Source organism: Nyctibius grandis, chromosome 22 (assembly GCF_013368605.1).
Source record: "Nyctibius grandis isolate bNycGra1 chromosome 22, bNycGra1.pri, whole genome shotgun sequence".
Classification (NCBI taxonomy): Eukaryota; Metazoa; Chordata; class Aves; order Nyctibiiformes; family Nyctibiidae; genus Nyctibius; species Nyctibius grandis.
This window is the reverse complement of record NC_090679.1, coordinates 5,901,315-5,966,868: the sequence shown is the minus strand read 5'-3', so window position 1 is coordinate 5,966,868 and position 65,554 is coordinate 5,901,315. Positions and strand designations below refer to the sequence as shown.

Genomic DNA, 65,554 nt, shown 5'->3' with positions numbered 1-65,554 from the left:
TGGGAGCCAAATCCAATGCTGGATTTGTGGCAAGTCAAATTTTAAGTCATCTTTTCCCTAAAAGCCTTTTCTAGGTTTCATGCTCATTAAATCAAGGGAGGAGACCTCCACATGCGACCAAAACCAACCAGTCTGGCTCAGTTCTCAAATTCTGGCTGGCACACGCTTACAACGAGATGCTGAGGAACAATCTGCAGCTGGGGAGTTAGCAGCAAAAATTATTCGGTGAGTAGTTTGGAACAAGGAGTAAATCTGAGAAACTTCAGCACTCGTTGGCTGATCACAGGGAAAAAGAAGAGAGAGAACTCGGTGCCTGAATTATTTGTGATGAGTTAATTACGCCAGGAAAGGATGATGGAAGATAGGAAGAGCAGTGAAAGTTTTCTGCCTTTTTCCACCTACACAGTTTTCTTAGATCCACTCAAAATTAATATGGTGTTTGATATCAGACCCTCTCAAGTGCCAGGTGACTCTGACCCTAAACATTTTTTAATTTACTACTCTGTCCAGTAGTACTGTGCCTTATTTTTTTGGATCTCTCCAAGAAGTGAAAGGCTTTGATAAACCAAGGTCCTGCTTCTGCAGGGGAGGTGACAACCCTCCCTAGATGACTCTAAACACTTCAAGATGGGACAGAGCTTTCACCTGGTTAAGACCAGCCTAGAAATAATGCGGTTAAATGAAACCAGAAAGCAAAATGCAAAGCCCAGGAGGTGGTGGGAGAGGAAGATGAGGCACAAAGAGAGAGCTCCTGGGGACAATTGGGGTTGGGAGATGTGAGGCCAGGAGGAGCATCTCCCATCAGCATCGAGCTTGGTGAACCAAAGCTCCCCACAGCCCTAAGCAGGTTTGTCCATGCTCAGCCCCTCGGGAGTGGTACTGGCGGGGTGTTTCTTCCTAGGTACTTACAGTATTTACACAGCTCTAATTTTCCATCCCACTAAAAACTGTTGATCTCACAGGGAAGCTGCTTTCCCATGAGACTTCCCACGGAATCTTGCACATCGCAGGGGGCTGCAGAGCACCCAGCAAGCTCCGGTGTGTGTAGGCTAAGCTAAATGCAGCAGCCCGCAGGGTATTGCCCACGGGGGGTGCATTACCTGCTCTTCTGCACACAGCAGCTACCGTTCGAGCAGAGATGAAAACCCCGCTGGGATCAGCACACCTTTAATTAATGGCAATTTTGCAGAAAATACTGTATGTCTAAAATGACCCGGTGAAGAACTGAGGCACGCTCTGTCACTCTGGGTATTTAATCACATGCATCGGGATTTATTAAGACATGCAGGCTGTGTTTTCTGAGCTTTAGGAGGCTCTTTCTATTACAAATCCATGGACTTTTATGCATTTAGTAATGGATTTCTGATGGAATTTTGAAACTGGAAAGAAGCCACTAGCTGGGGCTCTTCAGGACATCACTCTTGGCACCTAAAGAAGAAAAAAAAATGGAGAGGGAAAAACTTAATGAAAATATATATTTGTATAAACAATCAATGAAGATCGCGTTTGTGTGTTAAACAACCACCTTGAAATTGGTCTCTCTCAAAGGACTGAGCAATTGCAGACTACCTTAGCATGAATGATTTATGACATTCATGAACTTGGCAACCACATCAGTTTTCCTAAACCTGGCAGCAAACACCACCTGCATATTAAGTGAAGATTTATGATTTATAAAACTCACCTCATTATGCAGAGGAACATGAATTGTCTTATGTGTGCAGTCTATAACTCCCGGGACAGATGAAAAGGCAGCTGTGACACACAATTTATGTGTTCTTGCTGCTGAAGTGGGTGAGGGAAAAGCAGGGAGAATAACTAGGTCTTTGAGTAGGGTATCTTCAAAGCTTTCCACGTCCTTCTCTCTCCCCGCAGAATGATGCTGTGGCTAACATTGCCTGCTCTCTTAAAGGGAAAAAAAAAAGCATTGCAAAGATTAATGGTGGAGGTCATTTGAATCAATGTGCTAAATGATGCCCTTCCTCCAAAAACCACAGGGATAGGAAGCATCTGAGATGCCTCCATGGAAATAACACACTTGGTGTTGAGCTCAGTGCTCCTATTTTCCCCCACCCTGTCCTTTCCTGATCTTTCTCACCCAGGACTGCAGGTTCCCGGCTTCAAGCAGAGAAGAGTTTCTGTCTCAAAGAGATCAAAACGTGGTATATGGTTAGGTGTGGAGCTCACATCGCCGAGAAAGGACCGAAGTAGGAAGCACACGAGCCCAGGGTACAGATGGTTTCCCTCATTCTGGGTTAGGAGAGCAGTGGAGAGGCTTGAAAACAGGCAGGGCTGATGGACTGAAATACGAGTGACATGATCCAAGGAGAAAAAGCCCCGGTGCCGAATTTACCCTGATCTACCATGTGAGTTTGAGTGAATTGTGGTTTGTGTGTCTTGTTTCCTCATTTGATTAAAAAAAAAAACCCACAATGCCCAGAGAGCAGATGCTGGTACAGTGCTGTTGGGGGGCTGTTGGAGGGCCCCTGAGGTCCCTGGTTACTGCTGAGAGCAGGAGAAATCCCAGCCCAGGGCTTCCCCTCTGTGCCCAGGGCACCAGAGGACACAGACATCCCCTCCTTCACTGCCCTGGCTTGGGCAGGGCTCCACAGACTGGACAGGGGTGTCTGTGCTGTCCCCAGGCTCCTGGACGTGTGCCTGTGGAGTGGTACCTGCAGCAGGGCTGGGACCCCCGTGGGGATGGCAGCGCAGCGACATCACTGCCAGAGCCAAGGTGCAATGCTCACTTGCCCACCGACCTCAGGCCACTCCTGGATGCGGCCAGCAGGCAGGACACAGGGGTGCAGTGGGGACATCAGGCTCCTGCTGTGCAGCAGGGCAGCTGTGTGCAGGGGTATCTGATCCGGCCAGGCAGCACCTCCCCTGCACCCTCACCCGTGCGGTCTCCTTTGGAAGGAAGGGACGTGACCTGTGAGCAGCAGTTTAGAGCACAGTCTGAGCTGGCCCCTCAGCCGTGCAGAGTGTTGCTAATTACACCCAGGGGTTTTGGCTTCTCCTGCAGGAGAAAAACATGTGCGAAGACTTTGGGTTTGTAATTGGCTGCAGTGCTACTTAAATCAATTTAAGCTGCCTCTGTGCCTGGCCTGGCTGCTTGTGTCTGCCCTGTGCTGCAGTTGTCTGTGCAGGGAATTGGCTTGGGGAAGTGGGCTGGGGAAAGCCAGCCTGGCAAAAGCAGAAGGGGCAGAGAGCCCTCCAGCAAGCTGGGTCCCCATGTGACCCTGCAGCCCACCAGCTGAGCAGCCCCCGCTCCCAGGTAAGTGGGGGCTGCAGGAGCTCCCAGAGATCAAGACACAGAGGTCTCGGATGTGTCCTTCAGCAATGAAGGGGTTGGCTTGTGCCAAACTCATCTGTACCCAGAGGTGATGGTGAGGTTTGGCTGAGCGGGGAAGGCTCAGCGGGAGGTGAGGAGCTGAGGCTGGAGGTAGTGGGGATGTGTTCTTTATTTTCTGTGGTAAAAACCTGTATTGAAGCTCTTCAAAATATATGTTGGTGCTACTGGAAAGGAGGGAGTCGGGCACATGAATGATTTTATGTTTTCCCCCCTTGTCTTATTGCCAAGGTAGCAAGAGAAAGAGCATTTCTTCTGCCTAAGCCCAAATCAGGAATTTTTCTCCTCCAAACGCTACCCTTTTGTTTCATGCCTGTCTCATGAGGCTGATTTCAAAATGAAATTGTTGTAGCTGTAAGTATTAAATAAATTGCAGGCTCTACCTGGGCTGGGTGTGTTGGCAGCATCTGATCCAACAGGAGCTTCCTGCCAGGCAGGGAAGAGTCTTTCTCTCTTGGCTCCGTGTTCAGACAGGCAGCACAAAGCAAAGCGTGTTTGCACAGAGGAGCTGCACGAGATTCACGGCAGCCTACAAAGGAAAGGACATGTATTTAGGAAATAACAAAGGAAATAGCAAGGACTTATCAATGGAGTGATTTATATCGTTTTCAGAACAAAAAGCTGTATTCTTTCTCAAAAGACAAAGATGTTGCCTCGGGACTCAGGCGCTGGCTGGGGAGCTTTGCGTCCTCCAAGCTGCATCGGGAATAGGAAGCGATGGTTGTCGCCTGGTGGGTACAAATCCAGAGAGCAGGTTAAACTAGCACAGGCGAAAGGACAGCAGGCAACAGGCGCTGCGAGGAACCAGCTCAGAGGGAATAGTATGGTCACATACCTCGTGATGGCCTGGAGGAGGGAGTACAGAGCACTCTAAGTTCCCACAGCTGTAAATTTGTGGCTCTGCAAATACCAGAGCAGGCAAAAAGAGCAGAGAGGCTGGGGAGGACAGGAGGCTGTGAGGTCGGGTGGCTGAGCCCCATCAGCCTTCCCACCGTGGTGCAGCTTGGCTATGGGTGACCTTCAAGCCAGTCTGTCCCCTTGGCAGGGCTGAGACCCGCCTTCAGAGCCGCAGCATCCTTCCCAAAACCACTCTTTCTTTGTACCTCAGCTACTTCAGATCAAGGTAAAAAAATCTGCAGAGTTACAGCATTTGGAAGTTTTCATTTGTAACACGCTAATTGCCCTCATTATTACGGTTCCTGGAGGCACCTCAGATCCTTATTACAGCAGCTGCAATTGTGTGGGGTGAGATGCGGTTTGCTGCTCCCTCCGGTCGCCTGCATCCTCGGCTGAGTGACAGGTCTCTGCACTGTAGAAAGAAGGTCTGGTGAGCTGCTGGCAGACTCACAGGCAGCCTTCACAACTGCCTTGTTGCTGCTTTGTTGCTTCTGGGTTTCTTTCTGATTTATTTTGTGAGGCTCTACAGGCTGAGGCTTGGTGCCAACCCCACTGGGATCATGGGGCTGAAACCAGGGAAGCCTGGAAGGATGCTGTGGGGTTGACCAGCTCTGTGTTGAATGTCCACCTCAAATCCTCGTGTCCCTGATGCGATCCCCCCGAGATCATTACCTAGCCAAGCATCTGGCTGGAGATTCATTACAACACTGGTGCATACAAACCATTAAATACCCAAGCCAAAGAGAAATGCCTGCATCCCTTTCATCCCTGCAACTGGGAGGGTTTGCTTTTGCCCTGCTGCCCCCCTTCGCCCCCGTACGCTGCAGCCCGCCTTTCCCCCAGGCAGCCCTTCACTAAGCATTTGGGGATAACCCTGAATTCAAATACGACTTCCTCCTCCTGCGCACCGAGCGCGGTGGGACTTGGTTTGTGATTCACCCTGACTCAGGGTGCAGACTGGTGCCACGCTGTGTTTGATCCGTCACTGCTTTTTCTATTAGACTTCATCTCAGCGAGCAGGAAAGCAACTGAGGTGGAGCTGTTTTGGCAGCTGCCTCAAAGAGCCTTTTCACACCGGGTCACCCAAAGTCATGCCATCGTCGCTCAGGGTAACTCCAACACACCTAGGAGCCAGAGAGCAGGAGCTGCCCTCAAATCCCTGCCGGTGGGAAATAATGAAGGTGGAGAAGCTGACACAGAGCTCCCCGCAGGCCTTGTCACGCTGTCGGGAGTCCCGGCCTGCCTTGGCAATGGCAGGTGCCTCCGACGTGCTTCTTCCACTGAAAACTCCGTGTAACCTCCTTGCATTTTTGTCATTTCAGTGACATCCTTCTAAGCCAGATGCCTACGGAGCTGACAAACACAGCCAAGTGGCTCGAGGCTTTGTAGGGAAGAAGTTAGAGCCCTGCTCTGCTCCGCTGGGAGCCAAGCTGCTGATCTCTGTGGGAGCAGGAACGGGACATCCATGTGGAGCCCTGCGTTTGCAGCTGCCAAAGGGCTGCCCCGCTGTGAGACCAGCCTCTGCAGTGCTTCAAAGCAGCCTCGCGTCTGGCAACAGTTCACAGGAAGGAAATTAATTGGGTCCCCACAGGACAGCTCTTTCACACCATTTCTGTGTCGCTGTGTTCCAGGCAGCTGGTGCCTGGTCCTCGCTGCAGACTGTCCGAGAGGAATGATACCACCTTGCCCTGCAGTCCCCTCCCTGACAGCCCCTCACAGTTCTTCCCCTTTCCCTAGGAAGGCTCAAGGGCAGGGAAGTGTGGGCTCAGGGGCCGATCCTGCCTGATACAGAGCATCCTCTGAGTCACTTGAGGCCAGCAAGCTGGAAGCTCTGGATCTCTTGCAGGGGGTGGTCAGCATGTCTGCCCGCTGCCTGAGCACCGAGGGGTACGGCCATGCATTTTGCCAGCACTATCAGCTGCATAGCACAATTTAGGGAGCAGAGGGGAACAGGAGGCAGGTCCCTTCTGAGGGATCAGCGTGTGTGGGAGTAGAGGGGGGAGCAGAAGGTTCAAAGGACATTGCAAGTGGTGCAGCTGAGGGCAACAACTACGGGCAATCTGAAGCCCAGAGCTGTGGCTCTTAGTGAGCAGAAGGTGAGCATCTCACGCTTCAGGAGTGGAGACTGAACTTGTCTGCTGGCCTTTCACCGGGGGCTCTGAGGGCCCTCGCTGCTGGGAGTTTGCTGTGCCTGGAAGGCGGACACTCAGGCACTGACACCTAAAGTCAGCCGGGCCCCAAGGTGCTGTGCCCAAGGCCGCTGCAGGTCACATCAGTCTTCTCACAAGCAGCCGGAGGGGGGATTTTGTGACTTTCAGAGCAGGAGAGTTTCCTCTTTCTCTTGTTTTTACCACTTCTGCAGAGACTGCTGAAACAGATCCACCTGTTGCGTTGTCGGGAGCTGTCTGAGGGGCTCCTGTCACCGCCCAGGGCGAAGGGCTTGCCTGCTGCGGGAGGGGACAGCCTGCCCTTCTCGCCTCGGAGGCGAAAGGAGAGCGGGGAGGAGTGGTGCAGACAGAGCTCCCGGAGAGCCGCTTCTCGGTGTGTTCGTGTTTTAATCGCAGCCTTGCCAATACTTGGGAGTTGTCAGTGATACGAATTAAGCTGTCATGCTCCCAGGCTTGCGATGCGCAGGAGCAGGCTGAAAGCAGCGCTAGCACGGCTGGCTGCTGCCCCTTTCTGGCGATGCGAGAGGGTGACACTTGTGCGTACCCTCCTACCTGGCTGGATTAGAGGGGGCCCATCCCAGGACTCTGTATTTACATAAGCAAAGATGCCTGAAGGATGAAGTCAGGCTTGTGTGAGCCACGCAGAAACAACCTGACTGAGCTGTTATCAGGGGTGTATGCTAACCCTGGCTCAGCTATATTGGCTGGTATTTACTGGGCCTCAGCAATGGTTCCTGACCCCACAAAATGAACCTGCTCAGGCTGCAATGAGCAGACGGAGCCGTACCCTGCCCTGCCTTTCCCCACTGCCTAACCCACAGGCAGATCCCCAACGCGCAGTGCTGGGGGGGGAAAGGCAGCCATGGCCCGTGCTGCCTCCTTGGGAGAGCTGGTGCTGGGTGACATGATGTGCTTCCATGTGCAACCCAAGAGTCTGTCAACTAAAAAGCAGAATTCTGTGAAGCAAGGAGCATATTTAAGTGGGTGTCGGCAGAGCACATAGAATCATAGCATCATAGAATCATTTTGGTTGGAAAGGACCTTTAAGATCATCAAATCCAACCATTAACCCAGCACTGCCAAGCCCACCACTAACCCATGTCCCTCAGCACCACATCTACATGGCTTTTAAATCCCTCCAGGGATGGGGACTCCACCACTGCCCTGGGCAGCCTGTGCCAGTGCTTGACAAGCCTTTCAGTGAAGACATTTTCCTGATCTCCAATCTAAACCTCCCCTGGCACAACTTGAGGCTGTTTCCTCTTGTCCTATCACTTGTTACCTGGGAGAAGAGACTGACCCCCCTCCTCGCTACACCCTCCTTTCAGGCAGTTGTAGACAGTGATAAGGTCTCCCCTGAGCCTCCTTTTCTCCACACTAAACCCCCCCAGGTCCCTCAGCCGCTCCTCATCACACTCGTGCTCCAGACCCTTCACCAGTTCCATTGCCCTTCTCTGGACTCGCTCCAGCACCTCAAGGTCTTTCTTGTCGTGAGGGGCCCAAAACTGAACACAGGATTCGAGGTGCGGCCTCAGCAGTGCTGAGTACAGGGGGACGATCCCTGCCCTAGTCCTGCTGGCCACACTATGGCTGATACAAGCCAGAATGCTGGTGGCCTTCTTGGCCACCATGGTGCCGGGCTCCATGCATTGTTTTCAAAGGTGTTTAGCTGAATGTGCTTTTGGGAAAAGGGCACAAAACTGGCATGACTGAGTATGAAATGAGGACGCACAGTAGCCAGAAAGGCCTGTTCTGTGCCAAACTGATACAGCCTCGGCTTTGGTTGTGCCTCCAGCATCCCCGGGCCCTGTGTGCAGGCTTGGGCCCTGTGCTGGCAGGCCCGGGCTCGCCCCCGCCTGCAGGGGAAGGCCTCAGCGTCGGCCCTGTCCCACGTTCCGGGGCACGGGGGCGCATTCTAGCCGCTACGGGAGGGCCGGTGCGCCAGCCCCGGCCCCTCACGTGGACACGGCGCACACCACTGCGCATGCGCGGCCGCAGCCGGCCGGTCCCGCGCGCCCTCTCTCTGCGCATGCGCCGGGGCAGAGCCTGCCGCGCATGCGGCGCCCCGGAGCGATTGGCGCATGCGCGCCGCGCGCCCTGACGCAAGGCCGTTGCAATCGCGCTGAGCTTTATCCTGTCCGACCTTGAATGCGCGGCAGCCCGCAGGACCCGGGCTGTCCCTGGCGGTGCCGGTGTGCAGCGGGCCATTTCGGCGCCCGTGTCTCGTCCCAGTACACACCGGCCGAGACAGCGAGCTCTCTCACGGTCTCAGAAAGGCAGCGCGCAGCCGTGTCCCGGCACTGGTGTCCAAGCGCAGCGCCGAAATCGAGGGGAGGGATCAGGCGATTATCGCGACAGCCCGCACGGGGGGTCCTGCGGCGCGCTCTCCCCCCACCCCCGGCCCACGTGGGTGGAGGTTTCCAGAAGCGCCGCGGCCCCGCACGCACCCGCGTCCTCCCGCCGGCCCGGCTCGCTCCACCGCCGCCCCGCCATGCTCAGCGCCAGCCGCGCCGCCGCCCGCCTCCCTCTGCTCCTGCCGCGCGGCGCCCCCGCCCCCGCGCCGCCGGGGCTGGCACAGGTGCGTGAGGGGGGTCGGGGCCTTCGGGGGGGACGGAGGAGGCCCGAGGCGGCGCGGGAGGCCCAGGGGTCGGCGGCGCTGAGGGGGCCGGGGGGGCTGTGGGGGCACGGTGGGCGCAAGGAGGGGGCTGCGGGGACGGCAGGTGTCTGTTTCGGTCGCGGTGCCGGCCTGCTCTGCGCAGGCCCTTGCGCCCTTCCCGGCGCACGGAGCGCGGCCTGGCCGAGTGTCGTGGGGAATTAGCGAAACGTTCACGTCTTGGTGCGTCCTGTCTGTGGTGCTTCTCGTAATACATCAAGATGTTTTGCTAAAAACTCATTCCCAAAGCAGAAGAAGGGATAATGCTTTCGGAGTTCTCCCGGGTTACTGATTTGCACGTGTGAAGTTATGGCCACTGCGAAAAAACGGAGAGTTACTGGAGAATCTCCGCTGCACATTCTTCAAAGGATGGAGTAGATCATTTGTTGCTGACCGCGCATAAAGCTGCGCGAAATGGGGTTAATGTTTATTTGTGGCTGTTCATTGAAAGCTGAAGGGTCAGAGTTAACTTCCTGAAATGTTCGTTGCCTGGTAGCGTGTTCGTAGGTTGTTTTGTAGGAGGGCAATAGCTCGGTTCTGGTAATACAAATCAGTGTCACAGGAGGTGAATAAGTGCAGTAATTGGTTTTCTACAGCAATCTGAATCTTTTTCAAATTCTTTCTTAGTTTGTACTCAAGATTTTAAAAATACAATGTTGTCGTAGGACCGTGTCACTTGAGACATCGTCTACCTTTGAAAGGCTTGGCTTGAAGACAACTTCATGTTTAAAACTAAATTTTCATTAGAACGCGTTTGTTTTGTAGACATTCTGGAATGGCCTCAGTCAAAATGTTCTCAGAGCAGCATCCAGCAGAAAATATGCGTAAGTATTTCCTTGTTTTTTTCATGTTTGGCTGTTTGATGTTTATATTTAGTCTCCTCCTGATACCAGAACTAATTATTGGAGTCAGAGGTGGAGTAAAGGAGCAAAACCAGCAGGATAAAACTAGTACCTATGTGTGTCGCTTTTCTAAGGCTATGTTTTCATCTCTTTACTTGTTTTTTTTCCAGGGGAACTTTTAAGAGTTGTTCTTTCCCCATTCTCTGGCCATCAGCAGCATCCACAGAGTGTGAATTGTTGAGATGTGTTTCATTTAAGAAAAAAAAAAATTGGTGGAACAAATTGTTTTACACTGTCGTGAAATGAGTGATGCGTGGCTCTGTTTCACGACAGATAAAGTTTATTTCAAACAGCTCATGCATTTTAATCACTTGTTTTTCTTGTTGCAAGATCAGGGGAAAAGAGTAGCAGTTAGTTGTGCAACTTAGTCAGATGTTTTGTGGCTGATGCTGATTCAGGAATGGGAGATCTGTTTGTGTTAGGGAAAACTGCCCGGTTCTGGTTAGTACAGAGAAACGGAGCAGTTGCACATTTCTGAGATCACTGGTTTATGTTCTTTGAACTGGAGTTAGAGCGACTTAGCACCTTGGGGAGTGAGAAGGTGATAGCCTGGTCATAAGGGCCCTGCTCTGCCTTCAGTATGCTTTCTTCATGCCAGAACATGGATTTGTTTATAAGGCAACACTATGATTCAGGAGTTCTCTCTAGCTTTGCAAGGGGTAATACAGACTTCCTAGAAAGAAGGAGAAGATTCAGGTTTGTCTTGCGTAAGAACCACTCCCATTTTTCAGAATTAAATTACTCTGCTCCTCAGGATCAAAAAGATGGTTATCTTTGGCTCTGGCTCAGAGAACCCTGCATATGGGCTTAATAATTTGTTGTCTTTGTGTGTTCTTATCTTTATGCTAAGCAGTGATAAACAAACCAATACAACTCAATATTAGCATTTTGACTCCAGGTGAATGTTTTCAAAGGTGTTAGAACATCAAAAGTGACCCAAAACAAGTCCAGGAAACTTCATGAATGTGGGGACAGAATTAGTTATGGCTTTGTTTTATATCAAAATCCTAAGGGAGGTAGAGAATATATGTAGTACAGATGGTTCTGGTGAAGAATAGCATTTTATATATTTAAATAAACAAGCCTGGGTTTAGCTGTAAGTGATCTGAGTGAATACAGAGGCACAAGCTTAAATTCTTGTATAGGAGTCAGACACAGAACACCTTAGGTCAGAATACAGTGTGTATTTGCTTCAACAGCTGGTGGAAAAAAAACGTGTTGTCTTCAGGGTAGAAAGCTTTTTTGCTATCAAATGAGTTATTTTCCTTTAGTAGTAATTTTTTTTTCTCATAATATGCTTTACAGTTCAGAAGCAATTAAAGGTGCAGTTATTGGAATTGATTTGGGTACAACAAACTCCTGTGTGGCAGTTATGGAAGGAAAGCAAGCGAAAGTAAGTAAAAAATGAATACCAGCTTATAGTGACGGTATTAGAAGTTGAATGTCCAAATTAGTGTTCTCAGAGGCAGTGTTTTTTGATGGCATCCTGTTATGTTTTTTACATAGGTGCTGGAAAACGCGGAAGGTGCCAGGACAACACCTTCGGTTGTTGCGTTTACGGCCGACGGCGAGCGCCTGGTTGGAATGCCGGCGAAGCGGCAGGCGGTGACGAACCCCCACAACACCTTCTACGCTACCAAGCGTCTCATCGGGCGGCGCTTTGATGACCCTGAAGTGAAGAAGGATATGTAAGTGAGGGTGGAGAGCAGTGCCACTACCAGCAGGAACGCATAAAATAACAGTGCTGTATAACAGGACATGTTAACGTTTTAAAATATAACCCCCTTTTAGTTATGCCCTCACGTCTCAGAGTTTCATTGCTTGTATTCTGAGGGCCAGGCTGTGTTTTGCTACATTAGTTACTGACCATCTTAAGTTTTTCAGAGAAGAAGAAAAAAAGCTTTGCTGATGCTGTGCAGAATGGTCAACATGTACCAATGAAGACTGTTCTCATCCTTGAGGGCGTTTACAAAGCTGTGTGATCATACCTAAGGCTTGTGATTAAATGATGTAGCTGATTAAAAGCAGTAGGAGTATATTGGTACTTCTGGGAGTCCCTGTGACTGAGGCTGCTGTTGGCAAGTTTGGTAGTCTTTGTCTAGAGCTTGTACGTGTTCACTTGCTGATAGTAGTTGTAGGGGTTTTGTGCTGTGTGCCAATACAGAAGTTGAGTTTGGAATTCCTCTGTTTTTCAGTAAGAACGTTCCATTTAAAATTGTCCGTGCCTCCAACGGTGACGCCTGGGTAGAAGCTTGTGGGAAGCTCTATTCTCCAAGCCAGATCGGTGCCTTTGTACTAATGAAGATGAAGGAAACTGCAGGTTGGTACAGTTTGGTCTTTGCCATGTGTGAGCACAAGTGTGACCTCGGTGCTGGGCCATGGTAAAGGGCAGTGCAGTAGCCATGAAGGTACTTTTTTGGTATGAGAATCCGTGTATAGCAGGATCTTGCACGGGGCTGATTGTGGTAGGGTACAGTGATGGGCTGTTACAAAGCCTCGAGGAAGATCAGTGCCTGCCTCAACCTCGGATCTTTGGCAAGATACTAGTGCCTTACTTAAAGCATACTTATATCAAAATTGAATACTGATTGAGTTGATACTCAATTTTAATTGAATTGGATGCACACTTATCAGAAGAGGGAGCTCCTTTTCCTTGTAAACTGCAGTCCTTGTGCCTCCCAGGCTGTGGCTGAGCACGGGCCGTGGCAGCCAGGGTTTTGAGTGGCTTTGTTCTTATCCAACTACATGATATATAGCAAGAAAGGGAGTGTTCAAGGGACCTGATTGTTGGGCTGAATGAACAGCTGCTTAGCCAGTCGTGGTTTTGAATCTTCACTAGGGGAAAATATGTGTTGGCCTGGAGAATTTTTTTTTTTTCTCCTTTCCAATTCCTAATGTGGTTTCTGGGGGAATTGAGTATAACACATAGAGATAATAGTAGCTGCCATCCACAGCCTCGTTTGGTAAACATTGTGCATCCATTGATAAAGTGTTTGGAGGGCAGGACTAAAGGTTGTTACTGAAGCTTCATCCAAAGATATTTTTTTTTTTCCCCCAGTGTTAGGTCCTGGACACTTGCTAAAGCTTCACCCAAGAGTAAAATATGAGTATGTGGTATGCCAGCCTCTAGATGTTATGAGTCTGACTTATTCTGAGAATGGTGTTCCTCTGCCTTAAGCAGGGGTCTGCTTCCTGTAGGTCTGGTGGCTTTTGGCCTGGGTGATACATGAATTGAACTATGGGATGATCTGGCTTTGCAAGCAACACAGGATAATGCAGTGTGTAAGGCTTGTGTGGGTTTAATGCATGGGCATAAATCCTGCCTGTGCATTCTCACTGCATCATGCACATTCTTGTTTTTCAGCAGGTCTGAATCTGCATTTGATGACATCTTTCTCTTTTTGGAGAGAAGTTTGTGACCTTAAGTTAGGGTGTAATACATGTTTTTCCTGACTTACTGTTTCGAAAGGTTGTAAAGTTGGTCTATGTATATTTGTAAGTATAAAGGTTACCTACAGCAGACTATAAAAAGGATCAAAATGAGTAAGTTTGAAGTGCATCACATGTTGAACACTCCAAAGAAATGTAAAACAACTTCAATCTCACACATTAAAAAGCTCTCAGATGAATTCTCACTCACTAGTGGCATCCAGTTACCGATTGAATTGCGGAGGTGCTTTGCTGTTCTATTAGAAATCTCCATGTTATGTGGAAGGACTTTATTTTTTTTACTGTTCTCTGTGTTTTCCCAGAAAGCAGCAGGTTCTTGAGCAGCAAGCCTGTCTTCTGTTCTTAGTTCAGCAACATTATTTCAAACTACATGGTAATAATGTTGTTACTCATCTTAGAAAGATAACTTTCTGTTTTGTCTCCTTTTTTCCTCCAGAAAATTACCTCGGACATTCAGCCAAGAATGCTGTGATCACAGTCCCTGCTTACTTTAATGATTCTCAGAGACAGGTATTCACCAAGCTGTAAGATTTTTGGGCCTATAAATTGCCTTTAGTTTCTCCCTGTACTTAGCACTCTTCCTCTTTTTTTCCTCAGGCTACAAAAGATGCTGGGCAGATCGCTGGCTTGAATGTTTTGAGGGTGATTAATGAACCAACAGCAGCTGCACTTGCCTATGGTCTGGACAAGTCTGAAGACAAAATGTAAGTGCCTGTTCAGAACACCTACCCTCTCTTAAATAAGGATGCTGTAATTTGCTTTGTAAATGCCTCTTCTGCTTTCTGGTTTTTAAAATCTTTGGTTGGAATGCTGCCAAAGCAGACTCACAGCCGTGAGTCAGTGCTGTGTAATGTCACCTCTGTTCTATGCCAGCCATACTTGTTAAAGAAAGTGAGTTCATAACTTGCAGCTATAACTGAATTATCAAAGCTGAGTGTCAGTTTAATTATCTTACCTACCAGTAGCAGTGATAGGTGTGGCTAAGGACAACTGGGTGAGAGGCTGTCACCATTTGTGCTGAAGTGTCACACAAGAGGTACGCTGGCGTTTGGTGCCTGATATCCACAGCTTGCGTCTTCTTCCCTGACTGCATTCAGCCTTCTGTCACTGTCAAGGGTGCTTATATAAATGCAGGGGTTTTGTTACAGATTTTGTGTTTCTGATGTAGATTATAGTGCTGTGAAAGCCTCACATTTTGAAAACCATGTTTCGTAATGGTTCTGGTGTCCTTGTCCTTGTCATTGGATGCGAGTGTGTCTTTTTTTTTTGAAGAAGGAGAAACTGCCCTCTGAAATAACAGGCAAGGTTAAGTATTGCGTAGCACATCTTTCAGAGAAGACTTCCACGTGGACTCGGGAGTGCTCAAGGAGTGCGTGCACTGTGTAATTGTTTACTGTGGTCTTCAGAGAGGCTTTTCACGTTTGTGGACAGCAACGTGAATTCTGCACACTTCGTCTCCTGAGGAGAGTGATTTTTGAGCCACACAACTTTGTCTGGAAAGTAATGTCTTTCTGCATCTGTTCTTGTAGCATTGCAGTCTACGATTTGGGTGGTGGCACTTTTGATATTTCCATTTTGGAAATCCAGAAGGGAGTCTTCGAGGTGAAGTCCACCAATGGTGACACTTTCTTAGGTGGAGAAGATTTTGACCAGGCTTTGCTACAGTATATTGTTAAAGAGTTCAAGAGAGAGGTAAGGCATCTCATCAGAATTCAGTCTTGTGTTTTTCAACCTCACTTAACTTCTATAGAAGAACGTAAATCTTCCTAAATTATTAGGACTTGGTTTGTAATCTATGGCACAGTTGAAATTTAAGAGTATTAGGCACCTGTTAGCCTGGCTTCCAGTTCTTATGCTTGTTTTCTTGAGGTGGAATATTCCTCTCCTGGAAGGCATAGACTAGCAGGACTTCTGCCTTTTTTTCCTCTAGTGTAGCAGGACTTACCCTATACATAGTCTGCTTACTTTTAATAATAAAAATCTGTGGTCCAATTGAATGTGTCAGCACAGATGCATACAGTACAGGGTTGGCTGCAGGAAACTGCAGTGTAATTCCAACTCCTTTGCCTTTATATTCTGTCATGCATCAGCTTTTCCAAGCTTTAATTGATTACTTAGTGTATAATCACTACCAGAGCAGAGAGGGCTAGCAGATGTTTTTGAAATGCTAAATACATTTGCCAGAAGTGAGATCACCAGAAGTGCACAGACAGGGCTGTACTTTTCCAAGCATCTTCACAGTCAAGAGTGATAGGACGGTGAACTGCAATGAAGAAAGGCTCTCCACGAGTCCTGTGCAAAAGTTGAGAGTCTCTTAACCCGTACTGTTTGTCGCTTAGATGGGTGTTGACCTGACTAAAGACAACATGGCCCTTCAGAGGGTGAGAGAAGCATCGGAGAAAGCAAAGTGTGAGCTTTCGTCATCCGTGCAGGTAGGTGGCTGGGTTCAAAGCAGTCCAGTAAAACCCTTTGATACACTGAGTTTTGCATTGGTTTTGTTCACAAAGCTGTACAAAATTGCTGCTTTTTCTTGTGGTGGAAGAACAAGCTTCTGTGTGACCAAATGCTACCACTTTAACAGAAAGTCCGTTAGCAGGGTAGACGGTTTAGGAGCGCAGTTAGTTGTCAGAAACTAAGAATGTTAACGGGTGCTGGGTTTTACCTTTCTTCTGGCATCATGTTTTCTCATCTTGCAGGGAATGTGACCTTCTTCCCAACTTATTATGTATTTCAGAAGTATGATGGGCATCAGGGAACTTAGCTGCAGCTAGGACTGCTGGGTTACTGGAAGCACTTGTGGCTTTGCACAAGCAGTTCCAAAACCTTGGTGCTACTCATTCCACTGAAACAGCTAATTTGTCTAATAATAAGAAATAACTTCTATGAAGAATCTTTACTTTTTTGCCTGCAGAAGCATTGTCTAGACAATGGGCAACATATACCCACTTTTATTTTTTCCACCTGCTTTGTATATTAATGCATTCAAGCATGTCCTTTATTCACTACTGAATAAGGAGATGGAGAAGCAGCACGTTAGGGGTGTAATAGTCTTGCCTAAGTGAAAATTAAGGTCAATTATATAGTAATTGAAATGGGGTCTCTGCCAGTTTCTAGGTTCTGAATAAACTTTTTTCTTTTATGGTGGTCTTTTTGTTGGCCAGTGGGGAGCTCATAGCAAGGAGTTCAGGCAAGTCACAATGGATGCATAGTTCTGCCAGAGACATAGCAGGCTCTGTTGTACTAGCTCAAGAGTTGGCAAATACAGTCTGTTCATACCAGGAAAAACTGAATTCCTTAACTCCTTAGCGCTGAAAGGAAAAAAACTTGCTTTTGGCCCTATTTTCCCCTAATATTATTGCCTAATATTTTTCCTCTAATATTACTAATACAGTGAATGCACACCTCTAGTCAGTAACGTGGGTTTAATTCTTGTTGTGTAAACTTAATCTCTGCAGCTTAAAGCATTAATGTTTTTAATTGCTTTGATTTGTAGTATCTTTTGATGTCAGCATGACTCAGCGCTTGAACAAGATGGTTTCAGTATAAGATTTGCTTTAAAAATCCAACATGTGAATTTGTAGGATCATTCACAAATAGCCATGAAAAGTGGAGATTATGGTTCCTGGCACTGACGAGCTTTGTGTTAAATGGCAATGGGCTGGCTGTCGAACAGGAGTTGTTTGCATTTAGAAAGCAGTCATGAGTTATTTCCTTCACGTAGCTCACCTTACATGAAATGTTAGTCATTTGGCAAAACCTTTCAGAACTCTGAAGGTGGGCTTGCTTCTGTGTTGTGCTAAAGGAAGCGGTAATGTTTCTGATCTTACCTCCTGGCTGTGATAGAAATTTTTCTTAACAATAAAAGACCTCAAAACAACACACTATTGAAATTGGAACTTAACAGTTGTAACCCTGAGATGTGTAACAAAATAATTTTCCTATCTCTTGTCTGAAATGTCAAGCATAGAAGTATGCCTGCTGCCACTTAAAGACTGGGCCGCAGAACAGACACGTAGATGTTTCTGTACAGGCAGAACAGAACCTGGAACTTGATCTAAAATCTGTAAAATCTGTAAAACTGTATTGTAAAATCTAAAATCTGTCTGTAGCTGCCTTATTTTCCACTCCTGTTTTTCACTTCGTGTGTGTTTCTGTGCTGCAGACAGACATTAACTTGCCGTACCTTACTATGGATGCCTCTGGACCAAAGCACTTGAACATGAAGCTGAGTCGCTCGCAGTTTGAGGGCATCGTAGCTGATCTGATCAAAAGGACGGTAGCGCCGTGCCAGAAAGCCATGCAGGATGCTGAAGTCAGCAAGAGTGACATTGGTGAAGTCATCCTCGTCGGTGGCATGACCAGAATGCCAAAGGTATGAGATCTGTCTCCGTTACAGGCAAAGCTGGCACAGCTAGCTAGTGCTTCCTGTTAGGGGTGAGCTGTAACAGAAGAGTTGGGAATCTGGTAACTCCAGCGCTGCAGCAGCTGCAGGCTTCCAGGAGCAGAGCAGACATGTTAGTCGCATGAAAGCAGTGGGAAGGGACTCTCTCATCCTTTTTAATCAGCTCAGCTTGGATCTGGGGGCTGTAGCTGAGTTGCGCTTCAAAAAGACAAGTGGGAGGCATCAGGAGTTGAAAATTCAACTGGACTTTCTGATGTGGACCAAACACCAGCAGCATTGTTCAGATGCACAGGGTGTTTTCTCTTGTTTGTGGACTTCAGTGTGTGATCAAGGTACACTTCAATGGCAGTAACCTATCAGTAATCTTTGCCTTTTAGTGGATTTCTTCCCCTGTGTAGAGCACTTAGAGCCAGCTGTGAGAAACTGCACAAGCAGAAGGGCTCTGTTACCTGCTGGTTGCTTGTATTCAGCTACCTCTTTGGGGCTGGATGTTGCCAAGCATATTTAACTGGCTGTTCCAAACACTCGTTACCTAATACCTGGCCCTTGTGTTCTGTGGTGATAAGCACCAACAGGTAACTGAGAAGCTTGCTCTGCTGACATGCAGAGTCTTGCAGATAAGGCACTGTCTGCTGGTGATTTACTGTTCTTCTTTGTAGCAAAGCAGACTACGGCTTAACTCACCTGAAGTCAGAGCTGAATGTGTATGTACACTGCTCTCTTCAAGGGTACAGCTTGTCCTTTTCTAGAGAGATCATCAAAATATCATTCCATAGTGATCAGTCAGGCTTGGACTATTTGTTTGCTGTTAAGATTGGGGATTTGCAGGTCCTTTCTAGGATAGTAGGTGTGTACATGGTCCTGCTTGGGATTGATGTGGGGTTTGGTAGTGAGGTTTTTTTTCTTCCCGAAGTGTTAAATGAGCCTGGTGGCTGGAGGTGATATTAGTGCGTGCAGAAGCTCACCCAGGCAGGAGAACTAGAGCAACAAGATAAACGGAAGCTGCTGCTCTGGCCAAAGCTCAAGTGGGGTGACTGTGCTATACCTTCCCAAAGGCCCCGCTGTTCCAGCTGGGTAAAGGAAAGATGGTGTCGTTAGCTACGTATGAAGTGATGAAAAACCACTTCTAGAGGTGGGGAAGCCCTTTCTGAAACATTGTGTATCCTTTGGGGGTGGGAGACAGTACTTAAATATTGATATTTTTTATTATTATTGTTTTTACTTTTTTATGCCCTATTTATAATCTCCAGCATCTGTGGCTTTGAGCTTACATGATGCATTCTGGAGTGCCTGTAGTTACAGCTCTGGCTCCGAGATCAGCGCCTGTATGTTGCACAGAGCTTTCTCACACGTACATTGTTGTGTTCATTTCACCCTGCTAGGAGGGAACGTGCCACCTTTGGAGCGCTTGCGTGGCCAGTGCTCCAGGGAACATACAGTGGGTGGCTAGAAGTTATGTTTCTCTTGTACTGTAAAATACGCCTCCAGAGGGAAAGACTTGCACTTAATTATATGCTCATACATGAAGTGTGTTCCTCTGTAATGAGCACCCTCAGCACATGTCTCTTGGCTTGAGTGCAGAGTTGGACGTTTGCTTACAGCACTGTTTTCCAGGCACATCGTGCTCACCCGTGCCCATGTGTGCCTAACGCGTGTGCTCAGGGAGGAGGGAAGCTGCGAGCAGGATCGAAGTCCCACACCCTTCTCTTGTAAGGCAGAGGAGTGGACTACTGAGCTGTGCTCTGGTGCAGACACCTTATTGCATTCCCATCTGGATACTTCAGCGATAAATCTGCTGTAATCGTGAGCACATCCTTTAGAAAGGGCAGAGCAGTGAAGAGCTAATAACGCAGCTCAGGCTGCCTGCTGACATAGCAAATCTACTTCTCTGGTGAAACAGCCCATTAAATAAAGAGTTGGGAAATACTGTCCTTCATACAATTTCCTTTTTTTTTTCCCTTTATTACACACAAACAAGATTAACTGTCCTTCTGCTCCGGATTTTTACCTTCCCTGCGCTCTGCCTCCACAGCTGTACCGTCCTTGACAGCTGTGTTCTGCCCAGTGTTGGCCTGTACAAGTTCCCGGGGAGCAGTCCTTGACTCCTGCTTGATAAGCATGGAGTGATCCCTTCTGAATACGGCCGGGCTGTGTGAAAGGACTGGTGTAGGCTGACCTGCAGCTGGCAAACTTGATTGCAAAAAAAGTCTCCAGAGAAGGGGTTGTCTAGACTGAAAGGAGTGCATTTAACAGGGTACGTGGAAGATGGGGAATTAGGGAGCAGTCACAAGCCTGAAGCTTAATGTGTCTGTCATGCCACAGGGTTACATGGCAGGAGGAGCATAAAGATACAGACTTCCAGCCATGGCTGGCATGTTCTCGTGGCCAGAGCACTGGGCGGTAATGGTGCACTCCGCATACGAGCTGTGCTTTCTCTCCATTCAGGTGCAGCAGACTGTACAGGATTTGTTTGGCCGTGCTCCTAGCAAAGCAGTTAATCCTGACGAAGCCGTTGCTATTGGTGCAGCTATTCAAGGTGGCGTGTTAGCTGGTGACGTTACTGATGTCCTGCTGCTGGATGTAACTCCCCTCTCCTTGGGGATTGAGACACTGGGAGGTGTCTTCACAAAGCTCATCAACAGGAATACTACCATACCAACTAAGAAGAGCCAGGTACAAACTAACTCCAGATGGGTGGGTCTTTTGTGGTGATCTCAAACACCCAGTGAAGGCTACCCAAAGCATCCCAGTAGATAGTCTTGTCTCCTCCTTATCTGGCAAGGAGAAGTGGCTTAGAAATCAGATTTAATGTCAGCCACTGAATATCTGTGGTGATTATTAGCGTGAGGTAAGTTGAGTTAATGTGTGCCAAGATACCCCAGGATGTTTGTGGCCTGGCCATGATTGCAGTGTGTGTGCCATGATGTAACTGTCAACACATCATTCTGAAGAAGAATTGTGTGGAGACCTTCTGTAACTGAGCACCTCACACGTTTGAGACCACCTTTCTTGGGCAGCGTACCTCGGAAGGGATGATTTTTTTTTTCCTGTGTTGTAAGGCCCTAGTAGCCTTGGGTGTGATCCTTTCCTTTGCCTTTTCTGGGTCTGCTTGCATGTGTTCTTACTGATAACACTTGTCCTCTCTGGGGCGTGGGGTTGGGGCAGGAGCCCTGCTGCTTCAGGAGGAAATGTTCTGGTAACGTGGCTGGTTGCCACTGGAGCCTGCTGTTGGCGTGGCATTGCCAGTTTTCATGTGCTCAAGTGCATATAGGACGAGATGCCACTGAGCTTGGCTGTTGCTAGTCTTGGTGCCTCGGTGCTTTGTAAGAGGAACAGGGCAATGACAAGCATGTAATGATTCTTTATCTCTTCAAAGCAGCTTTTATTTGTTCCTTTCCTTGTTGTTTAGTCAGCTTGTAGCTGCCTCTCTTCATGTGTTGCAGTTTACTAGCTAGCCAGTAACTTTCTGTTCCTCTTCCACAGGTGTTTTCTACAGCTGCTGATGGGCAGACTCAAGTGGAGATTAAAGTATGCCAGGGGGAGAGAGAGATGGCTAGTGACAACAAACTCCTTGGCCAGTTCACATTGGTACGTTGGCTACTCAGTATTCATGACCTTAGACTTGACCTTCTTTGAGAAGTTCAAAGCCTTCTCCATTTCAGTTGACCCCTGAAGGCAGTGTTAGCGAGGGAGTCATCTTACAGAAGACACCTGACCCTATTTGTAGTAAAAAAGCAGTCTCTAGAGGCACAGCCTGATTCTGGGGCAGCCTTGCAGTGGCAGGGGAGCAGCTAGTGTTTCAGATGGAGCTTAGAGTTTCTAAGCAGTCTTAGGTGGCACAGGGGCTACTGTAGCTTTAGGGCTTTATCACCTAGAAGGGCCCTTTCCACTTCTGGGCACAAAGAGCAAAACGAGCTCTGTGGTACCAGGCCTGTGCAGCAGGTAACCTGAGTGTGGGCCTTTCCTCTGGTGTTGGAAAGACAAGACTTGGAGCAGGTTCCATGATACCTGCTCCTAGGATAGCCCATTTCCAGCCCAGTACCACTTTTCTGTGAACGCCTGTAGAACTGCCCTGCTTACTGGAGAACAGCTGTGCTCCAGGGGTTCTTGTGTGCAGTGTGTGGCTGCCTAACCAGCTCCCTGTGCAGAATGGGTTTGGTCAGTGTTGGCAGAGTTTGGCACTGTTATTAACTGCCCAAACTTGCTGTTGCTAGGAAGGGTCATCCAGAAAGGAGGGGCCTTGCCTTTCTTTTGTACTTTTGAAGGAAGCCGTACTGCCTGTCCCTCTTAGTGTCGTAGCCTCAGAGGTAGACAGTGAAGTCCAGTCATGTCCAGAACTGAGGAAACAGAGCATCCTGCCGTGTCCTGGAGGGCAAGAGTGGCTTGTTTAGCAATAAAGCAGAACCTGTGTCACCTCCAAACCAAACTTGGGGGCTGCCTCTTGTGGCGTCTGTGCACTTGTTCTGGGTAGAAAATCTGTATCCTGTTAAATCTAGATACTGCTAATTCACCACGTGATGCCAACAGGCGTTGAGAGGACTTGGCTCTGAGGGTTAGCTAACAGTTGATTCAACTGACAGCGTGCCTGACAGTGGAGCCTCGTACCCTGAGCTGATGTCCACGTGGGAGCTAATGGCTGAGCGCTTCTCGTTCTCAGGTTGGGATCCCTCCAGCGCCACGTGGAGTGCCCCAGATTGAGGTCACGTTTGACATCGATGCCAACGGTATTGTTCACGTGTCAGCCAAGGATAAAGGCACCGGACGCGAACAGCAGAGTAAGTGCTCTGGGGTGCTGCCTGGGAGTGAGGAGCGAAGGTGTGGAGCGGTGAAGGTGCCGTAGCACACTGGGCACTGAGGGGAACACTGGGTGATTCCAAAGGTGATGGAGTGCTGCCTTCGTGGGCATCCCACAGTCCAGGGGTGGGTGGGGACTGTGATACGTCTTACTTGCTTAAGAGTAAGGATGACACAAGCAATCTGTTGCCAGTGCAGCATAGGTGCAGTTGAAGTCATCTTAGCCTGAGTGTCTTCTCTGGAAAGGAAGGCAAAGGACTACTGCAGAATGAAATAGGGAAGGGGAGAAGTGACAACTGACCTGTAGATCCGTTTTAAGGAACTAAAGCCTCTGTGAACACAGAGCACTCTTGCCCTCACTGTTAGCCTGCTGACAGAGATTGCCACTAATGGATGCTCTCTCTGTGCACGTGAGGCAGAGATGAAGCACCTGCCTACACCAAGGTCAAGGAAGTCCTCACTGGCAGGGTTTTACCACATTCCAAGTCATTTTGCACTGTACGACAGTCCTTTCTTGGTCTTGCAGTCTGCTGTGGTCGCTATAGCAATGTTTCAGCAGAGTGCAACTGTTTCCTGGGGTTTCCTGTATGTATCAGCTGTGCCCCAGTCCCCAGAGAGGTGTTGGGCATACAGGGTGGCTAACTGAGGGCTCACGAGTGTTTGTGGAGCAGTGCTCCTGTGGCTTACAGGGGTGTCCTGTGTCTCTGAGGAGCTCGGAGCAGTGACATTCTGCCCTAAGTTACCCTGAAGGGACAGAAATTGGGGTTTGGGAATCCAGCACCTTGTACGAGTTGTTCTTGAGCTGTGCTCCTGGGCCTGTTGTTCCTTTGGGAGTGCCCTCTGCTAGTGCATGAAGAGATTGCTGTCTGTTGGAGGCTGCCTGCGTGGAGGTGCCAGCTTTTAGGGGAGATAGCGAATTAAGATGATCTCTGTTGAATCCAAGGCATGTCAAGTACAGCTGAACAGATCAGCCCTGTGCCAACATCCTGTTTTGTTTCTAATTACTTCATTACAAAGGTCTCAAGTTTCAAGTATTTTGCAGCATCAGGTATTTTTGTGTAACTACCTTGTTAATTTTCATCCATTTAGGCTGGAAACGTCTCTAAATGGCAGGAGGCTTGGGGACTTCAAGCTGTTGGTATATTTTGCTCTGTAGTGCAATGAAATGTTAGGGCCCGCTGTTCTGGGGTAATTAACGACAGGATTGACATTTTCTAAAGCTCTGTTGTGGGCTCAGAAAATTAATTTGAAGCATTTGTAGATTCCCCTGATACAAAATATCTCTCTTGTGCCTCTAACTGGGAAGCCTCTCTACTGCCCTTCTGTTGTTTCTTGGAGGCAACCACTTGAGCAATGAAATGCAAGCTCCAGTTAAGAGCAATATTAACTCTCTATTGGCACCTTGAAGGTATATGCTCTTCTTAATCATGCTGCTTGGCCTTTGGCAGGAGTTTGTTACCAAAACCACGGTGCTTGTTACTTCGATTTCCTTGTAGATTTTCGACGTGTGGCAGCCTTCTACCTCTGAGTAGCCATCTCCTGGTAATAGGCAACCAGAGTTTTTTAGCTGCCTATCTGTATGCAAACATCATCCTGATTATAAAACTGAACTGCTCATCCCACATCTGCATCCAAAGGACATGTGTGTGTCTGTATCTTTGTTCAGAGTTTTGTTCCATTGGCAAATATTAAGTGGAAAACTTAATTTGGGTGAGGATCTTGGTATACCCTTTTTTGGACTTTGTGATATCGTGGATGTTGGTCCTCTCTTTTGCAATGAAATTATGCTTCACTGCAGAAATTAGATTAAGTCTAGGCTATACTTTTTGGTACTAATGGAGGAAAAAAAAAAAAAAAAAGAGGAGACCTTTAGGAGCCTTACCATAGAATCACGCTATGTTCACTTAAGGGTAGCGTGAGGAGCTGGGTGGGGAATGTTGTCATATCCTTCTACCAGCCTGGACTGCTTTCCGACAGTGAAAGGAATGTCTGTGCCCTGGTAAAATGATTCCTTCTGTTTAGGTTTTTTTACTTTTGTTTGATTGGGGTTTTTTTGCTATTTTTTTAGTTTTGTGTTTTTAACCTGCTAGAAATACCCTTTGGTTTGGGGGGCTTTGTGTGCACAGTCGTTTTCCAGGAGGAGTAACTGAAAAATGGTCACAGTGACTTGCAGGCCATTGGACAGGAGGTGTTTGGCAGAGCTCTGGGGAGTTCGTAGGTGTAAGACATCAGGCTTTTATCTTGCCAGCAGCATCACTGCCTCTTCAAAGACTGGCTTTGTGCTGCCCGTGGGGCCTGCACAGGTGCAGAGTCCCTGAGCGAGGCTGATGCCATTGAGAGGGTTGGGGAAGTAATACCTCAGAAATGAGAGCACATTCTTTATTAATGTTTCTTCTCTAATGCAGTTGTTATCCAGTCTTCTGGTGGCCTTAGCAAAGATGAAATTGAGAACATGGTGAAGAATGCAGAGAAATATGCAGAGGAAGACAGGCGAAGAAAGGTAATGTGGTTGTTACAGTATCTTCCAGCTAGCAGTGTGCCTGCCGGTTATCGCCGTTCTCTGCTGTTCACTGTGCCCACCTTTGAAGGAGCTGCAGCTTCTGGTCTGTACAGTCGTGAGCTGTTTGCTTGTGCAGTTACCTGAATATCTGCTTGCTTCTTTATATTCAATTTACACTCCAGAGTTGCAAGAAGGAGTAGGCAGAGGCATTTGGATCTTGGGTTTGGGTTGAGTAACTTGCCCTGTGGGACTGGCATTTTAATTCCTCCCTGAAGAATTGCTGGGACACAGAGGCAGCAGTAAGCAAACTCACCTGCCTGTTACTCATGACAAACAGCTTTGAGCTTTGCAATTCTAATTATGGTTTTTGTTGTCAATGCTCTTTTCTGTCCACCTGCTTGTTATCTGGGCTGTAGTAGCTAGCCTGCTACAGCTGGGTTCTTGCAGTGATGTTCCATCTAAATGGAGGCAGTATGGGGATATTTAAGCTACTTTCTCTGAGTTTATTTTAAGTCTTAATTTATACAACCTGCCAAGCAAACCTGCACCTCAGCCTCCTCCTTCTTAAGTGGGAAGTTGCTTTCCATAGTGCTTAAAACCTCATGGTGGCATCTCGAATGCTGCATTCATCTGAGCTCAGTATTTGCCCTCAGCGCAGGTGGAGACATCAGGAGATGTTTGAAAGCCTCACTGACTTTGTCAAGAAAAGACTGACACTTGCCATGGTTGAGTGACTGAACCTGTGATACACATAGGATTAATGGTTGGGACTAATTGGTTTAATGAGGGTAGTACTAATGAATTATGCTGCTAAATATAGAACGTTGACACAGTGGAGGCCTACTCTGGGATGTGGCACCATCGTATAGTTAGTGGCTGCTGAAACTGGCACACTGGATTTACCCACTTCATATTCTCCTGGTCTGTAGAAACCTGTCTCAAGTGTTCAGGCAGTGTGGTAAAATCTCACCCTCAGTACTGATGGGATCAGAGGAGGACTAAAGGAGAGAATGTGTGGAGTAAATTCACGTGAAGCAGCATGTCCATGCCTCAGAAGCTCTAAAGCCCCAAAGCATTGGCTTATTAGCATTTGTAGGTTGGATGGAGACCCTTTAAAGACTTTGGTCTAAAAGTCCCACTGTTTAAATAACTGCACCATTGCCATGAAGTGTAGGTGCTGGCCTAGCATTTGAAGAGGCTGCACTGAAAACTTTTTCCTGTTGCCTTGCTGTGACTTTGTATCATAAATCACTGAGTAAGTTCTTCCCTGTTGTAGTCCTGAAGCAGGACTCATCTCTGTCCAGTGACCTATCAGGTGAAGGTGATTAAGTTGCTTTCTTAACTAACACTTCTCTTTACTTGACTTGCATAACTGTAATTGTCAAAATTCCTTCCTTACACCTTTCTGATCATGGTTTTACTGCCGTGGAAGTATCATGAGTGCATAAACAGAGTTATCACTGTGCTGGCCTCAGCATCCTGCTGTGAACTTTGACATCCCACAAAGAGTGAAGACATAGTGTAGAAACAAAATTATTTTTCATCAGCTTTCCACTATAAGTGGTTAGTCTCCTGAGAATATTACCACACCCTCATTCAGGTAGACTCTTCTCTCAGATGGAGAGAGCTGGGTGTCCCGAGACGGTTGCTGGTGAAATAGTTCATGTTGACACTGGGACTGAATTATGTCTCAGCAGGGCTGTGGCTTTGCTGTACTTAACAGCCTACCCTGTCCCCTGTTAGTTGTCTTTGCAACAGTAACGTTAGGAGCTGGTATTTCTCACCTAGCACAGTGGGGTTTTTCCACTGTTGAGATGCTACGTGCATTTGTAATAAGGGAAGACGAGTAAAACTACCTAGCATTTTAGTTGTCTCTGGTGCTCTTGTTGCTGAAGAAGCTTAAGAATATTTTCTGAAAGTTCTGTTGCTTTCTGAAGGAGCAGAGCAGAGCGAGCTGTCCTGTCTCTGCAGTTGCTGGCTCTTTCAGTGTGCCAACAGTAGTGCTGCATTAGTTGCTTCGACTTCCAGGGAAGTGGGATTTGCTGAGTGTGAAAGCATGAGGACTGCCTTGCCTAGCCTGCCTGTTTGGGCTTGCTGGTGCCAGAATGCATCTAGAAATAGTTCGCTTGCATTTATTCTTCTCCCTTGCCATTAAGAAGGACCCTGGGTGGGAGCTAAAGTGGAATTTGGCAGTTTGGGGAAAGAAGTGTCAGCTGCTAGTTCACACGTACACAACTCGTGGTGCCAGTGGTGCATGCAGTAGGCCCTCATGAGCTTTGTTACCCAGGAACGCGTGGAAGCTGTGAACATGGCTGAAGGCATCATCCATGATACAGAGTCTAAGATGGAGGAGTTCAAGGATCAGCTGCCAGCAGATGAGGTAGGTAGTTTCTGGTCCCGTAACAGGAAAGGAGGTAAGATTCCTTGCTGTATCTTTGCTCAGATTCTCACTTCGCTCATAGCTGGCTCTGGCCAGTGGCACCGACTCTGTGCGTATCTCCATGCTGTGGAAGGATGGCACAGTCATCGGCTGTCCTGGTTTTTGCACTTGGTGAGTGGGATGAGCGAGACTGATAGGAGGATGTAAAGACATACTTAGAAGAACATGGCTTGGATAATAGCAAATATCCTACTTCAAAGTGCAAGTTCAGTGTCGCTGAAGATCTAAGAGCCTGGGAAGCTGTTAATGAAAGGTTTCTGCATGAATTATGTCCTTGAGTTGGCCTTGTGGTGATTTGATTAGAACTGTACTGTGGCCTGTGAGATGAGAGTTTTGCTCAAAAGCTAGAGGTTACGAGCAGGGCCTGCCAGCGTCTTAGCAGAGGGACAAAGGCAAAGCTGCTGTGCAGTCCTGGCAGCCTCTTACTACAAACACAGCACCCAAGAACTTGGTGGCAATGAGAATTACTGTATCCACTTAACTCCACATTTTCTTCTCTCTTTGGAGTGAAGTGGATATTTAGTATCAAAAGAGAGCTTTTCATACCATTCTAAGTGACAATTTAGTTTCTAAAGCCAAGTTTAAAACAGATTGCACAATTTTCAAGCTAGCAAATCTCGGAAGCAGAATAAAAGGGCTCCTAGGGCTTCTGTGAGCCGTTTGAAGGAACGAGATTATAGTTTACTGGTAAATAGTAGCCTCTGATCAGTTTAAATGCTGTTTCTCAGCCCAGACCCTCTCTCTAGGATGGATATTGGCCGACTCTGTTTGGGATTATGATCACGGGAGTTTTCTCTCACCGGAGCACAGAGCCTAAATCCTTGTTCCTTGCAAGGACTGTTGTTCTCTGTAATGTCTTTTGGGGAATACCAAGGGCAAGTGGGTAGCAGAGCTTGGAAGAAGCCCTGTGCTGTCTGGGTAGAGATGGTGGCCTGACACAGAAGGTGTCGATCGCCTTCGTCTTCCTGCGGGTCTGAGTGAGAACTCTGCCCACGTTTTGCCTGCGAAAGCTGCTGAGCGAGCGCTGCTGGTACAGCTGTACCCCAGTAACCTCGCTTCTCCGGGCCTGCCTCTCCAGCAGCATGCCAGGCTGACAGAGAGATGCCAGACTGCGTGGAGGGTTTGACAGATGGCTACAGGGGCTGGGATGAGACTGTATTGCTTTGGTTTGCCTCTCTGCTCCTTCTCCCACGTGCAACAAAGGCATTAAACAGGGTGGTGAACAGCCTTACTTGTTGGCTTTCTGACATGCTTTAAATATAGATGAAAACCAGCTTTCTTTTCCCTTTATCCTGGTGACTGGCTCACTGGTGAGGTGTGCCAGGGACAGCAGCTCTCATCCTTGGCGGGCTGTTCAGGCTCTGCAGGGCTTTCTGTCCTTGGCGCCTCTGCGGAGACTGCAAACAAGGGGACCGATTAATGCCAACTGTGGCACATTTAGTGAAGTGGACAGGTGCCCAGAGGGAACTGAGCACAGTCAGACCGTATGGCTCAGTTTGAGACTTAATTTCATGGCTTCTGGCAAAAAAAAAAAAAAAACAGTAGTTTTGCTGTGGCCAAGGGGTGGGTGAAACGACAGGAATGAGATTCTCATCGCACAAAGTGCAGGATTTCATCATGTTTGTTTGTGCCTTATTTGCAGTGCAACAAATTGAAAGAAGAAATTGCTAAAATGAGGGAACTCCTGGCTCGTAAAGATGCCGAAACGGGAGAAAACATCAGGCAGGCAGCAACCAGCCTGCAGCAGGCTTCCCTGAAACTCTTTGAAATGGCATACAAGAAGGTAGGTTCATGGTCATCGCCATTTTATAGCCCTCAGGTGGGGAGGGGTGAGTGGGGACACTAAACACGTGGGTGAGGGCTGTGCTTGGAGGTACCGCTGTGCGGCTGCCTCTGAATGACACTTACTGAAGGGGCAGCTGTAGAAAGTGAGGGAGTGTTGAAGGCCTGAACTCTTGGCCATCCTGCTGTCGGTAGCCTGCCTCCCAGACGGTGCGTTAGCATTTCTGTACCGTGTGGCATGGAAGAGTGCTGGAAGCTCTTAATAGGGAGCATCAAGAAGAGCACAGACAGGGCTTTCCCCTAGGTGTGTAGAGCATGTAAAGCAGTAATGTCTGGACTTATTTTAAGGATGAGTGTAAAACAGACTTCCTAAAATTACAGTAGTAAGGCCATCAGGACTTCCTCCTCAATCTCCTTCCCAGTGGAAGGCTCACCCGTTCGAGCCCCGGCAGGTGTGCCCGGGGAGGTCTCCCAGGACAGAAGCGGCGCGCTCTGCGCGGGTGACCTTGGTGGTGCTAAGCTCTCCTTACTGCGGAAAGCTGCTTTTCTGCTGGCAAACTGCAAACGTTCAGTGCTGCAGCGTAAGCTTGTTACATCCACCGGGAAAGTGTAAATAATGGGAAGATAATTTCCTCCCTCTTAGTAGCAGTCATGCAGAGATGAGGATGGCTTCCATTCTCCAGTGGACAATTACCCTTTTCACTGAAGGAAGGGCTTCCTCAGTCTAGTACTTACTCAGCAGCTAGCTAGGAAAAAAATGTCTAGGAGAAGCATATTGTTCCTACAACTAATTGGCCAACTCTTCCACAGATGGCCTCCGAACGAGAGGGTTCTGGAAGTCCGGGGGATCAGAAGGAAGAGAAGCAATAAGAAGTCTCTGTCTTGCCTTGACTAGAGTATGAAGAAGAGGTCGATTTTTCTTGACGCTTGGGAGAGAAGGGACCTTCCTGAGCAGCAACGGGCAGAATTCAGACTTACTGTGTTTTTGCAGTATTCTATATATAAAATTCTTTAATGTATAAACTTAGTGATGTGTCTGCTAGGTAAATTGTCACTTGATGAAAGTTAATTCATGCCAGACAAAGTTAGGTGTTTGGCCCCGTGGTATTCAACTGAGGCACCTGGGGACTCGCTGATCATTTATTTCTGATACTTGACACGATGGTGTACTAAATCTGCTATCAAAGTTTGGAAACGATGTCACTAAATCGAAGGGTGGAGATGGAAGTTCTGCTGGAATGGGGAGGAGAATAACAGCTGTGTGGACCCTCCTTGTGGATCTGAGTACTTGTGAGCAGGTAAAAAGGCCTGGGAGCAGCAATGCCAGGGCTGGTTATGTTGCTAGAGAATGTTCAGATCTGCATCGAGGTGAGTAGCCTTGTTCTGAGGGAGGGGGGTTACTTCAAATTCAGCTGTAACGTTATTTCTTACAGAAGAGGCTCTGTGGAAGTTAAATACTTTGTTTGGCTGAGCCTTCTGCTCCATCCTGTGTCTGTTCTCTGCTTATAGTAAAACAATTTCCTTGATAAAACTGTTACTGGATCCATTCTGGATTTTTTTAAAATAAAAGCAGAAAAGTGTCTGATGTGGAGTTCTTGGTATCCTGACCTTTGATGGAGGACATGAGCCTGTTAACTGCCTGTGGGAGCTCCTGGGGGAGAGCAGCCAGCTGTAGTGGCAGCAGCTTTCGGAAATTTGTGCTTCATTTACATGCAAAAAGATCTCTGGTGTGAGATCAGGGTCTGTTCCTTCTGAGAGCATCACTGCTGCGCTCGTGGTGCCTCGAAGTCCTGCTGTGATCTGCACTAGCAGTGGGACTGCACCTTCAGGCACTTCGTGCTTGGGCTCAGCCTTCTGAAACAGGCTGTAGACTCGGAGCAGCAGTTGCCCACTGCACCAAGTTTCCAAGGAGGTGTGGTCTCCTTGCCACAATGTATTTAGCTGTTTCTCCATTTTTCCCTTCTGTTGCTCCATGTAACTGTAAATGGGAAAGAAGATACAAAGTGTACAGCTGCTTTATCTTGGCAGCTCAGATACTTGGGAGGGAGGAAAGGGTTCTTTTTTCTGTCACTACAGACAGTTTCCTAAATAAGAGATGCTGTTAGGGAAGGCTACAAGCCCTGATTCCGTGAACTTTTAAGTTGTGGGCTGGAAGGGACCAACACTGCTTCAGCCACTGAGCTCTCCCCAGCAATCCTAGCAAGAAAGACTAGAAGCAGGTTCCACTTCAGAGTAAATCAGCCCAGCCCATGGAAGTGGGCAGAGAGGGGAAAAAAAAAAGTTACAGTTAGATCACTCACTACTCTGAAGTGGGAAGGAGCTGTGGGCCCCCAACAGAAGAAGGACATGGGCCTCTTGGAGCGAGTCCAGAGGAGACCACGAAGATGCTCAGAGGGCTGGAGCCCCTCTGCTATGGAGACAGGCTGAGAGAGTTGGGGCTGTTCAGCCTGGAGAAGAGAAGGCTCCAGGGAGACCTTCTAGCACCTTCCAGCACCTAAAGGGGCTACAGGAAAGCTGGAGAGGGGCTTTTTACAAGGGCATGGAGTGATAGGATGAGGGGGACTGGTTTTAAACTGAAAGAGGGGAGATTTAGATGAGATATTAGGAGGAAATTCTTTGCTGTGAGGGTGGTGAGACCCTGGCCCAGGTTGCCCAGAGAAGCTGTGGCTGCCCCCTCCCTGGCAGTGTTCAAGGCCAGGTTGGATGGGGCTTGGAGCAACCTGGTCTGGTGGAAGGTGTCCCTGCCCATGGCAGGGGGGTTGGAACTAGATGGTCTTTAAGGTCTCTTCTAACCCAAGCCATTCTGTCATTCTGTGATTAAGCATTTTGACCTGGGCATAAAAGAAGGTGAGGAATGGGCCTGGTGCAGCTGTAGGAGGTGATAAGAGGCGATGTCTTCGGTACCCTGCCTGCAGCATGCTTTGTGTGCCATGGTGGGGAAGGCAGCTGTGCAGGGGGGGTCTTCACAGCACCTGGGAGTGTGGAGCTGCCTTACTTCAGGTGGGCTGGGGCTTTCCAACCCAAAATGGAGTGCTTTGCTTTCAGCAGGGGAGTTAGTGGGCTCTAGAGCTCCGAACTGTGCTGTGTCTTCGCGGGGAGGACAGTGGAGTGCGGTGCAGCAGGCCAGCCCGTGGGGCCTTCCTCTGGCTGGTTATGTGAACGTAGGTCTTCCACAAGTGGCCAAGTGACATGAACAAATTGATTGTTGGGGTCCAGGTCCTGTTTTGTTGGGGTTTTCTTTAAGTGGCAGGGCTTTATTTGTCACAGGCAGCTGAGGAGTGCTTGGATGGTGTGACTAGCACGGTTCCCTAGAAGTCCTGAGGAACATGTGGTTAAGGACATGCATGCTCACAGCAAGTCCTGCTCCCAGGGGCTGTTTGTGCCATCTACATGTGCAACTGCATGTCGCAGGGGTGAAACTACGTGATCTGCTCTGTCGCAGCGTAACCCTGCTCCTGTCCTATACGGGGCGTTGGTAATGGCGGGGAGCCCTTGGCTGGGCATCTCCTGAGAATAAGCTCCTGTACAAAACTCGATTGCAGGTGACTTCTGTCCTGAATTTCCCTCTGCTGCTGCTCCTGTCCAAAGTGATGCCCTGTATAAAACTACAGCTGGAGAAACAGGAGGAATTCTCCAGCAATGCAAGCTGGGTATTTCAAGTGCTGGAAGGAAACATTCTTAAGTGAAACAGTTTAAAAACCATCCTTAGTGGAAGCTTTTCCTGCTGCCTCCCTGAAACTGCAGCCAGGTGTTGCGACAGCAGAGCCCGGGGCAGCCCAGGACAGCGCTGGTGCTGCTCGCAGGCTCTTACCTCTGTTCTGGGCTGGTAGTGCCGTCAGGGCGAAGGCGATGGATCATCGTCTCATGGCCTCCAGGGTCCTGAATCATTTATCAGGGTTGGGCTTTAGTTCTTGAACGAACTCTTGTCCCTGTCGCATGTTTAAAGCTATCTTTCATAGATGTTCTTTATTTTTTAATGCGCTGTTCTTAGCTCCCCCTTTATAAGCTAAATTATTGAATGGGGGAGGGAGAAGTGAAATTGGGTGATATGTGTCGTGCTGAGAAGAGTTTCTTGTCGTGAAAAAACTGCCAGGAAGGCAGGAGGTGCAGCAACTGGGCTGTTACCTCTCATAAAAGGGAGGGACTCGTGTCCTGAGGAGTTAACTGCTGCTGTCTCACCCTTTCTCCCTGTCAGCACGGGGAGAAAGAGTGTTTGGGGTTCATTGCCTGCTGGCATTTCCTATGGAGACTGATGCTCATCTGAGGAAGACCATAGCCCCAGCAGTGCTGCTGCTCTGGAAGAAATTCTTGTGTATGAGAGTAATTAAGAAAAATTTTGCACGTGTTCTTTGAGGAAAAAAGGTGACAGAGCGTGTGCTGCACGCTTCCACCCACGGGCATCCTCTTGCGGTGTTGTCTGTGGGCACCAGCACAAGGCACAGCCTCCCTGGGCTCTGCGGGTCCGCCTGCCTTAAAATAACACCGTGCAGCAATGCAGACAGGACTGGGATGGCCGATTGCAGTGTGCCCAGGTGGCCCAGAAGTTGTGCTCATTGAGGAAGTTCTCTCTAATTCAGTGGCTCTGCCCCCGTCGCTGCTCTCTGCTCCCACGGAGCTGTGCCGGCTGTGGGAGACAGGCGCTGCCCACGTCAGTGTCAGCCGGCGGGAGAGCTGCGGGCAGAACCGACGGCAGCGGCTGTCACAAGCCGAAAGTGCCACGGCAAGGCGGGTGCATGGGGCTGGGAGGTGGGAACAGGGATGCTCAGCGGGTGCTTGTTGGAGCAGGCAAAGGATTGCCAGGGAAGTGCGGGGTAAGCTGTTGTCCCACTGCCCATCTGCGTACGCTGTCCCTGTCATATCAGGCACAGAAACTTCCATCTCAGCAGATCACCTCCTAAAGCCAGGCCTAATCCACCGTCTTACTGCTCCAAGGAGGATTATAAAGGGCTGTGTGGAACCAGATGCACGTGGAAAAAAGAACCTGTAAGGGTTGCAGTTGATAACTTGCTCAGCCCTGGAAGAGAAACAGGACTTTAAATCCAACCAAGTAGTTCAGGAATCCACAGCATCTCCCCAGCATAACCCTGTTGACAGAAAAACCCAGCTTCAGGCTGAGTCCCAGACCAGTCTCTGCTCAGGTGACTGTGCTGCCCAGCTGTGCCCTGTGCCCAGCTCCCAGCAGGGCCTCAGTGCCGCTTTACCTGGGGCGTGCTGGGCCAGGAGCTGAGAGGCAGCGCAGGAGGGAGAGGAGGCTGCAGCGGGCTCGGGCTTGCTGTCCTGGGAGCACGATCACCCCACGGCACAGCACAGCATGGCATGGAGGCCAGGCTGCCCCCGGGCAGGGCAGGGGTGGTGACCAGGCTGATGGCAAACACCAGAGCTGGGGTGTCCCAGGGAGGCAGCTTGGGGCTGGAGGGGCACCAGGGCTGTGAACCCCCCCAGCATCCAGCTGTTGGTGCCTGCTCAGCATCACCAGGAGGGGGGGCAGCAGGGAAGCAGCCTCCCTGCTACCACTTAATAAATGAAACAAGTAAATGGCTTCATTCAGCGTCATTTCATCACTGCGTTTCCAGCCGGTTCCATTTCGGGCTGTCCCGGAGGCAGTACCGGCAGGCATTCCCCGGGCCGTGGCACTCCCAAACCCACTGTCTGGCATCTTTGGGGCAAAAAAGGCAGGTTGTGGGTTTGCAAACGAGGACACCAAGGCTGCGGGTATGCCGAGATGCAGATCTTGGCCGTGTGCTCAGACACAGAGAGGTGGGTGGGCTCCCCACAGCCCCGCTGTCCTCACCAGCAGCAGCACAAGGGTGGGCTTGCCAGCTCGTCACTGATGTGCTCCTCTAGAGCCAGGGACTGCCAGGTAAAATCACCTCAAATAATGCATTAATAGGAGAAGCCCCAGCCTGGGGAGGCTGCAGGGGCACACAGGGAGCCCTGCTCCCTGAGCCGAGCCACTGCTCTCCTGGGGATGGGCTGGTGTGAGACCCCTGCTCATCTGGGACCCAGAGCAGGGGTCTGCAGGAGGATGTTCCCGGCCAAGCAGAGCAGGAAGGGGCCTCACCCCTTCCCTGGGGACACCAGACAGCCCTGTGCTTATCTTCCCCATACAGGACAGGGCTGCGGGGGTACCGTTCCCCCCCCAGCCAGGCACTGCCACCTCCACCCTGGGTTCTCTGGGCACCATTTCCCCACCCTGTCCTAAATCTCCAGCCAGCCTCCCTGCCCTCCTCCAGACATTCACTGTTTCATGGGTGCCTGCAGAGCAGCGCCCTGAGCTCACAGCTGAGCTCCGCCAAGACTCTGCGGGCATCTCGTGTCACTCCTGCCCCTGGTCACCCCCGGCCCCAACAAGGACAGCAGAAAGGTGACATTTCCAGGGAAAGGAGAAATGCGAGATAACCCTGGGGCTCCATAAACTTCTCTCAGGTGTCAAGTGATAGGATGAGAGGAAACGGCCTAAAGTTGTGCCAGGGGAGGTTTAGATTGGAGATCAGGGACAATGTCTTCATGAAAGGGTTGTCAAGCACTGGCACAGGCTGCCCAGGGCAGTGGCGGAGTCCCCATCCCTGGAGGGATTTAAAAGCCATGTAGATGTGGTGCTGAGGGACATGGGTTAGTGGTGGGCTTGGCAGTGCTGGGTTAAGGGTTGGACTCGATGATCTTAAAGGTCCTTTCCAACCAAGGCGATTCCATGATTCTATGATTCTATAACCTACTTCCATGCCCCCCCACCTCCTCTGCCTGTGTCTCCTGCCCGGCTTGGCTTCCTCCAAACGTTGATGACTGTGGGCCAGGAGGGACCAGGTGTTTCTGGATGGTGGCTGTGGCCTTTGGCCGTGCCGCGAGGCAGTGGCTGCGGCAGGGACAGGGTGTGACAGGAGGGAGAGGAACCCCCCGCCTCCGAGGGGGTGGCCGCAGCCCCCCAAAAGCAGCACCATTGCTCGGGGGGATGGTGGGGGCTGGCCCAGGGGACCCGGGCGGGGACAGGCTGTGGCCCTGTCAGGGGGCTGGGAAGGGGCACGGGGGTGGCATGGGAGGTAAAACGGGTGGCACGTGGCCCGGCGGGGGACACAGGTGGCGCAGAGGGTGACACCGCCCGGGGGGTGACACGGACAGTCCCGCGGGTCACGCTGGAGCCGGCCGCAGGGTCCGGGGTGGCGCTAGCCCGGGCAGCCCCGGCCGGAGGCACCCCCCGCCCCAGGCCCCGCCGCGGGCCCTTTAAGCGCGCCCGGGCCCGGCCGCGCCACTCTCGCGAGACCCGGCGCTGCGCCCCGCCCCGCCCCGCCGAGCGCCGCCGCCGCGCTGGGGCGGGCTGCGGACTACACGTCCCATAATGCCCCGCGCGGAGCCACGACCAATAGCGACGCGGGCAAGGGGGCGGTGACTATGTGTGGGATGGCCAATGGCGTGGCGCCCCGCTCCCGCGCGGGCGGGGCGGGCGGTCGCCCCCCGCCCCGGTCCCCCGGAAGTGATGTCAGGGGCCCCATGTGAGCCGATTGCAACACATGCAGCGCGGCGAGGGGGAGCGCGAGCAGCCGGTGTCCGACGTCAGCGCCGCCGCCAGCCGCGCGCCGCCGGGGGGAACCGCGCCTGAGGTGAGGGGCGGGAGCGGCGGGAGGGCGGCGGGGCCGGGCCGGGCCGGGCCGGCGCCGGGCTCTAATCGCTGTGTGTGTGCCGCCGGCCCGCCGCAGGCCGCCGCAGCCGCCGCCGCCGCAGCAGGAGGAGGAGGAGGAGGGAGAAGATGGCGGACGATCCCAGCGCTGCCGATCGCAACGTGGAGATCTGGAAGATCAAGAAGCTCATCAAGAGCTTAGAGGCGGCCCGCGGGTGAGCGGAGGGGCCTGCGCCGCCTCGGGGGTGGTGGTGGCGGCGGCGGGAGGGGCGGCCGCGGGGCGGGCCGGTGGGTAGCGGGGTCCTCTGCCCCCGGGATGGGGCGTGGAGGAGTCCTGGCCGGAGCGGGAACGGGAGCGAGGGGACTGCTCACCGCGCCCCGGGCCTGCCGCGGCGGGGGCGGGAGGAGGGCGAGTCGCAGCCCCGGCCCGGCGGCCCCTTCCCAGGCCCCGGTGCCCTTTTGTCTCGCCGCGTGGTGAAGCGACCGGGTCCCTGCGGCCGCTCAGGGGCTTGGGCTTGGGAAGAAAAGCGGGGCTGGGGTCCGGTGGATAGGCCCGGGAGGGCCGCGTGTCCCCCGGGGAAGGCTGAGTCGCGGGAAGGAAGCGTAGCCGTGTTTCCCGCACGGGAAAAGGGCAGCGCCTGCCGCTGAGCTCCCCCCGGCCTCCGCCTGGTCGCGGCTCGTCAGCTGTTTCCCCCCCCCGCCCCGACACCCCCCTAAGCGGATGAGTCCCCTCCGGCCGCCCCGGCGGGGCTGTCACAGGTGCGTGTCCCTGCCCCGGCCCCGCTGCGCCGGGCGGACGAGAGGGGACACGGGGCCCGTGCTGGCGGCGGAGCTCCGCGGCGTGCCCGGTCTCGCCGTGCCCCCTGGCTGCCCTGTGCCAGCTGGCAGCGGGGAACGGCGGATTCCAGCTGGAGTAGCCGGCTGCGCTGGCCCCCGCGCAGGCCTGGGCTCCTCCCAGGGGAGCAGCTGGCTCGGGGAAGGCAGGAGGGTGAGGGCAGGGAGGCAGGGGCCGAGGCAGCGGTTACATTATCACTTCTCTTACTGACACTTACTTGATCTTTCTCACCCCTTCACCTTCCAGTGGAAGTGCTTAGCTCTGTTTCCCCACTCCTCTTCCAGAGCTTGCATAGCGTTACGTTTAAAGTCTCTAATCCCACTTATATCGTCCTTGCACTTTGATTTCTTTTTTCCCACCAGAAGTAAAACTGTTGGATGTCCCAACAGCCTGTCCCATGCCAGAGGTGACGTGGTGCCTGTTTTCTCTGGGTAACTCAGCAGTGGCTTGTTGCATGGGTCGAGAAGCCACTGGGGCCTGAGTAATTGTAAGAACTATAGGTACCGAAGCTGTAAAACAGCAAAGAAAGTGCGTGTCTAGGTATGCAACGCAATAAAATAAAAAGGAAGGGTGACTCCTTGGCCACCCTTGTGGCTCCAGTTTCCATAGGCTCATGTGAACCGGTGTTCATCTAGCTGGGGCACCGCTGGCATTGTTCTGTGGCCACCCAAAAGGCAAGTTGCCTTTGGACAGCTGGTGTAAGCCGAGGTGCTGTCTTGTTCTTTCCTCGGTGCCGGTGTTTGTTCTTGTGTGTAGAGCAGGCCAAGGGAATCGCTCAGTTGAAAACTAACCCAGGCAGGAGGCGAAAGGGAAGGAGAACGCAAGCCACAGATCTCCATAAATTTTTTTAATCTGATTTATGATGTTGCTGTGCAAGGGATGGGGGTGTGGGAAAAGGGAGTGTGGAGCCAGGGTTTGCCTTCCCTGCAGCCGAGTGGACTTTGACTGCTGAAGCTGATCGTTCAGCTGTGCCTTTGCACGGTGTTGACAGCGTGCGTTGGACTTGCGGGGAGGCCCCAGCAAGCACAGGAGCGTGTAAACGACTTCTGCCGTGAAGTTGAAAGGGCTTGGGGGGGGTACGGGCATCCGTTGCAGCTTGTGAAAACAGCTATCGGTCCCTGTAACAGCGCTGAGGGAGGCTGGGGGGTGGTTTGGAAATGCACAGTTAGCATTTTGGCTCTCCCTGATGCAAAATGTGGTAGCATAAGCCTGTCTACCTTTAGCGGCAGCTCTCACGTTGTTTGGAATGGGTGAACATTGCAGAGAACGAGATTAAAACTGGTATTGGAGAGCTCCTGGGAGAGGAGAGGCTGAAGGGCTAGCTTGGAGCGGGTGGCTGTTAGGGTAACAGCTTCTTGGGGCCACAGCCCAGGTGGCTCCCCTCTTTCCCATCAGTAATCCCTGGCACATCCCTACTTTGTGGTGAAGATGCTGCGAGCGCTATAAAATGCGTGTGGGAGGTTTAGCTGAGCCCTCTGGATCCAGCATATCTTCTAGATAGAATGAATCATAGAATGGTTTGGGTTGGAAGGGACCTTAAAGATCATCTAGTTCCAATCCCCTACCCCAGGCAGGGATGTTGGGATCCTGCTGTTCCTTAGTGTAAGATGTGTGCTCGCTGCTAAACCGCCGCCTGACGAAGGCTGCTGATGCCAGCAATCCTTCTCTAAGCAAGGTTATCCCGGTTATGTGTAACTGTGCGTCGTGCTTCCAGGGAGTCTTAGTTAAAATGATCCTAGTCTCTTCGGGTCCAGTAAGGGGAAGAGGTGCTGCAGCTTTTGCGGCCAGAAGCATTAGGCTCCCCGGCACAAGAGGTGTGAGGCAGTGAAACAGGCTTTTCCGGCCTTTGGGAGAGTCACTTCCCCTTCCTGTGAAGTAGGAAGACCTGTTCTGGGGTGGGTTAGGGGGCAAAGCCTTTAAAGAGGGTGATGTGGAGGGCCAGGGCCTCCTTGGCGTCTCCACCTTCCCTTACTCATGTACTCCTAGTAGTGACCCAGCAGCGGTGTCCCAGTTTCATGTGCTGGTTGTTCTTGCAGTGGATCAAAGGGACGGGAAGTGGAGGAAGCTGGAGCTTAGACGTTCAACTCGCATGTGGCTGTTGGGGCACCTCTGCTGTTCTCCAGCTTATTTTGGTACAACCTCAATGAAATCTGCAGAATGTTATCAAAACGTTAAGTGAGCATAAGAGCAAGGAAATGCTTTTATCATATCTGGGATAGGTGAGGTAAGTGGCACTATTTGGTCAGAAAACCCAGGGAGGAGATTAGAGCTTCAACTTTACCAGAAGCTGATCAGCCAGAGGCCAGCGAGGGTAAGACTGCTTCTCAGACTTTAAGGTAGCGTCCCAGCAAGAATGGCCTGTGTTATTTTTCCAGTCCTGCTTAGGAAAGCTGGCTTCCTCAGTGATCTCTGGATAGCAAGAATCCAGCAAATCAAAACAATGAAAAATAATTTTTAAAACCCCCAAACCCACCCCAAAACCCTGTCTGTGCTGGCAGGGAGCAGAAGGTGCTTTTATCTGTGTCTTGCTTCCTAAAACAGAAGTGTCTGTTACCTCCTCCTAGCTCTTCCAAAGTTGAGTTGCAAACTGTCTGATGCTGCACAAAGTTAATGAGTTGATCTTTCTGATTTGGTGAGAAGGGAAGGGAGAGTAGCTGGTGTCTGCAGAGTATGTACGAGTGAGAGCAAATGGGGCCTGAGTGCTGCGCTCCAGGCAATTAACCTTTCTAGCCAGAAGAAGATGAGGGTAGAAGGCTGGTGATAAGCAAATTAAGCCCGCGTGAGAAGTCTAGCCTTGTCATTCACCTCTGGTAGCTTGGAGTGCTCAGACTTTTCATCAGGCATCCCTGCTTCTCCCCTACAAAGGGATTCTGCTTTCAGTCCACAGTTACTTTTTGTAAAACAGAGTCTTGCTTAAAGACTCTGCCCCCCAGAAGCTGCAGCCGTGGCTTTGCATGTGGATGTTGCAGCAGCTCAAGCAGAAGCGGTATTAGCCACTATGTTTTTCCCTTATACCCTCTCTCGGGGTTTTTCTGCTGTTGCTTCATGCAGTTTTCCAGTGTCAGTGTTAAACTGACAATCACCCTTTGTCCTTTGGTCTTTGCAGTTCTGAATAGTTAGCAGAGCTGTGGTCAGTTTTTTTGTGCTAATCTAAGCTGTAAACGCTTGGCAAAATCAAGCATCAGTGACAGCTATCAGGCTCCTTGCAGGCTTAGGCCTGAGGTGGCACATCTGAATCACATTTGGATCTCAAAGTCATAGAAATTAGGGTTTTCTTCCTGCAAACAGCTCTGCTCAGAAGCGGTTTACTAACACCTCCGTTAGGCAGATGGACTTTCTGACCCTGAGCGAGAGCGCAGCAGGGGCTGATGCAGGGTGTGGAGCTGCCTTACAATGGTAAAACCTTTAGGAATCTGCTCCCTTGAGACATCTCGCCTGCCTTGGAGGCAGGGCTAGACTGCTCTCAGAGCAGTAGCCATCATGAGTTATTTTACTGAAATGGACAGAGGAGGCAAAGAGAAGGGTGTCCTGGAAGGCTCTGCAAGCACAGCTAAGGTTGACAGAGTGTGTCGAAGAACATTTTCTAAAGTATTTTGGAAGGTGGCGGGGGGGCAGGGCATATGCAGTCCTGTGAGCAAATGCAGAAACTAAGTCTGAACAAGTAACTTACTCTGGTTACAACTGGAAGAAATGTATCAAGGCAGGAGAATGGAGGAATGGCAAGAGAAGGGGAAGTCTTGGTGTTTCCAGAGCCAGGGGAAAGCAAAGCGATGCAGTTTCCAGCTAGGGTTTGGATTCTGCCACGTTGAGACTTCCAGCTGCTGTATGGGAGAAACCAAATGTGAGGAGGACAGAGGCCTGAAAACGTGTGGGAATTCCTGCAAAGTGAAACATACGCTAGTTCTGCTTGAGGGTGGGAAAGCTGACCTGTCGCTTAGACATGAATGATTTGCCCAGCTTGTGTTGCAGAAAGCATCGCTTGCAGCTGGGTTCTCCTGCAGTCCATCTGGAGCCTTGCTGGTCCTGATGGAAGGGCCCAACTTTGGAATTAGCCTCAAGCTGCTGCTGTTTCCCAGCTGTGTGTGACAGGGATGGGAGGCTGCTTGGGAGAAGGTGGGTGGTAGGCTGCACATCTCCGCACCTTGTTCCGGGCTGTCCTGGGATGTTGCAGATGCAAGATGGCAAGGCTGAGACCTGTTTGCACAACCTGGTGTTGTGGAGAACAAGGCAGTCTCGGCCTGTTCTACTGTTAGCATGGTGGACCTCTCCAAAAGGGACCTGAAAGCCCACCTTCCTGTGGGTTAACACTGCAGCTGTGAATGCTGGGATGCGTTTAGGGAATAACTGGGCTCAGTGGCAAGTAGATGTCCTGTACGAGTTTGCCTCATTCCTGATTTCTTTTGAACAAAGTGCTGGGAAACTGGTGGTGCCGGGGTTGTACTGTGCTGCGTCAGGGAGCTGTATTTCTCTTCTGAATTAGGCAGTGCAAATACTCAGTCGCTCCTGGGAGCGTCTGCAGCGCTTGACTGTCGATGGCAGGTGCTGTACAGCTTCGTTGCACCGAAGTTGCAACTGTGCTGGAATAACTGTTGAACAGTTGAATGTGCTAGAATAGTTGATTCTTAACTCCAGTGTGAATTCCTCTGCTGCACTATATGCATATAAGATCCAGTACACCATATATAGTGGTGTACCGCGTCTGATGCGAGTGTAACACCACTACCGTGTCTAGGCAAGTACCAGTATAACTATCTTGTCTTTAAGTGATGACATACATCGGGAGGAGGATTTGGTGTGATCTTTCATCGCTGTGGCTGGTTTCTGGCTATGCTGCCAGAGATGTGTCGGTTCAGAGGCTCCCTCCCCTGCTTCCCAGGCTGGCAGCAGGTCTCTCTCCCTACCTTCCCAGTTGGAATCTGTTTGTCATTGTGGCTGTGCCTTGGGTCTGGGAAGTGGTTTAACCTTTCATAGAGGATCTGTTTCTGCAGAGCTGAAGCTTTCACCTTAGGACATGGAGTACGATGGAGACCTTGAAGTGGGCCTGGGTGAGCTGGTCGATCTGTGAAGGGCAGTGCTGTGGCAAGGTACTACTTGGCTTTTCAACTTGTGCTGTGTTAATTAGGTTGCAGTGCTGATATGTCATGCTAGTGCCAGTCATGGGATAGCCTTGAGGATCTCTCCACAGCAAGCTGATGTCTCCAGTGGTCCTACCTTGGCTAAAAATCTTTTGCTTCTGCTGGAATCTGAGCTGGGCCAGCCTTGGGGTAAATGGCTGTCTTTGGCTCTGCGGGGAATGTGGGACAGATGAGCCTGGCAAGGACTGGAAGAATAGCGTCTGCAGGGTGGCACATGGAATTTATCTTAACTGGCAATGAGCTTTCTGATTTTATGCTTGGCTTTATGATCCGTCATTAAAGTGTGGAGTATTTAGGGAAGAGGTTATGATTTAAGTTCTTACCTAATCCGAATTGCTTCCTCGAAGTAGTGCTTTCTCAGGCCGCTTTTCTTAAGGGTAGTTTCTAAAGGAGGTCGTGTTTCTGTTACAGAGGTAATACTAATGCTGCCTTTTGCTTCTGGTACTGTGAGGAGAAGGAGGAGACATTTGCAGAGAGGCTGGAATAGTCGAGGGCAGAAGTGACACCTGAGGGCTCTGGGGCAGGGAATCGCGTAGGATGTACTGCAGCTGCTTACACGCAGTTTCTCTGCTTTGGCTGTTGGAGTTTTCAGGCTGCCAGTCTCCATAGCGCTGGGGTTAGGAGCTGAATATGGATTTCATGGGAGCGGGGCTGATGAGACCTCTCGGGACCAAGGCAATGTCTGTTCAGAGCTTGTGTTTCGGTGGTGGTCTGAGGAAGCTGCCCTCTCCCTGTGCCAGGCGAGCAGGCAGCCAGAGCTGAGGAGAATGTCCAAAGGCTTGTTGACACCCTGCTTGTTGCCTGTGTCTAATTGTTGTAAAACATTTCCTGGGCTTTCTCATCTGCCTGCTCTACCTGTTCCTTTTGAATTATAGCAACCATTAGGAAGTGCTGTTTTGAGAGTAGACGCTAGCAAGTGGCAGAAAATGGCCTGATCAGGGAGAACGGTTCCGTGTCAGACAAGAACTCCAGTAAGTGTTTTATAGCCTTTGGTCGTTCGACAGCCTGATACCCTCTTTTACAACTGCGTGAATCATTAGTGAGCAGTGTGATTCATACACACATCATCATTCACATAGAGCTAATGAATGAGCCCCTGACTGCTGAAGACAAATGACGTGGTAGAAGATGGGAATGAGCACCTCAAAAGAGGACAGACTTTTTTGGCTTTGTGGCAACTGGATTTTTTTTTCCTCCCCCTATTAGCTCCCTATTCCCATTTAGCTCTGAGGCATTAACATCTTAACGAGCAAATCTGGATTTGTTGCTTCAGTCCCTGGGTGTACGTCTTGTACCCAACTGGCCCATTAGCATAATGCAACAAGTCTTTTAAACTTGGAGCATTAATAATTGGAGAGGGAGGAGGGAGAGCAGGGGAGCTGTGGCAAATCCGAGCCTCCCAGTGAGTCACAAAAGTCTGAAGTGCAGAAATGTCTGTTCCACTTACCAGTAATTGGGCATCCGGGCTTTCTGCATGAGGTCAGATGCAGCCAATAAGGCCTATTCAAAACATGCCTATGCAATTATGTTTTGTGATGTGTTGCCTTTGATGTAAGGATTTCAGAGTGGCACTGATTCACCTTCCCTGTGGGGTGTGTGGTATCCGCTCGTGCTGATTCAGTGCTCTTTGGCAAGAGGGGATGAAGTCAGGATCTGCTCCTGGAGCTGCAGGACTGATTCAGGATCTGGGCGCTGGTGGTTGCCTGAGCAGCAGCCCCAGTGTCGGAGCTGGCTCCGGTTGGGGATGGGAGGAAGCTCGGAGCATGGAGCTGCTTACGTTGACCTCTGTGCAGGTGGCGTGTGCTGGACCAGTGGGCAAGGGCTCCCTGTCACCTGCTACCTGTGCAGCCTTTGGACACGTGATACCTGGCCAAATTCGCTGCTCTGTGGAGAAATAGAGGTCTGTGACCTGATTCTTCTTTCACCTCCTTTCTGTCTCTGGGGAGTGATGCATGCTGAGCTCAGGAGGCAGATCATGGCAGCAGGCCAGCGGCTGTTGAGGGGGGGAAAGCACTACCTTGCCTGACCCTTGGTGAGACACTAGCCAGCCTTGCCTCTGCTCCTGTGCTGAAGCAGCCGTCTGCTGCCTCCCCGTGGGAAGCTATCCCTTGCTGCTGAAGCAGGGGGTGCACCCAGGAGAGCAGCCTCACTTCTCTTTTCCAGGGTGGGTTCTGACTTGGTGCTTCGCTCCCTAGCTTGCATTTGGTAAGCTTGCTTGGCACCTGGGGGCTTTTCCTCTTTGAGAAGGTCAGTGGGTTAGGGTAAGAGGGCAGAATACCTTTTCAAGACAGTCTTGATGTTCATGTTCCAGCTGTTTCTGCTTACATGGAGTGCTTTTTGTATATCATTTTCCTGGGCTCTGGGACAGAGCTACAGTGTGAGAGCTTGGCGTTGTGTGAGCCATGGTGGCAATAGCTGCATGGCCTCATGCTGTGCAGCTAAGTGATTTTCCTTTGTCCAGGGTAGAGGTGGCATTCAAAGACTGACAGGGAATTAGCTCTCTGGATCTGGAGTGTTTCTTTGACTTAGGGGAGGGGTCTCGATTTCTCCAATTAATGCTTGTGCTGAAAAGCACTCTTGAGGAGAGAATTATTTTGTCTCTTGGCTCTGCGATCCTGCCCTCATACCCACCCTGCCCCCATCTTGTGCTTTCTCTGTGCTTCTGAGGTGGCACTGGATCCGGAGAGGTCATCTCTGCCTTACTTTTGCTTGGGAACTGGTCTCTTCTATATCTTCATACCCTTCTTTGGATGACCTGGAAACCTTTGAGGAACAACTTGTAGTGATCTCACCTTTTAGTAGATGGCCCAGAGTTCTGGTGTATGCTGTGGTGAAATGCAGAATGCCTCTGAGGTAGGGGTTGTGAGGTTCTTGCTGAAATGATGCTGTAAAAAGTACTGCCAACAGCGTGGCTTTCAGCTCAACTTTATGTTAAACTCCAAAGGAGCTCATGGTATGTCCCATTGTCAGCTAACCAATGTTGTGTGCTCTGTCTGGGTATCTGTGCAGCATTTGTCTCCTGCTCGAGCTGTGCTTTGAGCCCATCATCTGAACAGGGAGTGGGATTTCATCTATTTCTGATGCAGACATTGCAGAAAGCTGTTGCTTCTCAAGCAGCAGTTAGATTGAGGCGTGTTGGCTGTGTTTGTTGCAAAGCATTCCACCGACGTTCTCGCAGGCAACGCAGCCTTTGGGTAAGCTTCCAGATGACGTTGCCTCAGAAGCACTGAAGGGATCCTAGACCCTTAAAATTGTCTCTGCTCTTTCCTAGCAGGCTGGCAGGATTTCCAGGAAAAGTTACGTAGCTTTTGCATCTGCTGTCGTCTCTCTAGATTTGGCTTCTGGACTGGACTTGAGCCACTTCCTATTTGACAAAGGCTTTGTCTTATTAAAAGACATGAGGAGGGCACAGCTGTGACCTGTTTATGTACTTCACAGCCATAATTCATAAGTTGTAACAGCCTATGTGTAGAACTTCCCTACGGCAAGGTCGACGCTGTTGCATGCAGGGCTAATATGAATAGGGAGTGTCTGATGGCCTCTGTTTTGTAAGAGAGCCCAAACCAGCAATTTTGTATTTGCCTAAACCAGAGGACACTTACCTTTTGTAGCACTTAATTCAACATCTCTGCTCAGATACAGGATCAAAAAATGCTCAAATATTCGTTACTTGCATCACTGCTTGTGTGGACTGGGCTCTCAACTTAGTCCTTTGCTGAAGTATCACGTGCCTGCAGCACTGTGTGGGTATTTGCTCAGAAGTAGTGCTCTTCTCCTGGACCTGTGGTATGTGCCTGGTGAAGTTCTGCCTTGGATTACGTAGATATTGCTGGCATCCATCTTGCAGCTGGCTGTGAATGTGTCAGTGACGGAACTGGTGTAGCCATCATATAACTTCAGTAGCCTTGGCTGTCCTGGCAGCTTGGGCTCCTTGATGCGTGTGATGCGGGCCCGGTAATCCGCAGTCCTCTTGGATGGAGCCCAACAGATGTTACCTTGGGAAGGTAACATCGCTTGAAGCAGTGTGTGGCAACAGTTATTTCATAGAAAGCTTCCTAGCTGTGGTATGTGGTGAAGATCAGATTATCTGAAAGCTGTTTGCTCCGCGCTCCTGCCAGTCTCTGGCAGACATACATAGGCCTCGTGCTGCCCTTGGTTCGTGGGGAAAGCAAGATGATCGTGAAGCTAGTGCCCTGTGAAAATAAGCTCATTTTGAGTCATAGAGAATGACTGACCTTCCTTGCCTCTGTGTTACAAATTACACAGCATGCTGTTAGTGTAAAATGTTTCGTTGTGGAACAACTACAGCTCAGCTGCTGTTCGTCAAGTCTCCTCTGATACCCCAGGATAGACCAGGAACTGCTATTTATATAGCATGTCTGTTAAATTAATGCTCTCCCTTGCCAGCACATATCCCAAATTCCAGGAGACAGGTTGAGTGACTGTTTCTCCTCAGACTTCTGGTTGGGATTGCTCGTCTGCCAAGGGGAGGGTAGCTGCAGTCGGTGCTTGCTGCGTTCGGTCCTTGGTGTGGCATGTGGCCGTGCAGGTAGCCATTTCACTGACATAACGCTCTGTAAGATGGCGGGAGTCTTTTTAGAAAACCACTAGACCAGTTTCTAGTTTCAGCTGAAAGCTGAAGGTCTAAGGATCTGCTCAGCCATTCCTTCTGAGGGGGGAAAGAGGAGAAACCGAATCCCTGTAGATGAAGATGGCCACCAGAACAGGAGGCTCAGCTGCCAGCTATAACAAAAACCATCCACAGGGTACACTTGGCAGCTTATGTCCAACGTGATAACAGCGCTCGCTTTGTGCACTTGCCTTCTGTTGTGGTGCCTTCCTCGTGCTGAACCATGAAACTCGTACACAGTGGGGACCGCGCCTGGTGCCAGACGTGGCTTGGGACTCGGCACGGCAATCCAGCTGGTGTGGCTCTGTGAGATCCCCGCTCTTCTTCTGAAGAGCACCCAAGGGTACCGTTGTGGGTGTGCAGTGCCACAGCTGTTGTAAGGCACGGTGAGGTGCTGTCGGACGATACCTCTTAGGCAGCGCAGGGAGATCTTTCAGGGAAAACGAGCTGCTTGGACACCGTAGTACCTGCTTGCAGTGACAGTGGCAAAGGTTGTCCCCTCAGCCCTCCGGGGCTGGGGCAGCGATGATTCAGCGCTGCACACACTGCCACTGGCTGTGACAACTTGTTAACATTTGCTCTTAGGTCTGTCTGCGACTGGGAAGGCTGTTTGTGTAGTGGTACGGTTGTCTGAAATTCAAACTGTAGTAACATTGATGTTTTAATGATATAACAGGCTGTCCGATCCACAAACCTCGATTTTCTAAAGAACTTGGTGTCTTGAGAGAGCAAAATGTGCTTGGTTTTGCTTCCCCCTTTCCCCCAAACAGCTCTCTGGCAGGTTGTAGGAGCAAGGTTGGAGCCCACGTGCAGCGGTTTAGGACCAAAGTTGGAGCCCTGTTCATCTTCTATCCTAGAGATACGTAATGCTGGTACCTTCCAGGCCATGCTAAATCTCAGCTAATTGCCAATTACTGACAGGGCTGGCACAGTGTGAGTAGTAACCGTAGTACCCAGATAGTGAAGTGTTTCTGCCCTTCCAGAGGTTGGCACTTAATTACCCCCTTGTTTCTTTGTAGTGTGTGGACAGGTGCCCTTAATGCTTTTAATTGTTTTCTCTCCAGTTCTTTGTGCCGCGGCACATGTTGTGCTGTCCTGTGGTCTGGGATGCCCCTTTCTTCCAAAGCAAACCTCTGGGAGCATTTCGGGTCTCCATGCACGTACTTGCATTACAGTGGCAGCTATTTGGCTGCTGTGCAGGCACTCCTTAGCCCAGAATAGGGACAGCAACTGTCTCTAGCTGCTTAAAACTGCCTGGCTCAGTTCAGGCTGAAAGCATTACTTTCCAGCTGATCTAGTATAATTTGTCTTGGGTCCACTAAAACCGGGACGGGGGAACCTCTTAGCAATGCTGCATTTTGAAATCAGGATTCTGCTGAGTGGGATGTAATCTGGAGTGCTTCGGGTCCGTCCTTCCTGGGGGAGTGCTGGGGATGACACAGGGAAGAACCAGCTCATCGCACGTTCGATCCCGAGCTGCCAGTGCGAGCACTGCCCGTAATCTAGATTGATTACTTAATTGTTCACTGTAACAATTCTGTAATGAAGTTCTGCCTGGCAGTGTGCTGCTGGGGGGATTCGTGGTTGGCAACGGCCTGCCAGGCAGCACATGTCCCGTGTGCTTCACACGCAGCGGAGGCTGTTGGTTTGGGACGTCTGCTGTTTGGCAAGGCCCCTTTCTGGAGGTCATAGTCAGCGTGATTTCCCGTGTGTCATTACCAGAGTAAAAGGACTCTCGAACCCAGCGCGGAGCTCGTCTGGCAGCAGTGGAGGAGGCGGTGGCATGGGATTTTGGAGAAGTACCTGTCGTCTCGCTCAGGTGCAGTGGCTGCAAAGACGGATAGGAAACCTGATCATCCTATTGCTAATGCGGAGCAACGTTATTTTTTCCTCAGTGTTTTGGAACTGCAGTTTTCTTAGAAACTCTTTGCTTCATTTTGCCTCATTGAGGTAAATTTAGCAGATGCAACCACAGGTTTCCAGACCTTGCTGTCCTGCAGTAGGGTCATGTACCGGGTATAAGCTTGCTTGGAGAGGGCAAGGACTGCTCTTCTGCAGTGGGACAACAAGGTCTTAGTGGTGTGTGAGGGAGTTCTGCAGCCATCCTGGTCACTTCTGTGCAGGTCTGCTTCAGTTGGTGCCTTGCTGGTCTCAACCTCTCTGGGACATGGTCTGATTTAGTGAGCAGATCCTGACAGTGTGCTCAATTAAGGAAGAGAGAGATGAGCAGGGAGCAGAGGGTGTTGACTGTTACCTTCAATTAGCTGGCTGCCTAACGAACCCCTTGGTTGGGTGGATTAGCTGTATGTGGCAGGTGGCAGCAGCGTGCAGGCAGGGGCTGCCCCCCTTGGGGTGCTGGGTGCTCAGGGACACTGGGTGACAAGCCGCCTGACTCCCTTCTGCTCCAAGCTCCAGCAGCCTGGGATGCCGTGAGGTGCTCCGGCTGCTCCCGTGGCAAGCTGCATGCCTGCTGTTTTGCTCGATGCTGCAGGAATCGGTGCCTGAAATAGCTTTGGCTGAGTAAATAGTGGCGGAAGCACGTCAAACCCAAGAAATGCACTTGATGTTGGTAGTGGAAGGTGCTTTTGGATAGAAATCCAGGCTGGAATTTGCTGAAGGGTTGGAGCAAGCACAGTAGTGTGCTGTGTTAAACTAGTTTGAGACTTAAATGAGGGAGAATGCATAATCTTAGAGACTTCTCATTTACTTGTTTGCAGTAATAAATCACGAGGGCTTGTGACGTCCACTGTATTACCTCGGGTAGGGTGCTTTGGGCAGGGTGTTGCTAAGGAACAGTGGTTTGACTGACACGTATGACTGCCTTATAGATAAGATGCTGTGTGTAGTATAAATAATCACCGGTTACGGTGGCCCCTTGGAGGTGTGGGTTTGGTACAACGCAGCTGGCTCACGGAGCTGTGCTCTGGCCTGCGGCTCTGCTAATGCCGGTGTTTCTGGGGCAGTGGAACATAACACGAGGCCAGGGGCTGGGATTTGAGGGGTGGCTTGCATTAAAAACTAAAGGTACCTTTACAGGTGCTTTTTTACTGAAGAATTGGTCTTGGGAGGGCACACTCAGTCTTCCTCCTTGCCGTTCCCACCTGCTCCCCTAGCTTGCTGTCTTGTTTCCCCTCTATCCCTCAGTACAGGAGAAGTTGCCTGAAATCTCTTCCTAGCAGGAGGGCCGTGGAGTGCCCAAGGGGCATAACGGTCCCACATCGAGATGACCTTAGTTGGAGCAGCAAGTTAGGTGTGATGTGCAGAGCTTTCTAATCTCTGGGAAGGCTGAGAATCTCTTCTTTCGGAGGAAAAAACGAACTGCGTGAGCTTGCCTCAAGAGTGCTACTTTCAGAAAAGTCAGGAAGAGTTGCTTTCAGTCTGATCAGCCTCTTACTCAAAGGAGCCTGCTGGGAATGGTCGGCCATTATATCTCCCCTAAGGCTTGTGCCATTCACTGGGGTAGCTAACTGCTTTAATTGAGTGGTATGTGGAGTGTTCTTGGCTGGTGTGACCTGGAAGTCTGGTAGCTGTCAGCATGGCTCAAAGCTCCTTCTGGGAATAACGTGTGCAAGTGTCTCTTTGCGACTTTCTTGATTAGCGTGTATGGGGATCTTGGATATTAAAACCAATTAGTTGTCTTTAAGGTCAGGGACTTGTTTGACCTACCAGCATCCGTTTCAACTTGGCCTTAATTGAAGATCTCGGGAAGAGGGCTGTACAGCTTCTGTAAAGAGGCTAATGAAGTGATGCTTTTTAAAGCACTTCCCTGCTGTCTCTGTAGCCCAAACACTTCAGGCAGGACGCTAGTGCGTGACAATCTGAAACAGCAGCAGGCAGGTACTGCGTTAGTCTTCTCCTATCATAAGAAATATAAAAGAGCAAAACCCATTTTTTATTTTATGGCTGAAAAGCACTTTGTTGGTGCTCTGACTCAGAACCCTGAGTAGAGGGTTTTCTTCACAGAGCTTAGCTGGTTTGCCCTTGAGAGGGCTAGAGGACACGATGAGGTATTTGATTTTTTTATGCCATTGCTCTAATATGAAGTATGAGGTCTGGGTTAGATTTGAGACAATGCAGAAGCAGCACTTCAGACATCTGGGATTCTTCAATGGCAAATGGGAGGTACCTGCTGGAAGGCGGACAGGAGCTTCCCTGATTTTCCTTTTGGCTTTGGATGGATTTGAACCACGAGGCTGCTTTGGGGATTAAGACTTCTGCAGGATCCACCCCAAAGCCTTAGGAAAAACGGATATCAAACTTACTTTTTTTTTTTCATTTAACTTAAGCCAGTTCTGTGATTTGTGGGGTCTTATCTCCTGACTCCGTGCCTGGGGTTGGCCCTTCTGAACTTGCAGGCATGTACTTAAGCACGCTTTATGTAAAGCAGCTGCCAGAGCTGGTGAGCTTCTCTATAAAGCAGAGTGCTAGCAGGGAAGTAGAAAAGACTAACTGCTACAAAAGGATCCTTCCAGTTAAGTTTTCTGTCTTAAGCTGAGGAAAATGAAGTGTTAAAACAGTGCTTGGTCTAGCTAGTGCTCCAGCTGTCTGAGAACAAATGGAATGGGCTTAAAAATGCCCTTAAAGTATGTGGGTGCATTGTTTTAAATAATCTCTGCTGGGGACTGCTTACATGCCTTTAGCTTGCAGCCCTTCGCCTGGACGTATGTTCTTTTTTCCGGAGTAGTATCCCGGGTTAAATGAGCAGCTTTTGGAGGACTGCTCGGCAGCGGCTAACCTGAACCCTTGGTTATGGAGTCAAATCCTCTGAAGAGCCCGTTTTTGTTTTTTCTCTCCCATTATTGTCCAGCAGAAGGGGAATTACACCGATAACAGTGAAGTGAAGCATCCTTGGGGTTGGAGGGAGGAGAGACAGCTGTGTGCATGGAATATGGTATGAATACACTTGTTGCTTTGGCTGTTGGCTGCTCACAACCCCTCTTTTTTCCTTCCTCAGCAATGGTACCAGCATGATATCGTTGATCATTCCCCCCAAAGACCAGATTTCACGAGTGGCAAAAATGTTAGCGGATGAATTTGGCACAGCCTCCAACATTAAGTCTCGAGTGAATCGCCTTTCAGTACTGGGAGCCATTACATCTGTACAGCAAAGACTGAAACTCTATAACAAAGGTAACTTCTAGCTTGTATGGATGCTGGCAAACTTTCCCTTCCTTGGAAGCAGCCTTAAGTTTCTGCATTATGCAGTTTTCTGCTAATCGAATCTGTTGGCCTGTCTGTGCTGCTGTTTTGCACTGATATTCCAGGTATGTTGCCCATGAATGGCTACTTCAGGGGTAGACCTTGGGGCTAGAGTGTAGTAGTATGGTCCTTGTCTTTAATAAGTGGGCTCATGGTTCTGTCCTTAGCAGTGCTGACTCTTCTGAACTTTCCCACCCTTCAGAGCTGCTCCATAATAATTCATTTGCATTAAACTAGTGGTTTTCCATCAAGCAGAAACGTATGTATGCCTTGTGCATGCCACTGCACAGCTACCATTGTTTTGGGAGGAAACAGACCCAGGGCATCTAAAATGAGTACTGGAAAAGAGTTCATCACTACTGTCTTTACACTGGCAAGTGGCCTTCACTGAGATGGTCAGGCTGTGAATCGCTGTGTAAGAACTAGGAGAGCTCCATGGGAATGTTCAGCCTTTTTCTGGGTTCTGTGAGCTTGCAAGCTCATGGGTGTAACAGAGAGGTACATGTTCTTGCAGCTTTGTTGCAAGTCTTTCCATCAGTGTTACCTTTATCTTCCTGCTCTAAGCTGTTCAGTATAGGTGCACTAAATTAGTTTGTTTTTCATTGTAGAGATCTGAGAGGGAATGAGGTGGGGGAAATGGAAAGTAAAAAAACGTGTGGACTTCAATTTCAACTCTGCCTTAAGTCTCAGGGCCTAGTAGTTAGTTTTGGATGGGTACAGCTTGCAATATTTCTTAGTGATCTAAAATTGCATTGTGTCCTTTATAGTACCTCCAAATGGTCTGGTTGTTTACTGTGGAACAATTGTGACGGAAGAAGGAAAAGAGAAGAAAGTCAACATTGACTTTGAACCTTTCAAACCAATCAATACGTCGTTGTATTTGTGTGACAACAAATTCCACACAGAGGTAAGAAGTCTCCTGTTGCCTGCTGGTCTTGCAGTAGTCAAAGTCAGACTGCTTTGCTAGATTCACTGGAACAATCCATGGTGTGCTTGAGTCCACAGTCTGTAGAACAGCAGGCTTTAATTAAGACCTCCTGCTGGTGAAGCCACTGGAAGGCTTGTGACTGGCTAGTATTCAGAAATGTGTGATGTTTGCTGAAAGCAGTTGAGATATTGTCCAGCTCCTACTACAGCTGACTTTATGGCCCAGCTAGTAACTGCTGAGTTTGTGTAACCCACAGACATAAGCTTTTCACTGTAACTGGAGGCAGGTTTTTCTCCTGAACCTTAGAGGCCCATAGATCTTATTCCAAGCCAGGCCTTAAAGTAATGCCAAGATAATATTAGTGTTGCCAGTCCTGATATCAGATGTGTTAACTGAGACCCTTGATGCAGAACGGGCATGTGCCTAATCTGTCTGGGGTAAAGTGGGATTGTTTTTATCCAACATCTGCTTATCTTAGTTAAATGAATGGTTTGAGGCATATTTAAATTAGTGTGCATTCCACTGGTCTTGACTGTATGAAGTCAGTTTATTGCACCTAAGTCTGTTTTGGCTCTGTTGGCAGCTGCAGAGGTCTCAATATTTGTAGTAGATGACTGACTGCCTTTCATGTCCATGGCGTTCACCACCATAAATGTGTGGACTGAAACTTAATAGTCTGTCATCAGACTCATGTGACATGGGCTTGACGGGCCCTTCAGTGATGTAGTTCTGCTTGTTTGCTTGGGTTTTTGGAGATGTGATCCATGGCTGGGTTTCAAAGAGTAGGAGTACAGGAGGGAAAGGTATGCTTGTTGCACAGGCGAGGTACATCCCTGTTAATTCTGTCTCCCCACCAAGGATGAAGTCCCAATACATCTTTGACCTACCAGGAATAACAAAACTGTGCACAAGTACAGCTCTTGAGTTCTGCTGAGCCCCCACAGCCATAGGCAATTGAAAGCAAGAGGTAAATAAGAGAATTCATGAGGGAGCCGGAAGTGCAAAGCCAAGGGAGATATTTGTCCCTGCAGTGGGTGGACGGTGGTGGGTTGCCTTCTGCCCTGTCAGGAAAGGGATTAATTTGGTCTTGGCTGCAGCTACTGCCTCAGGGCACTGATTCAATACAAAAAAAAGTAGACGCTGCCCAGCGGGCTGTTCCCAGGAGGCAGCTGGAAATACACTCTTGCTCCGGTGTGTGGCGTTGCTCAGCAAGAGAGTGGCAATAACTTGAGAGGAATTTGTGGTAATTGCTGCTACTGGTGATGTGATTACTAATGGCACCTTTCTCCATGGGCTCTTTGCTTTTGAGTATGTGGTTATTTGACTCGGTATTGTCTGCACTGCAGAATCAAATCTCGCTGTACAAGCCTACTGTATACTATCTTGAGCAACAAGATGATGTTAGCGCTGAAGTCTTGATTTCTCTACCATCTCATTTGCTTGTAGAGCCATGCTTTTAACCCAGTGGTTCCTCCCAACGTGCATCTAGAACTCAACAGATAAGGCATCTGGCTCGATACATCAATAGACTTCCTATGACAGTGAGGGCACATTGAGGAGCAGACGAAGGATGTGATCTTCACCTTTAGGCTGAAGCTGCAAAGAGGAAACTCAGCCCAGACTGAAGGAACAGAGTAAAAGCAATAGTCCCTTTTTTGTGCTTGATAGGTCAAACAGTGGAATTCCTGATACAGAACTAGTGAAGGGGAAACTGAGGGAATCACTGATCGTTGGATACTTTATTAAAGTAAGAGGGAATCAAGAACATCAGAGCTGTAGTCATCTACTGCCTGGCAAGAGTATCTGATAAGATTTCCTCTAGATATTTTATTGCCTGTGTGAAACCGAAGTAACTTCCCAAGAGGGATATGAACCCTGATGTGTGTCTGAAGGGTGGGATTTACAATGACTTATTTTGATACCTTGGCTGGAGCATTCATTCCAGTCACACGATTTGCCTGGCTCTGTCCCAGTTAAATAGATTGCAATGTAATATGCCACTTCCTCCTCTCATTCATCCCACTGCTAAGGAATTAATAGAGAATATTTATTTTGGCCAGTAGATCCCATTAAACCTTAGTGTCTGTTTCTTTTAAGCTTGAAAGCTGTAGACTTGGTTGTGTGGATTTTGGATAAAGATGACTGATGGTTCTTTTTCTTTCCATTCAGCCCAATAATCACGCTGGCAGGCGTGCAGGCAGTTAAAGGTCCTGGTGCAATAGACCAACACCATCACTCTTGCAGTATTAAACTGGTGACCTAAAACAATCTGGAATTTGACAAGTTCTTCATCCTGCTGATGTGTTTTGCCAGCCAGAAAGAGGATTCTTGCTATTACTTTTATTGGACGTGTAGAAGTGAACAGGAGTATGTGTGTGTGTGCTGACTGTGCCTGCCCACTCGGGCTGCCCGCGAGGGAACGGTAGCCAACAGATTCCCTTGAAAAAGGAGTGTAGAGTTTGCGTGTCCCACACCACCAGCACCAGGGCTGGAGATGACATTGGGCAAAAGGAACTCAAAAGCCTTGATACTAAGCAGTGCTTTAGTTGTTAGGCAACATAAATGACCTTACAGGATGAATTTAGCTGCTGCCTTTAAAGGGAAAAAAATTGAAGGATAACTTCATTTTCCAGTAAACATTATGGCTGTCTTCTGTGTAGCCAGTTATGCCCAGGACAGTTATTGCTGCTGTTACTTAATTCTGCTTTGTAAGGCTGAAGTTGTCATAGCCACTGTACACTTCATCAGGTGCAGCAAACAGGTATTTGTGGTAGTTGGCAAGCTGAAAGCTGGTCTGTACTGGTGCTTTGGAGTATAAAACTGACCGGTCAGTGAACTCAGCAAGTTCAGCTTTCCCGGCTGGAATGCTAGGAAAATTACTCTTCCAATTTTGCCAACCAGAGAGGGGTGATGCAGCCTCAAAGAGGTGTGATCTGTTTCACTTAACGCTTTCCAGAGCTGATCTTTAGGGTTTTGCTGTTACACCTGCCTGTGACATCATGTGATGAACTGGTAATGCTGTGAAAATAGTTACCAAGCTTAAACATTGGTTTTCTTTCTGCTTTTGGCAGCGTTGTGTAAAACAGTAATTGGGGTAGTCTCGACTCCTGAATCTGCTGCTCTTCCTCTATTTTAATTGTAAAAATAGCAATGACCACCTACAGAACTAAAATTTATTGAGGTGTATTGTTTCTGGTAGCATTTCTGAACCACGGTCCTTCATAAACTGGTGCTTACTGCTGACAACATGGTTTTCTGTTCCAGGCTCTTACAGCGCTGCTTTCCGACGACAGCAAGTTCGGCTTTATTGTAATAGATGGTAGCGGTGCGCTCTTTGGAACTCTTCAAGGAAACACAAGAGAAGTCCTGCACAAATTCACTGTGGATCTTCCAAAGAAGCATGGTAACGCACTAGTCTGTCTCTAGACTGTTCGCAGCAGAATATCACAGGGTGGGATGTGAGGGCAGAAGCAGGGAATTTGGCCTGTAGGTGTTTAGCTCCACTCAGTCCTTTGCTCCCTTGAAATCTGACAGCGAAGCCTCTAGTCTGAGCCTTCTGTCAAAATTAATTAATCACTGTAATATGCAGTTGATCTTCTTAAAGTGGTGCTTTTTATTTTGTGGTGCATTTGACCCTTTACTTGGTTTTGGGACAGTCTTAACTAAATATTACTAGCACAAGTAGTAATACTACTTGGTAGTGTCTTTAAAGTTTGCATCTGATGGTGTTGCACACAAACCACAGTGAAAAGCAAGAACCTGTTCCTTGCAAGAGGTGCAGAAGCCTAATGGAGCAAGCAAAATTCTAGTTCCACTATATGATGCTGTATTGCAGTAAGCCACTGATGAATTCAGAAATTCTGTTAGGTACTCCTGGCTTACCATCCTTCTTTGTAGATTAGGATGGGACAAAATGGAATAGAAACGTCTCCCCCAGTAAGTTTCTGCAGCAGAGGCTGCTGGGGTGCATTGCATCAGCAAGAAAAGTATGTGAGGCAGAGTAACAAAGGAAATTGCTTTTAATGAAGGTACAGGACATAGAAAATGTGCACAGATGTTCAGAATTTCTGTAGAGAGTTGTGAGTCTTTATAAAAAAAAAAAAAAAAAACACTGACATATTTCCCTCTGTGAGATACACGGAGAAAAATCTCTTGTTGTGAGTGAACCCTCTCTATGTTTCAATGAGTGCCCCTGGCTCTGCTTGTGGCAAACTAATTCTGAAGGCTGCAGCTGCCCTTGGCTTCAGTTACTCAGGGCCCAGTTGGGACCATGTACTAATAACCTTCCTGAAATGAAATGACTTCCAAACTGTTACCTCCCATCTGTTCTCTCGTGAAGGTAGAGGAGGTCAGTCTGCCTTGCGTTTCGCTCGTTTGAGAATGGAAAAGCGACACAACTATGTAAGGAAGGTAGCAGAGACAGCTGTGCAACTGTTCATTTCTGGCGACAAGGTGAACGTGGCTGGTCTCGTTTTAGCTGGATCAGCTGACTTCAAAACCGAATTAAGTCAATCTGACATGTTTGATCAGGTGAGTGACCTTTTCTGAGCAAAGCCCAAATGTTCGAGCTGTCAGTAGTAACATGCTGATATTAGTAGTAGCTCTGGTATAAGATGCATCTCAGGAGGAATGTAACCTTAGTGGCTTAAGTGATTTAGATCAAAACTAAAAATCTGATGTATCCTAAAGAGGCCTCCCTTTCCCAATACCTCCTGCAAGGAGGTAACATCTCCTTTCCTTAATAACAGTGCTAATAAGAGATCTGTCCTCCCTGCTTTGGAACTGCCTTTCACGTTCTTTGTGTTCCCAAATCTAAAGTAGAAGCTTTATTGGAATTAAACTCCACTAAACCTACTCTCTGTGTCCCTGTTGCCTGAAAATTGTGCTTCCATATTAAGCATTCAGAGGTCCCTCTGACTCAGAACCTCTGCTTGCAAGTGAAGCGAAATAGATTAATGCTGTGACTCTTGCCAGGTACTTATTCTTGTGTCATTATGAAGCAGTCTTATGGCAGTGCTGTGTAATAGACTCTCTTTCACATCTCCTCTTTTTCTTGTTTAGCGGTTGCAATCCAAAGTGCTCAAACTAGTTGACATTTCATATGGAGGAGAAAATGGGTTCAATCAAGCAATTGAGTTGTCAACTGAGGTCCTCTCCAATGTGAAATTCATTCAAGAGAAGAAACTAATAGGTATGTGACCTACATGTTCAGCCTTATCCTGAGCCAAATGTGCTTGATTGAATCTACTGATCTTGCTTTAGACCTCCTGGTAGTGCCTTTGTGTGCTGCCTCAGCCCTGCGGTGCTTTGAGTTGGGCAGAGCATGACTTGTAGTGATTCTTTCTGTTACCTGGACACCTTCTCAAATGCTGCAGGCCTTCAGGAGACTTCAAGGAGTGGGGTTTTTTGTTGTTTGTTTGGTTTTTTTCCCCACCAAACTTCTCGGATTTTCTGTCTTTTCATCAGAGATCGCCTTAGTTTCAGGCCTTCTGGTGACATTTGGGTGGGAGGGGACAAAATATCTCCTCAGATTGTTTGCATCTTCAGCAAGATGAGAGTTAAGATTTATTTTGTTTTAAGATGGCGGTAGAAATGATCCCTTGCTTGACTGTCAGCAGACACACGTTGCTAATTTGGAAGCACAAGAGGGCAATAGTAAGAGTAGCTACCTTACACTGAGGAGAGGGAAGTTAAAGAGTGCCTGCTGGTGGGTTAGTCCAATTGATTGGTTGTTTCAGAGTGAAGGTGAGCCTTTCAGTGGAGTGAGATTCCTGAGGAGCCAGTGTTTGGAGCTGATTTTCTGCCGATGAATGTTCTAAATTACATGCTTTGACATGTTATCTGTATCCCTTGTTTCCTTCAGCAGCATTGCAGTCTCCTTCTCCAGTTTCTTCTTGCATTCAAATCAGGCTTATTAAAAATCCATGTGGCGTCATCAGTGTTCATAACGATCTCTTGCTTTGTATCCTGGCTGCAGGACGATACTTCGACGAAATCAGTCAGGACACGGGGAAGTACTGTTTTGGCGTTGAAGATACACTAAAAGCTTTGGAAATGGGAGCAGTAGAGATACTGATAGTCTATGAAAATCTGGATATCATGAGATACGTTCTGCACTGCCAAGGCACGGAGGGTAGGTAGTGCTTCTGTGAGACTGAAAGGTCCATGAGGGTTTAACACCTAAACCGTCTCACTTGGATGGATCACGCTGGAGGAACTCCCTAAGTAGATCTTTAAGGACTTGGATCAAGGCAGTGTTGTGTAGGCAGGTCACTAACCTGCAGCGTCACAGCTGTTCTGGGGGAAAGGTCTGAAACTAGTAAGTTACCACTGTGGAGGAGGAATTGCAGTGCTGGGGTGGCAGCTTGTCACAGAGCTAGCATGGAACCTGCTTTTCAGTTGTGTAAGTATAAATGTGATATCAGCGCATTAGAGAGGGGAGACTGAGTTGACCCTCATGGCTAGAAACATAATTCTTACTGTAGACAAACCATAAGCCCACAGCAGGGTCTCTGCCTTTTTTTTGGTGTTGGCACTCCAGTTATTCTCTAGTGGTATGCCCTGTTTGGTTTCCCATAGAGCTTCAGCTAGAAAGAAAAGCAGTGTCAATGACCAAACCCTCTGTGTTGTAGTTGCTGGCTGTTGTCAGTCTCTTGCTGTCTTTAACCTGCATCTACTAGTCTTATCCAACCTAATACTTTTTTTTTTTCCCCTCCCTTCTCAGAGGAGAAGATCCTGTATTTGACACCAGAGCAAGAGAAGGATAAATCCCACTTCACAGATAAAGAGGTATTTCAGCTTTGGAGCTTGTAGATTTATTCTCAGTGTACTGGTGCAGCATTCTGAATATCTGAGCTTAGTTTGTCACAAGCATGTGAGCATGATGACCTTTCTGGCACTCAGATGAGACTTCAAGATGGTAGCCTGTGGCTCTTCCTGTTCACCTTCAGTGTAACCCCTGGATTCTAGACTTGCTTTTCTCCGGTCTTTCCTGCTGCCAATTCCAAGGCTGTGTAGATGAGTTGAAGTGACAGGCAATACGGGGTCTTTGACCACCATCAAACTATCTGCTAGAAGGGTTTGGTAGCCACCATGCAACATGCAGGCTAAGGTCCCAAACTGTTATTCCCTGCTTACTGTGCACTGATTTCATCAACATTAAACAACTGTGAGGCTAGAAACTATTACGTGGATTTAAGTGCAAGGGAGCATTTGCTCCTTGATATATTTGAAATGTGGATCTGTCATTCACTGCCTGTGAGTTTCTTGCCTGTACAAGTCAGAAAACCCTGATGGGGCAGGGGGTCTGTGTTACTTTGCAGAGTAAGCTGGGCAAAAAAATCTGTCCCTTGCAAAATGGGTGGTCATCTGTGTCTCATATGGGGACTGCCAGGGTAGTCATTTCCAGCTGCTTTTCCTCCTGGTGGGGTAATTGCTAATTCCTTCTGTGCACGGAAGGTTTACGGTGTTATCTGCAATGATGTAGTGTTTTTATGCCAATAATCACTTGACCTCCTACTTATAAAACTACTTTTTGCCTCCATGTTTGCCTAGATCAGTGTTGCCCACAGTAAACAGTGCCTGGTTAGATGAGTGGCGATGGACTGTTTGTGGAGTGTAAAGCAAATCTAAAGAAACGGTGAAAACTAAGAGTGTAGCATGAGGTGACAGCTGAGCAGAAGAATAAACGAGGCATTTTCTCTCCTGCTTCTGCACTAACTTCTATAGTATGGAGGTGCAAAACAAGGCCTGTCAGTATTTAATTTCCTAGCACCAGGAGCCTTCTGCTTGTGCCAGCACGTGTCCCATACAGATGTGTGAGGAATGCCTAACACCTGGACCCTGGCAAGCGTACCTGGCTGCTCCAGCTTGCAGAGCATTAAGGCTGGTGTCTCTGTCTTAGGACTGGAAAGACAGTGGTGATATTTAAGCTAAAGACAACTTTTGGTGTGAATTTTCTCAGTACCTAACATGCAGTGACCATTAACATTTTTTTTTCTTCATTTTTTTTCCCCCTCAAATGTCTACATAGACTGGCCAGGAACATGAACTGATAGAAAGTATGCCCCTTCTGGAGTGGTTTGCAAACAACTACAAGAAATTTGGAGCAACATTGGAAATTGTTACAGACAAATCACAGGAAGGATCCCAATTTGTGAAAGGATTTGGGGGAATTGGAGGTAAACTGCAAGAGAAAAATGTTTGTCTTTTTTTAATGGTTGATTTGATAATATGGTGCCAACACAAGCGGAAAGCTAAACAGATTCATCTTACTCCTGGTAGTCATGATACAAGTTTAAGAAACTATGGTGTTCATCAGGGATCTCCAGGTGAATTCATTCCCTACTCAGCAAGATGCTGCTGCATGTTAGGCAGCTGTCCCTTCAGACTGTGTTCCTCAGATCCCTTTGTCCTTCAGAGTGCTCAGAGGGTGGACTGTCCTTCTTTCCAGCTGCTGAGTTTCAGAAGGGCTGTGAAGTGCTTCGCTGTCTCTGCACAGTTGTTTTGTGGCAGACTGTGCCCTGCTGAGTAGAAGTGGTGTATGACAAGCCCCAGCCTAGTTTCTGAAGCAGTTGGATATCTGTAACTCATCTTTCAGAACTTCCCTGTACTTTGCTCCCTGGTCTTCCGCTTCTTTTCAAACTAAAAGTATTTTTAGCCCAACTTCATGGAGAAATGAGGCTTCTGAACTCCTTCAGTCCTTCTCTTGAGCTCCCTGATGAGTTTCAGCTAAGTCTGGCAGAGGTGCAGATGGCTCATGTGCATCAGTCTGACCAAAATCATGAGCAGGGTAGAGCAAAAACACCTGCCATGCACCTTGTTGTCCCCAGAGTAGGGATTCCAGGACAAAGCTGTTGCTTATTTGCTGATAAGCCACATAAGTGCAGGACCTTGCCCTTGGCCTTGTTGAACTTCACGCGGTTCGCACAGGCCCAGCTCTCCAGCCTGTCCAGGTCCCTCTGGATGCCATCCCTTCCTTCCAGCGTGGCGACCGCACCGCACAGCTCGGTGTCACGGGCAAACTTGCTGAGGGCGCGCTCAATCCCACTGTCCATGTCACCAACAAAGATGTTAAACAGCACCTGTCCCAAAACTGACCCCTGAGGAACGCCACTCGTCACCGGTCTCCACTTTTAATTTAACTTATAGGTCTTGATCTGAGCAGTTATACTAGGACAAATGGTTGGTTACTGGTATTTTTTGGAGATACAATCCTCCTAGAATAGGCTCAGCTTTACCAGAAGGCTGGTCTGTACTGGGCAGGTAGGTACTCCTTCCTTCTGGCCAGATATTATATCGGGCTGTAACGTGGCTGTGGCATTTTCACTCTAGCTGCGTGTCTACTGTCAGCCATCAGTTTGAGCCTAACTTGCAGTTCAAGTGCTAGGTCAGCTCTGAAAATTCAATTGAGAAACTCGTGACATGCAGACAGGGCTCAGTAAACTGCTTAAAATGCCTTTCCAGCTCTGAATTTCGCAGAAGCTAAAGCGTGTTGTTTTTACCAGGTATTTTGCGGTACCGAGTGGACTTCCAGGGAATGGAATACCAAGGAGGAGACGATGAATTTTTTGACCTTGATGACTACTAGGTAGTCGACCTGGGTCCGGCAAAACGTGCCTCGCCCCTCCAGCATCCAACCCAAGGAGCAAACTCATGGTGGAAAACACAACAGATCCCTGCCTTAGAATTGGAACATTTCCAGAACTTGATCCACAAGCATTGGATTAGAAAAAAAAAATAAGCAAAACCCTACACTTTGATTTGTCATAGTGTCAGTACAGCAGCAAACTACTAAGTTCCTATATGCCACTTTGGACTAATTTAAACAAGAATCCCAGTTTTTACTTTTACTCAATGGTGAAATTGGTTGCTCTTGTATTTTATGAAAATGATTTTTTTAACCTTCATGATACATTAACTGCTGTAAACCTCTTCCTTCCCAAATTAATAGAAGTAAGATCCTACTGGTTTGTTTCTTTTTACTTTGGAGAAATCAACTGCTGCATTTTGCAGCGCCGTGACCCATTTACATGGCATTCTCAGCTTAGACTGCAGAAGAAGAAATGGAATGAAATTGGAGCCATTCATTCTCCTCAAAAGAATGAGAAGGCACTTCCCTAGAGCGCTAGCTTGTAACGTGTGGCTTGCAAGTTCAGAGGGTTTGGGGAGGCTTACCAGCCAAAGTGCTTTAATCTGATTGCGGACGCACTGCTCTTATAAACTAGGAAACGCACTTCACTGATTGCGATGAAAATGCTGCTGAAGTCTTGGGCTTAATTTGGGTTTGAGCAGTGCAGCCTTCAGGATTTTTTCCTTTTTTTTTTTTCTATTTTTTTCCCCCCAGTCTTGACAAAAATAAACATGATTTAAGTGAAGTAAGGTACACTTTGCTTTGTTTTGTTCCTCAGTCAGGTCTTTTTTTTCTTTTTGCTTTAGGACTGCGTCAGGGTTCCTTGATGATGTGAATTTGAACCCACAGTTCTTTAATGGAAGCGGATATTTTACAGGAATAATTAGTAAGTGGAGTCCCGGATGGAAACCTTAGTACTGGTGCATTTGGAGCATTGGATACTGGTGTGTTGAACGTCAGCACGACCCCCTGGGGACATCCATCTCCCAGCACTAAGGCAGCCTTGTTGTAGAGGCTCCCAGCTGTCCTGTAAATCTGATGCTGAACTTCACAGCGCCCTTAATGGGTTAAAACTTCTGGTTGCATCCAGGCTCCAGAAAGCCTCTTGTCACGCCTGCTATATAGGATGCATTTCAACCTGTTAGAAACGGCTAAGGGTTTTTGGGACGGCCTTGCAGGCGGAGGGTGAAGTGAACATTGGCACGAGGTGATGCACAAGTTTTGTTTCTTTTTCGGGGGTTCCTGGGTTCTCTGACGGGTGCTCCGCCGTGGCGGTGCCTGGCAGCTCTGTCCTTCACTGCCTGTCGCTCCCGGTGCAGCTCCTCTCCCAGTTGCATACCTGCCTATTTTTTCCCAATCATCCTGTTTCACTTGAACGGAGCGGGGGAGCTTGTCTTAAAACTTCTGCCACGCTGTTCTTTGAGGTCCAAAACGACTGTGGTCGTGAGCAATATCACTTGTAACCCTGGTTTGTAGCCTGGCGGATGGCTTTGCTGTCGTTTTCGCATCAAAGCTGGAATCTCCCACGGAAGGTGTGTGACGGGGTCACGCCGCAGATGTGCCCAAACCCAGGTTTGAGCGCGTTTGCGGGCTTCGCAGCAGTGTGTTCTGGGTTCTGCCATTGTAAATGGGTCTGATGTGACATGACAAGACCAGAAAAATTGGATGTAAATTTACATTTTTGAATATACTGCTTGTTGTTTCACATGATACATTAGGGTATGCAGCTCCTTTTTGTAGTTTTTATTTTTACTATTTAAGTTTGGAAATGATGCCAAATTTTTTGTATTTCTTTAATCAATGTGTTCTCTTCCGTGATATATATTGCATTATATATTGATGTGTATATCAATATATACTGATATGTATTACACTTACACATACAAACACGTTAAAAGGGGGTGAAAAATCCTAGCCTTCGCATACTATATAGCCTCTGCAGAGAGATCCCAAGCAGTGATATCTTGGTGTTGTGATGTACAGAAATGGAGAAGAGTATTAAACCATATTTAAGAATATAGTACGGACTCCTGATTTATTTTGTTTAGTCCAGGAAACACCTGCTTTACTCTCAGGTCGCTGCCAGCTCCAGGTCAGTACTTGAGTTTTGAGGTAGTTGGGCTTGAGAACATCTTGTTTCTTCGTTGTACTGAGTCGCTCTTTTAAGCTGTAGCAGAAATCTGACTTCAGAAGAGGGGCGGGAAAAAACCCAACGCCCCAAGTTCAAAGGACGTTGTGCTGTGAGTG

The 65,554-nt window shown here is 48.9% G+C and overlaps 2 protein-coding genes and 1 non-coding gene across 3 annotated transcripts; all 3 read left to right on the top strand.

The window, feature by feature from the left end:
• Positions 1–8,832: 8,832 nt before the first annotated feature.
• HSPA9 (heat shock protein family A (Hsp70) member 9) lies at positions 8,833–30,917 on the top strand. The gene is made up of 17 exons (XM_068417244.1): positions 8,833–8,992; positions 9,833–9,891; positions 11,275–11,362; positions 11,476–11,657; positions 12,165–12,289; positions 13,856–13,929; positions 14,017–14,123; positions 14,949–15,111; positions 15,759–15,851; positions 17,582–17,791; positions 20,267–20,494; positions 21,305–21,409; positions 22,479–22,596; positions 25,021–25,115; positions 27,403–27,495; positions 29,198–29,338; positions 30,148–30,917. The coding sequence occupies exons 1-17, from the start codon at positions 8,906–8,908 to the stop codon at positions 30,205–30,207; spliced, it is 2,028 nt and encodes a 675-aa protein (XP_068273345.1). The 5' UTR covers positions 8,833–8,905; the 3' UTR covers positions 30,208–30,917.
• Positions 20,737–20,807, top strand: LOC137672879 (small nucleolar RNA SNORD63). Its single transcript, XR_011049665.1, has one exon. It is a non-coding gene; the product is annotated as a small nucleolar RNA SNORD63 (small nucleolar RNA).
• Positions 30,918–36,838: 5,921 nt separating the features above from the next.
• Positions 36,839–65,327, top strand: ETF1 (eukaryotic translation termination factor 1). The gene is made up of 11 exons (XM_068417216.1): positions 36,839–36,932; positions 37,029–37,164; positions 52,504–52,679; positions 53,516–53,655; positions 56,941–57,079; positions 58,016–58,206; positions 58,738–58,867; positions 59,654–59,809; positions 60,401–60,465; positions 61,709–61,856; positions 63,183–65,327. Exons 2-11 carry the CDS (start codon positions 37,079–37,081, stop codon positions 63,263–63,265), a joined length of 1,314 nt encoding a protein of 437 aa, XP_068273317.1. The 5' UTR covers positions 36,839–36,932; positions 37,029–37,078; the 3' UTR covers positions 63,266–65,327.
• Positions 65,328–65,554: the final 227 nt, after the last annotated feature.

What these genes read in the sequence shown, in the direction of transcription:
- HSPA9 (XM_068417244.1), top strand. Translation starts at nt 8,906, where the DNA reads ATGCTCAGCGCCAGCCGCGCCGCCGCCCGCCTCCCTCTGCTCCTGCCG. An exon ending in CGCCGCCGGGGCTGGCACAG is followed by an intron (nt 8,993 to 9,832) that starts GTGCGTGAGGGG and finishes TTTGTTTTGTAG; the next exon opens with ACATTCTGGAATGGCCTCAG. An exon ending in GAAGATGAAGGAAACTGCAG is followed by an intron (nt 12,290 to 13,855) that starts GTTGGTACAGTT and finishes TTTTTCCTCCAG; the next exon opens with AAAATTACCTCGGACATTCA.
- ETF1 (XM_068417216.1), top strand. Translation starts at nt 37,079, where the DNA reads ATGGCGGACGATCCCAGCGCTGCCGATCGCAACGTGGAGATCTGGAAG. An exon ending in ACAACAAATTCCACACAGAG is followed by an intron (nt 53,656 to 56,940) that starts GTAAGAAGTCTC and finishes TTTCTGTTCCAG; the next exon opens with GCTCTTACAGCGCTGCTTTC. An exon ending in GCACTGCCAAGGCACGGAGG is followed by an intron (nt 59,810 to 60,400) that starts GTAGGTAGTGCT and finishes CTCCCTTCTCAG; the next exon opens with AGGAGAAGATCCTGTATTTG.